At 41.7% G+C, this 72,089-nt stretch overlaps 1 protein-coding gene across 1 annotated transcript; it reads right to left on the minus strand.

Moving 5' to 3' along the window:
* Positions 1–15,349: 15,349 nt before the first annotated feature.
* LOC124775560 lies at positions 15,350–40,324 on the minus strand. The gene is made up of 4 exons (XM_047250390.1): positions 40,109–40,324; positions 20,919–21,332; positions 20,659–20,849; positions 15,350–15,422 (listed from the first exon to the last, which is right to left on the minus strand). The coding sequence occupies exons 1-4, from the start codon at positions 40,322–40,324 to the stop codon at positions 15,350–15,352; spliced, it is 894 nt and encodes a 297-aa protein (XP_047106346.1).
* Between the last annotated feature and the right edge of the window lie 31,765 nt (positions 40,325–72,089).

The following is a 72,089-nucleotide window of genomic DNA, read 5'->3' on the forward strand; positions in this document are numbered from 1 at the left end:
TATGCTTTATAGATCTAGAAAAGGCATATGACCGGGTTCCTAGGAGGAAGTTATTGTCTGTTCTACGAGATTATGGAATAGGAGGCAAACTTTTGCAAGCAATTAAAGGTCTTTACATAGATAGTCAGACAGCAGTTAGAGTTGACGGTAAATTGAATTCATGGTTCAGAGTAGTTTCTGGAGTAAGACAAGGCTGCAACCTGTCTCCACTGTTGTTCATATTATTTATGGATCATATGTTGAAAACAATAGACTGGCTGGGTGAGATTAAAATATGTGAACACAAAATAAACAGTCTCGCATATGCGGATGACTTAGTTGTGATGGCAGATTCAATTGAATGTTTGCAAAGTAATATTTCGGAGCTAGATCAGAAATGTAAGGACTATGGTATGAAGATTAGCACCTCCAAAACGAAAGTAATGCCAGTGGGAAAGAGATATAAACGGATTGAGTGCCAAATAGGGGGAACAAAGTTAGAACAGGTGGACGGTTTAAAGTACTTAGGATGCATATTCTCACAGGATGGCTACATAGTGAAAGAACTGGAAGCGAGGTGTAGCAAAGCTAATGCAGTGAGCGCTCAGCTACTATCTACTGTCTTCTGCAAGAAGGAAGTCAGTACCAAGACTATCTGTGCACCGTTCAATCTTTCGACCAACTTTGTTGTATGGGAGCGAAAGCTGGGTGGATTCAGGTTACCTTATCAATAAGGTTGAGGTTACGGATATGAAAGTAGCTAGGATGATTGCAGGTACTAGTAGATGGGAACAATGGCAGGAGGGTGTCCACAATGAGGAAATCAAAGAAAAACTGGGAATGAACTCTATAGATATAGCAGTCAGGGCGAACAGGCTTAGATGGTGGGGGCATGTTACACGCATGGGAGAAGCAAGGTTATCCAAGAGACTCATGGGTTCAGCAGTAGAGGGTAGGAGGAGTCGGGGTAGACCAAGGAGAAGGTACCTGGATTCGGTTAAGAATGATTTTGAAGTAATAGGCTTAACATCAGAAGAGGAACCAAAGTTAGCACTGAATAGGGGATCATGGAGGAATTTAATATGGGGGACTATGCTCCAGACTGAACGCTGAATGGCATAATCAGTCTTAAATGATGATGATGATGATTTCAAATAACCTTAGAGTTTTTACACCAAACACAGATTTCCTTTGGCTCTGATGGGACGTCACTGACTCCCGCTGACTTGTTTCAGCTCTGAGTACATTCCTGGATCACCTGTTTCTTCTTCATCTACTCCCTCCACCTCATCTCTCACACTTTAACACAGACTGCCAGGCATAGATCGGGTACCCATCTTACACATGGCTAACGGCTTAGCTTGAAGATGCCGTTCTCAATCTCTGACGTCCCACAGAGTCCAAACTATACATTTCCTGCTGCTAGCAAATGTATGACTGTTTTCCATCTGCATCATACTATCGAATTTTAATCTTCTTAGATTAAATAAACGACTACAACAGAGTAAAGTTATGGATCATAGACAAATAATATGCTTAGGTGTATCATACACGAAACTGAAAAACAAAATGCTAGCTAAATCTCTCAGATCCGTGTCTACAGTTAAGCATAGCACGTAACGTATTATGATGTGGCTGTTGTGGAACTTGGTGTCATCTCATTCTTTATTGCTACAAGTAACGTGCAGTGTTTGTGGGCACTAACGTATATAAAGGCAATACACAGAAATCAGCACAAAGTATGTGAATGCTGTAAAGAGCCACGGCTAGAACAACAATTGACGGACTCTCTTTTCATTACTCGTTTGCACAGTATTGGCCTACTTGTGTGAAATATTCGGCAATTAAACTCCCTAGAGACGCCTCAGACATCGTATTCACTATGTATTGTTGTATGTTTTATTCTTTTATTTTTTATAGTAAGCTTACGATGATGACTCAGCTATAAAAAGTGACAAAATGCAAATATTGCGTGGTATGTGGGTAAGTGTCAGACTAAAAATGTTCACAATTCGGTACTCAATCGATGCTAGGACTTTTCTCAGCCCTTTATAAATTCTCTTATATCTGGCAATGATTTTTATAAATGTCAAAATGCCAAAAATATTGTGATTTAGAAACCAATATCCACGTTAAGCTGTAGTGTCTCTATAACTGACTTGGGACGTCAGTTAAAATCTTGGAGGAAATGAAGACCTACCATCTCCAACAGCATAATGCTTAGTAAACCACTGTGGTGTCCAAAGAACTTTCTGACTGACCACAGCTTTGTATTTGTATATGCATCCATACGCAACTGCATAATCATAATAAATCAACGACGAGATTGTAACTATATGATTTGAATGCGTTCATGGCTATACATTAGGTTCTGAATTTAGCACGTAATCCCAAAAATTTTAATCTTACATAGCGAAATTTATGTGTTGTGTCGCAAAGTAATGATTCTATGTAAGTCCGCTCTGTAATTGAACAGGTATTTGCAAACGCTATACAGGGTGAGTTACTAACTATTGCCACTTAGACTCCGAAAGTATGATAGCAGCTGAAAAGTTGTGGGACAAATGTTGCATGAGACAACGGGGGCCATAATATGACGTTGGTTTTTTGTTGCTAGGTGGCCTCGCTTCAGAGATATGAAGGTCAACTTTGCTTTTTTTTTTAATGGGATGCTCTAGTTTGGTACTTATTTTCTGATAGCGACTATCGAGACGAATCCAATGATGTATAGCAGTAAGGTCTTTGAAGGCCGACGAAGGTCAAAAAGTTCGCATGAACGTCCACTTACAGAAGGTGTTCGAAGTGATAACCATTGGTATCAATGCAGAGCTGCAATCTTCTTATTCTGGATTGAGTGGTATTCCTTACCACATCGGCACGTATAGAAGAACAAGCTCTCACAATTCTCTCTCGTATATCGTGCAAATAGTAAATATTCGCGAATACAGCATATCCATCTAACGTGCCATTGACTTGTAAAACACCATTCGACGGTTTGGCAACACAAAACTAATAGAAATGGTAAGACTAATATCGTCGAATCAAGCGAATGTGAATGATGTATTCTTTCAAAGAACTAGACGATATGCTTCTCATTTATGGAGAATGCCAACGAAATTCAGTGAGAGCTAGAGACTTATACGCTGAAAGATATCCTCAACGTACTCAAGCTAAACGTCGTGCATTTACATATGTATATGATAAATTGAGAACAACTGGATCTTTAGCGCATCGGGAACATATCTGGCAAAGGAAAGTTACTAACGAGGAAGCGGAAATTGGTACTCTTGCCACTGTAGTTCGAGATCCCTGTGTTGGTTCGCGTCAAATCGGGAGGGAATCTGGCACGAGCATAGCATAAGGAATACCACTCATTTCATGGTAAGAAGATTGCAGCACTGCATTGATACCAATCGTCATCACTTCGGACACCTTCTGTAAATGGACGTTTATCCCACCTTTGTGAACTTAGATGACCTTCAAAGACCTTACTCATCATTGGATTCGTCCCGATAGCCGCTATCACAAAATAAGTACCAACGTATAGCTTCCCATTTAGAAAAACAAAGTTGACCTTCATATTTCTGGAGCGACTTCACTTAGCAATAAAAAACCAACGTCATATTATGGCCCTCATAGTCCCATGCAACTTTTGTCCGACAAACTTCTCAGCTCCTATCATACTTTCGGAGTTATTGGTTCAAAATGGTTCAAATGGCTCTGAGCACTATGGGACTTAACATCTGAGGTCATCAGTCCCCTAGAACTTAGAACTAATTAAACCTAACTAACCTAAGGACATCACATATATCCATGCCCGAGGCAGGATTCGAACCTGCGACCGTAGCGGTCACGCGGTTCCAGACTGAAGCACCTAGAACCGCATGGCCATTGTGGCCGGCTCGGAGTTATTCTTGGTGGCAATAGTTAGTGACTCACCCTGTATAACACGTCCATATGACATTGATCAAAACTACTCCTGATCAAGTCTATGGGTTTCGTGGACACTCAATGTAAAATTTTGATGAGAACTCGATGCCTCTACCATGCACGTTACACGAAAATTTTGCGCCAAGTCTTTAGCGCATCCGCTTTCATTTCAGCAGCTTTCGAAAGTGTACTCACAGTGTGTATGAAACAGCGAGTGCCGGCAGGAGTGGCCAAGCGGTTCTAGGTGCCACAGTCTGGAACCGCGCGACCGCTGCGGTAGCTGGTTCGAATCCTGCCTCAGGCATGGATGTGTATGATGTCCTTAGCTTAGTTAGGTTTAAGTAGTTCTAAGTTCTAGGGGACTGATGACCTCAGAAGTTAAGTCCCATGGTGCTCAGAGCCATTTGAACCATTTGAACAGTGAGTAAATTTACAGCACCACATGTATTTGTGTTTACACTGCTGGGAATTGTGTTCTAGTAGATCACAGCTTTATGTGACTGAATGGGTCACAATATCTTACAATGCTTAAAAATGACCATGTGTCGAGATTACAATCGCAGTAAATAATATTTTAATAGCCTAAAACGGAATGACTTCATTAAAAATAAAAATAAAAGCTCTCGATGTGTTACTGTTGTCACCACAAATCTAAATTTTTAACACTCACATAATGTTACAGTTAAACGATTATTAATTCTTCTGTAGGGATCATGAAGACAAAATTATACTAATTACAGGAATGACTTCATTAAAAAAAAAAGAAGACGCTCGATGTGATACTTTTGTCACCATAAATCTAGATTTTTAACATTCGCATAATCCTACAGTTAAACGATTATTAATTCTACCGTAGGGATCATGAAGACAAAATTATACTAATTACAACCCATACAGAGGACTTTTAGTGGCCAGTCTTCCCCCAGTCCATACATGATTGAAACGATAAGAAACCCTAACAGGTTGTAATATGCTAAGTACTCCCTACTACGCACTTCTCAGTGGTTTGCGGAGTATGGATGTAGATATTCTGAGAGGGGAGGAAAAAAAATTATACAGAATAAACGCCAGAGGAAAACAGGCACAGATGCGAAGTTCTCACGATGTTCCCGATGCACAGAACAGGGCTCCTCCCTTACAACTGTCATACGTTGGGGACTGGAGCCTTGACATCGAGTGTGCCTTACCTCACATTCCCATGCAACCCAACACGAGGCCGTTATGACACCTGAAGTCCCCATATATCTGGAATTACACCATCAGAAGAGCTTGCCAAACGAGGATCTGTAATGTAGCCCATTTCAAATTCTCTCAGATGCTGATAACACTGTCTCGCACGACTACGCAGCGTCTCCGTGTCTTTCACTGTGAACTCGAACATGAACAATGCTAACGCACCCTGGTGACCATACTGCCTGTCACAGACAATTGCATCTCTAATCATTTATCGACCTGCCGATGTCATGAACGTGTACGAAGCTACACTGACATATGGTCTTGTCTTCTGGGTGTTTCACTTTTTATGTCAGGCGATGTAAATCTAATTACTTAGCGAAGAACTATCATGAAATCATAAAGAGCACTATTAGAATGTTAGCTGAGAGCATTAGACGTCTGGTTAAGTATGAAAGTAGAAAGAACTTACATAGCAGCGAGCATATGGTGTTAATGGTGTGTCACTATTAAAAGAATTGATTTCTCTTTAATGTCCAACTGACAATAATGATTACAGCTATATTTAAGTAGCACAAAAATTTCTTTAATGCTCAACATGTAAAATGTATCTCGTTATTTCTGTTGGAATGTAAAATGTAACAGATCTCCACAGGAGAAAACTCAAGGATTATTATAGCTCAAATCTGTAAATGGAACACGTCATAGACGTTACTGTAAGACGATTAGAAGCTTCGTGGTACAAAGTACAGCAGTGAGCAGAGTGACTAGAAAGTATCAGCAACTGTGACGTTTGCACCACAAATAATAAAACGGAAGAGGCAACACAAATAAAACTCTAATCAGCAAATTAAAGTTTATTTTGCACAAGTGTGAGAAAGTGCTGTTTAAGTAAAAAGGGAGCTACAGACAGGGGATATCACTTATTTGCGAAATATTAGTACCTACAGTAGCAAATAACCACATTTGTCTTCTTTTCTTTCTAGGTCAATGAGTTGTCATGAAGTAACAGGTACTGGGATCTTACCTGGTGTTCACTGATCATACTTCAGGAAATGTTAAATTCTATTGTTGTTACTTTTCAGATACAAATAGTGAAGTGTGTTCTCAGTAGCTATAAAAGTAGACAAGTTTTTGTGGAATTTAAAATGGTGCATTGTTACAACAAGACCTTTATCGAAAAATAGCCACTTCTGAAGGTTTTCAACCATAATGAGAATTCTCTAAATACCGAAAAATATCTGTTACATATTCCCACACTCAACAGATTTCGTCAATACTATACACATTTCATTATTTCATTATTCTCAAAAACAAGATAGTATAATTTTAATGTTTATATGTTTTATTAGTAAAAAGAATTATATATACAAAATTTTTAGAAAAATCAATTCAGTAAAGAATATTAATACATTACTTTAGTAATGCGGTAAGAAAGTCTTGCACAATCAACAAATTTCCATATCCATTGAAACAGTCATTGATAGATCAGTTGAGTCTCTTAGATGTTCAAAGCTAATGAATATGTGGAGTCAAAACAGGCCATATTCTTGACCAGATACATTCTATGATTCAATAAAGTTTTTAATGATCAATAGAATACATTATACTTTACAAAAATACTAGAATATATATATATATATATATATATATATATATATATATATATATATATATATATATATATTAAATATAATTTAGGAATAGAATGTGCTTACATACATTTACAAGATTTTATGGCACTATCACCAGCAAACCTTCATGTAATATTTTCCAGCTACTGATAACACTGCATAAGAATCAACATATTTCACTTGGTTTATAAAGTTTTTTATTTTGTTTGATGCAAAATACTATTGTTATTCCATAACCTTTGCTACAAGACTTTTTAGTTTTGTGTAAGGAATAAAAATAAATTTTCATCAGCATTTGCAAGAGTTTGTTGAAATACTGCAATACAAAATTTGTTAAATCGAGTAAAAAGGTGCAGGAGAAATATAATGTAAATACAGCTTCAGAGCAGGATATGTTGTAATCTTCCAATGAAATAGCTGAATCATCAGTGAATAATTTGTTATGAGCAATTAAAAATTCCATGAAACAGGCTAATAAGGCTTTGTAATGTATCTAGATTAACAGTCAAAAATTTCAAATTGTTAGAGATATTTCAAAAGTTCATGAGAATATTTATGTATTAAAAATACAGTTTTCAGTGTCACTGCAGTTGCACTTTGCTGAATCAGTTACACTACTTTGCATAATGTAGAAACAAAAGATAAGTATTGTTCAACCATTGTACATAAAACACTCTACACATTACGAGACTTTATATTCTATATTTCAAAAAAATCATTTGTTGTTTATTACTTATCAAAAGTAAGATAAATTATTTATGGGCAGGGAGAAACATTATGCACGATTATCAACATAGGTGTATTAATTTAAAATAAATAATAAAAAAGTAAGGGATAGGGCAGAAAAGCATTTCCAGGAATTCAAAGGAAATGGTTAACAAATTTAATTCAAAAGCATAAAATATATCTTTCTTTGCACTGAAAGTTGGGAACAGCTAAAATTAAAACACAAGAGTAAGTCATTACCTTTTATGACTATTTGTGAAACCTTATGATATATATATATATATATATATATATATATATATATATATATATAGCACTATGGTTTCTATGAATATGTTAATTATAAAGTATTATAATTTTAATAAACAAGTCACTGAGTACACAAGAATTACCTAATTGATTTATAATTTTTTAATTTAGAGAGAATACTTCCTTTCTGTAAATTATTTGTGATAATATCCATTATAATTACAGATATTATAAGATTAGAATAAACTTCAGTAGCAAACATACTTTCAAATTCTACTACTAAAAGACAATGTGCATTGATAAAAATTTGTATTTTGTAAATTAATGTTTGTCAAGTGCAAGGCTTATAGTGTTTTTATGTTGAGATCGATAAGGAATATTTAAATATTGTAACAGGGTATAAGTTGATCTGATGTGTAGCACTAGGCTTTATGAATGCAACATTTGATTAATTTAAGATTACAGCAATTAGTAAGACTTATTAGTAACTCTCCAACACAGTTGTTATGGTGATGAATGTTGATTTAAAGACTGTTAGACTACTTGTCTCTCAATCAGCAAATATTGTATAACTGCTGCAAGAATCCATAACAGCTCTGGTTTAAGAAAAGCAGTCAAAGTGTAGTACTTGCAGGAGAGGAGCAACAAAACTATTTTTGTATGGAAAAAAGGCCATTACAGCCTTCAGGGATATGAAATGGTTGATAAGATATTGAAGGAGTGATTATCATCAGTAATCAGGACCACAGAATATCCAATTCTCTGATTGCATAATTATATTATAGACAATGTTAAGGAACAAATAACTATGTGAATGGAAAAGATTTAGTGTTACTAGAGAACACTGATATACTTTAGTACATTCATATACATTTCTATTCCACTGATATACTAAATGAACCATATTACGAACAGTTTTAAAAACAGTGACACACCTACAGTTCAGTCACAGACACTTTAAATAACACCTGCACTAAATTGGGACTCAGTATATTGTGAAGATGGAGAACAAGAGGATATTAATGGTACTGCACTCAAATGTCAGTGACAAGTCATTGATGTCCTACTGTGTAGGAGTATATATGTGAAAAAGTTCATCATCACTTGAGTTAGCTTTTTCGAATATCTGCTAAAACAGTAACATTACATTCTTCACGTTTGCATAGTTTCAACTACTGTAAAGAGAAATAAATTTAACTATTAGTTTACAATATATTTTGTGGTCACCAAACAAAAGTACACAAAATCTCAACAAAATGCAAAAGTCATATTGTAGTGTACTGATGTATGCCACATGGTGCTAGAATTTTGTGAATGTCAGTATGACATCTTTGGGATTCTCCTGGTAAAATAAAGAAGAAATGATAAAAATTGTTTCAAGTAATTGTACCTTCGGCTGTATGAGTTCAAAGTGATAGGATGAGAACATGTGTGAGTAACTTCAATCAACAGTAACTGAAAAATTAAGTGGTTCTTTGTATTCAAGTACTGCTTTTGATGTTGCCCTATTTGGTTTTTAATCGTATTTATAATGTCATACAAATTTATTCCATGTTTTTCCATCAAAATTGTTGTAAAAAAGCCACCACACAAAGAGTAGTAATTTTAGCAGATGACATGATATGGATGAAGAATAAACGAGTGACTCAACAAAATCAATAGCTTATTCTATTTTTTCTTTAAGAGTTTCTTTTCCACATTTCTATATAACAAATGTGGTCTTTTAGAAGATGTAATATTTCCATTCCATTATAGAACCAGTGAAATGATGTGCTCCATTTTGCACATGTGCACTACACCAATTCAAAAAAGCTACAGTAATGGAAAATGTGGAATTCGTTGTACTACTCATATTTTCTGCACATTTAATGGACGGTAAGAAATTCCAGAACTGGAATTTTCAACTAAAAGTAAAATGGTTTAGAAATTCATTTTTTAATAGACGAAACAAAATTTTCACATGAGAATGACTAGTAGGTGCTGAACAATGTGAAATCTGCTTCAGTGAGATGTGCAGTTTTTTAAAACAATTTCTTCAGCTATCTCATATACAGAAGATACGATAGCTGAGTACACAGGTGCAAATGGTCACAAGCTTTTTAGACCTATGGGAGAGCATAATGGAGATGCTGAAGAAATTGAACTGGGAGTGCTTGAAGATAGATACAAATTATTCGAAGAAACCTTAATTATAAGGTTTCAAGAACTAGTTTTCAAATGATGACTATACTACAGTCTTCTAAGTAAACCACCTGCAGATGCTGTGAGAACAAGATTAGACTAATGTGTGCATAGATATGTTTAAACAATCATTCTTTCCATACTGCATAAGTGATAGGCATGGAAGGAATCTGTAATAACTGATACAATGGGAAGTATACTTCACAGTAGTTAGCAGAATATGGATGTAGATGTAAATGGAGATTTATATATTTGACTATTTGTAACTTTTTGATAGTATTCATAGATGGATAAAATAATTTTATGTACGATTTAGAGAGGATGAAAGAAAAACAACACATTGTTGCACTTCATCTAGCCATTTCTTATTCAAAGGAACATTATGGAAAAGATAATTCAATTTTAGTGTCAGGTGTTGGACGAACTTACAAAAATAATTTCTATTAATTACGTAAAAGACGTCTTACTTTATAAATTCTGTTATTTCTGGAGTTGGCAAAAGCACACCACCTAACATTCTGGAACACCATGTTCATACTCAGTATATGGTGATGTGAACAAAATGATTCAATAGTTTTTAATTAAGGCTAGAGCTATATGTGCATCTGAGACAATTTCTCTGTGGCACAAGTTTTGAAACTTTTACTCAGAATATTTTAACTTTTCTTTTCTGTGAGTATTGCCTACTAGAACCACTTCTCTCTGTGCCTAAAAGCACCAATTGCATGTGTTTATGGTATTGAATTAGTTGCTACCTATGAGAACAAGTTCAATTCTTACATTTTGAGTGCTAAAAGCTGTTGCTTATTACTGTACAAATGAAAAGTAGAAGAATTTATTCATATTTCAGACAATAGTTGCAACTTTTATTGTTTCTCTTATTTGGATCCAACTTGCAGTTAATTTATTCAATACTGCTCATTATGTCATTTTATGTTATGTGGTATTTCTGGGTATTAAAAGTTGTTTCATTTTAGCATATCTCTTATTCACATCCTGTACCCATCTTTTTATCTACAGACATTTATACTGAACGTCTATGAACTGACTGGACGAACTTTTTACAGAACAGATAACAAATAGTACGTGTCTAAAGTCAGAATTTCAGTCATTGCGATATTACTGTAATTGTCACTGAACTTATAATGATAGTGAACGTCTGCAAAATGAGGTGAATCTAAGGTAGATTTCTCTTGTCTTTCAGTAACCTCCAGTTTGATTTTTTACATTTAACATCCTTTTTATTTGAATACACACCTGGTGGTTCCATTTTTTTGAAAATTAAATATGAGTATAACTTAGAAAACTGTTCTCTCTCTCTCTCTCTCTCTTTCTCTCACACACACCCACCCACCCGCCCACCCACCCTCACACACACACACACACACACACACACAAGGGGTGGGAAGCAGGGGATGAAAGGAGATAAAGAGATAGAGAGATAGAGAGAGATAGAGAGAGAGAGAGGGAGGGACGGTGGGAGGGAGGGAGGGAGGGAGGGAGGCAGGGATGGAGAGGGTGGGAGAGACAGAACAAGCATGAGGTCTTAATAGTGAGAACCTCCAAGTAGTTTATAGGGATATGTTAATGAGCGAAAATAACTGGATCATTATTTCACTCATTTTCTGTAAGCTGTTCACTGTACAGGTGTGTGACAGAACAAATTATAAACTTACAGAGAATGATGTAGCACAGCTATGTGCACAGTGTATCTGGCATCGAGTATTAGTGATACGTAGTAACATATTGAGATGAAAATGAATAATAAGAAATTTTGAAACTGAATTTAGACTATTGACTGTTATACTCGTAAAACTACAGAGCCTACAAGACAGTTATAGTGGATTAAATGCTAGGATGCAGATAGGAGACTACAATGAGACAGAGAATCCACAAACTCAACCTAACTGAAATGAGAGGCAGAGGAATGGAGGAAAATTACGACTACTAGAGTTGGGCATTTAATAAACATTTACTTAAAGTAAATATACAATGCAATGATGGCATTCGAAAACTGTGTAGAAAAGAAAGAGGTTTTTCTACTGTAGCCCCAAAGTTGGTTTCCATTATTTGGTACTTTATGTAAATAACTTGAACTACTTCAGAGTTTTGTGTGATCTGTCAATTTGTTATACTGTTGTTGGACTACAGTTTCAGTTTTGCAACATATGAGTGTGATTTACATTTTGACTGGAGTTCTTTATGAGTATAGATATGATTCAAGAATGGAAATTTTGTGAAAGACTCAAGAAATAGATTAAAGGTCTTTGCACACAATTGCCCAAAAATTATGGTTAGTTTTAATTACAGGAGCTTACTATAAAGAGGATAGAGGTAGGCGCAAGAAAGACATTAGTAAACATTTCATATTTCTCATATTTTATAAACAGATGTTTATATTGAGCTTTACTGTGTTTCTACTTGAATGTGTATCTATAGTTCCAAGAACATTTTAATGTCAAAAAAGTATTTGATTATTGATACTGGAATTATGCAATTAATTATGCAATTACAAATTTAATCAAATGAATTGTGACTTATCTCGAGTTACTGATGCTTCTGATCTACTTATACCCTGTTTTTTTGTATTTGATATTACTAAAATGATTTATTGCAGCACTTGTTCTGTAACTGAGATTAATATTTTAAAGTAAATAACTGACCTGTTGTTGTAATTTCTTAACATGATGCAAGAAAACATGGTTATATGTATGATTTATGTGATATAATGAGAAGCTTCTGTTGATCATTGGCCATAAACTGGGACAGATATAATAACAACAGTCACACACACACGGATGAACAACGGTATCACAAACTTCTCTGCAGTAGTATTATTTGTACTATTTGAAGATTATCTGTAGTTCCAAAAACATAAGGTCAAGGTACTGTAAATTCATAAAGGACATTTTTTACTTTGCTCTGTATAAAAAAATTGTCCTCATGAGTGAACTGCTTGTGCATTTTCTGTTATTGCAATATAGCTTCAAAAATACATGAGTCTGAGCTTGTTATTCCATGATCAGTAGTTCTATTCAACAAACACTTGCAATAATTATCAGTAAATCTCATCAGTATTCTGTGAAGTATCCTGAGTTTGTACTGTAAAAATAATCAGATAAAATGTTCACATAGGTGTGTAAATGTATTCAGTAATCATATTTTTAACTTGTTTTGTTACTTAACTGTTATTCAATAAATAACTTGACTTAGAATCTTGTAGTAGCAAATATATTGGACTGAGTTACATAGTTTTTTTCTAAAAAATAAATTGTTGCTTAGAGCTGTTTACTGATTACCAATAAATTAAAAGTGTTGGTGGAGGAGTGCTGCACTCTATACGCTATTTACACTATTTGTATCTGTGTTATACACAATGAATAATGTATGTGATTGTTACTTACAGATCATTCTAAATTTGGTTCATCAACAACACATTTAATTGTCAGTAATTAATGTCTTTCTGTGTGATAGTTGAAGCTTCTAGTTTGTCAGTCTACTCTCAGATGTCTATAGATTCCACTATAGAAGCAAGATGTAAATAGTAAGCCAAGATACAGTGTAAAGTTATGGAAACTTCAATAATTTTCAGCAACTTCTGTGAGCTTAGGGAACTGCAAATGAAATTTTGCTGTGTGGAAATGAAGAAACAGCTATAAAAATTATATTTAAAGTTAAAAACAATACACATAACTCTCTTAGTTTTATGGTTTCTGTAAAGAATAATTTCATTGTTTCATATAATGTTTATTATAAATATTTTTATATAATATGTGCATAATATAAAAACTCAGTCAAGAAATGTTTTTAATCATATGAATAGATGTAAAAGCAGATAATTTCTTATCATTGATCAGAAGACATTATTGAACCATATGTTAGTGTAATTTTGATGAGTGCATAGTATAATACAGGAAGCAATAATGAATCTTTTTTCTTCTTTTATAAAGTAGAATGTAAAAATACTTAGCAAAATAGAAATATATCTTACAGCACTCTGAAAGACAGAGATATCAGTTATAATAATATAAATTGATAGGCTGGAAACAGTAGTTGGGAGTACTACTTGTAGCAATATTGATTTTTAGTTCTGTAAATTGATGTATAAAGATAAGATTACATTAATCTGCATAACACACGATTTAGAAAACATGTCTCAATATCAGCAGAAAAGCATTGTGTCATGTATTATGTTATACATATTAGGATAATTTAATATTTTGTGCAGGTTTGAAAATAGTTGAAAATGATCTACAAAAGTTTAGTTTACTATTTAAAGTTCAAAAGGTCTACGATCCATCATTTGGAATACCTCATCTGATGTAAGCAGTGAAAAATATTTTTAATGACAAGTCAGTCACTTCTCCGTTTTTTACTTTTTCATATTTCTTGCCATATTCTATAATCTAGTTATAACTATTTACCATCAATAATTGATCAATTATACAAACACTTTTAATGTGATATACTGATTATTTCTGAAGATGTTGTTGGATATATTTAACATTTAGAGACTATGAAGAGTCCTTATAATTCTTAGAAAAGAAGACAGCCTGTATAGAAATGATAAGTGTCAGTTCTGCACTATGCTATTAATAAATGAGAAAATGTTGATGGCTTGTTCAATCTGAATACATTTCTTTCATTGGAATGAAACAAAATTTCCAGGTACAAATGAAAAGAGGGAAGTAGAGATTTAAGTAAGAACAAGCTAGTAGTACAGTAATTATCTCTTGCAGAACATTGTATACTTTAATGGCTGGGATATGTGTGAATGTGATACAGATAAAACTACTAACTGCTAATCAAAGCCATGATGTCATGATGTTCCTCAAGCTGAATAAGTTTTCCACAGAATGTATATTAGTCAAGAACGTTCAAAATTTTTTTTGGTGAAAATTGACTCATTCTGTTTATTTCTTTTTGGACCCAGCAAATAATATTCAACAATATCTGTGGTTTATTTTGTATTTCACCATTGTTACACTAAACACATCATTCTGGAAATAATATTGTAATGTGTTCTGAAAGACATTGATATGGGAGGAAAGGATCTACAGTTTAGTAATAAATATGAAAATAAGAGAATCTGCATATTCACTAAAAGACAAAAATATTTAATATTAAAATGTAGGTAATTTCTTTGTAGTTGGCATCCAAGGGGGATAGGCAGTTGGGTCACTTATGATTCACTTATGATTACAGCAAAGGCAGCTTATACAAGTCATGTAATTTGCTTACATATAGCATTTCATTTATCAATACATGTATCTAAGCCTTTTTAATATGTAATCTTCACAACTTTCCATATAAGAAATTGTTTCATTTGAATACCCATTTTTAGGGTCATTTACAAGCAGTGACCTTTTTCATACATTGTACTACTCATGTCTGATCTCATTAAAATTTGTCCTAATACTAAGCTGTTGATAAAATACAGCACTATATAATGCAAAATAAATTTCTCCATTTCACATTTACAGCAGCACCACCAGCAACCAGTAACAGTCATTATTTTCTTGTTGTTGTGGCACTGACAGTCTTTTGCAGCTGCCAATGAATGCCACTTTTTACAGCAGTACACAGGTCTGAACATTGTTTTTCATTTCAATGGATTCATTCAATGCATACATATATTAATATACATATATATCAATGAAATATTGGCTACATTCAATAATTAGCATTTTTACATTCACTTAAAATGGAATTATGGTACAACAGCTATATCTACATGTAATAACAATATAATATATATAGATAGAGAAATAAAACTGACATATTAAGTTGATAACAAGCATCTAATAATTATAAAATGTTAAGTGTATTTTATGTTTAAATTACATAACTCTGTTGGCCTCCATTACCATGATAAGTTATGTGAAGAGGAAGTCATTCTGTAGTTATCATTCTGTTTTGTACAGATAAATACTGAAGGAAGGGCAATTTTCTTTAAAAATTCCATTTTTAATTTTGTTTGATAATTTAAAATGTTGCTGGTTGGTTTTTACAGCTTTATTACTACCACATTTTGCAGAATATAACTGTATGAGGCCTAAAAGACTGAGATTTAATTTTCTAAAGTGCTACATTTATGTTCCTTGTAATCAAAGAAGATATATCAAAAATTATCCAACATACATGTAGTATTTTTGCCACAAGGACATTATTTTAACAAATAATGTGGTAGCAGAAATACAAAAAATTATAATGACTGTTAAAAATTATATTTTAGATGTTAGTGGTGGTGATCTTCACTGCTCACTCTAGACAATATCTCTTTTTCTACATCACATTCATTTCTCTACTGAATTTCTGCCCATTGTAATCAGATGTGTAACAAACTGGCTATGTAAATCTTTCATGAGATCTAAATGGTGCAGATGATACCAAGCTTTTATAAAATGAGTTTCTTTAGACTAATGAAGTGAATGTTTATTGACACCAGAGATGTTCCATTTTCATATGATGCAATCGTTTTTATAATAGTTCAGCCTAAATTAGTATCGCTGTAGCTCATTAAACCTTTGAAAACGGGATGATTTTTATAAAGTATGTGGCGTTTTTCTGAATCATCAGAGACACTTTCTTCTACAGGAAGTGAAGTTGCAATGGATATCCCTTTTTTGAGCGTGTCGTGTTCTTATTACTGCTAATACTGCACATCAGGCCATCTCCCTTCTCAGTAAATATAGAGTGAAACTTTTCACATAGCGAATTGTTCGCGATGGAAGTGGCCTAGGGCGATCAATTATTATGAACTAGCATGAATATATTAGATAGAGTGCCGAATGTGATGCTGATTAATTCAGCACTGGCAAAGAAATAACTTAACTCTGAATTTCGACTGCACAGAATATGACTTATAGTTGCAGAAATTTCGTATTATGTTTAGTGTCAACGAGAAACGCATGTTGTGTACAAACCTAATAACTTTCGTCATCTATTAAGGTGTGGACTTTAATAAAGAAATATTGAAATCGACCTATGATGGTAAAATTGAGATTCGAGGAATCGGTGACAAACATAAATGATTTCTCAAAGATGTTACTATCTTATACCAGTGGAAACCACTGCTCTAGCTGTTTATCTAGACAGTAATGCCAACCAAAAGATTTTTTTAGTAACCAGTAACTTAACGAATATGTTTTTATTTTATTTACCATTATTTTTTCGAGGAATAGCACTACAATATGAGCTATTCTCATATTTTGTTGTCTGTCTGTTGGTGCTGCTGGAATTTGAGGAGATTTTCGTTTATTATATGTTTCCCATGTATTTCTTCATTTTGAGGGTTTATGGGATGGAAAGGGGCAGTTTATATCTGAAAATGCTTGGACAATTGCACTGATTTATGATGAGACGTCAGAGGAAGAATAAATCAGAAACTTTTGCAAAAGAAAGAACTTCTGCTCCACTCAGGCATTAGAATACAGTAATCCTCGAATTGAATCAAGAGTGGAAGCAGGCAAATTTGAGTGGCGATAATCTCATAACGATTATTCAAGTCAGCCTGAAAATAGCTTACAATGAGTCGTGAGTGTTATGCAGTGAACTTTCTTTTATTATCTCTGGCGTATTTCAAAATGTTGCTGCAAGAGACTTTTGAAGTCTGTGTTATTTAGCGTGATGGAACTAATGGTTTTACTGGTCTTGCAGCAAGATACTCAGGCTCTACAGATGTTCAAAATCTGAGGAATACTGTGCGCAGAATAAGTATTAGAGATGGTCTGTAGTGATAAATACAGGAAGCAGACGGTACACCCTTGTGGTGTCTTCAAATCACTTTGTACTGTTGTCTTAGAACACCACTCTCAAGCATGAATTCTGTTTTTAATCGTTTATCAGGTCTAATTACATAGAATGTTCAGCTCTAATTCTGATTTGTTTTATGACCATCATAAGATCTCGTAGTTGGTAACGTCATACACGTAACTCGCCATGATCATACATGCTAATGCCTATTGTCAGTCATTTTGTGTTTGTATGACTCAGAGCAAGCTGTATGTTAAATTATGAAGCAGCTTGCACATGTAATTGCGACGAGTTATATGAACAGGATATTCTCGGCGAGACCTGAGGAGCTAATTACTGTATGAGATCAGAACCGTTAAGTGACTACAAAGAGTGACTTGAGTCGCTGAAAATTTCCCCCGAAATACATGTAAAATCCGATGAACAGTGCTTCTAATGAGCATTAAAGACTCGCGAATTTTGACGTATTGGAATGTTGTAAGATGACCACCATTTATGTGCTTTAAAAAGCTCTGGCACTAAACACTTGGATACGATGTCGTCCCATTCCCTTAAGAGTTGCGTGTTTGTACACCAAGACTGAACGACTGTTCTGAGGGATTGCTGCTTTTCCCATGAATGCCTACTGCTTCCACGCTGTCAAGTATAGAACCAGTATGTTCAACGAGGCAGCAATCACCTCCCGATAGTTATTTCATCCATAAAGGATGGCATTTTGAGAACTGCAACCGATGATTAAATATAAACAAAACCGTCATTCACGTCGGTCGCTTTTTTGTTGAAGCACTTCGCGTTTCGATGATTCCACTGTCATTTTCAGCTGAAAATTTGAATCGTTTCATTCTTGGTATTCGTCCATACCTCAAGAAGCCTTTACGCAGCAGCAGGTCAATTGCAAAACCGGTTATGTTTCATCTTCTAAGTAAAGAAAAGTCAAGAAGCTTCTGCCTACCACTATGTGTTGTATATGCTATTCGCTGTTAATGAGGTGTTGTAGTGGTGTTGCATACAGGAAGGCGAGTCATGGAGCGAAGCGCAGTGTTAGGGAAGAGTGTACCAGGTGACGCTCTAGACTATAGCGTCATTCTGCTGCGCCTGAGTATAGGATGTCTTTCGGGGTGCCCGTAGAACATCTAGCGTTAATCTCCATGTTAGTTTTAGGTATGGTCAAGGTACATATCCACTGTAGTGTTCGTAGAGGGAGGTATGAAGCAAAAATGACGAGTATTATGTTAAGAAGGCACGTTGATCTTATCTAGGGAGAGTCAGAAGCAGAAAATGTGGTTTGACGTGGCGTTGGGCTCGGCGTTGCCAGTTGCTTGAATAAGGCAACGGCTGGAACGTGTGGCGTGGGACAAGAGCACGCTGGCGGTGTGGTTAAGCCTTCTGTGTGCAGAGCACGTGATGCTCCCGCCTTCTTATTTGGACATCAACCTAACACTGCTTCTTTGTACATAACACCTCATGTGCAGTGAAGAGCAGAAACAACAGATGAAAGTATGCAACATCGCTTTGATCCTCATCTACCTCAGAAGACGAAATTTCTCTTATTTTGGTGTGATTCAGTTCGTGAATGGAACATTGGTGGCGTTCTGTTGTACTTTATTAATATAGGGTGTAATGGGTAGAAGTGCTGATATTTTTATATACGGTACGTTAATATCAACACAGAGCAGTGTGTTGGTTGTGTTGTCTCTGCATGAAACGGTCTTCGCACAAACGTTTCAGAAACTATACGATCTGATGTTCCCCAACGGTCGTAGCTGCAACAAGTGCTCTATAGCTGTCAGTATAGATTAACTGTTTTGCGTTTACTTGTCCACACTGCAACACCAGACCTGCTGCTCAGGAGAAAATGAGCATTAATGGTTTGTTCTTGCCACATGTATCTGGAGGTGCCAACCAACCCACAAACATACGACTTGTGATAGCTGTAATTATTAGTCTGCAAATGACGTAAATACAGATTAACTGCTGTTCATGTACACTGTTCTGTCACCAATAGAAATATGTACACTTATACCCGTTAAGCCCTGTATAATGTAACTGGGTAACCCACGCAACTGTTTAATTGACTGGATTTGATTCACTTAGTTTCGAAATTACACAAGTTCGTTTTCAGACATGTTTGTGGCAGTCTACCTCCGTTGAAAAACTGAAGTGCTTGAAGTGATCTAAAACGTAATCACATCGAAAAATAAAATATGCCAGTCTTGTTCCCACACAGTACGAAGGGAAACGTACAGTATACGAAGTAGGTTGCCTTCCAAACGAAAGTAAGTGAGGTATGAAAATCGTCACTGAAGAAAATACTACCTATGAAATGTGCGTATGACACTTTTGGCAAGGAGTCCGCTCCTGGGGAGTTCGGCCGCCTGCTACTGGTGCTTTTATTTGTGCGTCGATAGTAATGAAATGATGAAGAGGAAAATATGCACACACCCATCCCGATCCGGCTGGGGATCGAACTGGGAGACCCCACGATCGAGAGTCAGCAACGTTAACCACAAGACCACGAGCTGCTGAGAGTACCATCAATGAGTCAGCTGAAAAGATTATCCAGTAACATACCCTGTCTTACACCTGGCCTGCTGCTGTGAAAAGGAATCCGTGTTCTGCACTGACGCCGAGAATGAAACCGTGCAACTCTCCAACTAGGTATGACGGTGACGACAATCGAAACGGACAGTGGTATAATAAAGAAGCAGCTGACGCAGAAAAATGATTTATTTATATTTAGTCTTCTCTCCAACTCCGGAACTGGCCCTCCTAGCTTTCTCGGGTGACCGACAGTGTAGACGGACTGTAAGGCGCAGGTGTCAGAGTTACGGCTACAGCCCAGGGAAAAGAGGAGCCGGCGGCTCGACTGAGAAGGAAGGAAGCGGCGCGTGCGACCCCGCGCGGCCCTCAGAGGCGCGAGGTCTTGACCACCTGGTGCGGCGCCAGCGGCAGCGGGACGTAGAAGTGGTGGGTCGCCGCGGGCGAGGCCTTGTACAGGGGCGGGGGGGAGTCGCACGCGGCCAGCTCTCACATGTTGAGGAAGCGCGCGCGCGCCGAAAGCAGCTCCTGCGTCTCGGACGGCGACCCGGGGCTGAGGCTGCCGCCGGTGGTGGAGCCGTTGGAGCAGACGTCCTTGCCGTGGCGGCCGCGCGCCTCGTCCTCGCCCTTCTCGCAGTAGGGCGCGAGCGCGGGCAGCGGCTCCTCCTCGGCGATCTGCTCCAGCTGGTGGTGCGGCGACAGCAGGCCGTCGGCGAGCGGCGGCGAGCGCGGCGAGGCCGGCCCGCCCCCGGCCAGGCCGCCGCCCGCCGGCAGGTGCAGCGGCGCGGGCTCCACCGCCTCGGGGTCCGGCGTCGACGCGGCCGACTCTTCGGTGGTGCGTGGCCGCTGCTGCGCGCGCGTCGTCAGGCAGCCCGTCTCCACGTCGCGCACCAGCCGGTGGCCCGAGCGCGAGCGCGTCAGCTGCCGCTGCACGTACTCGTTCAGCACGTCCTCCTCGCGCTTCGAGATGATGCGGTTCAGCACCACGAGGAAGACGCCGATGAAGAGGGCGAAAGCGCCCGTGATAGACAGCTCGTTGAACCAGGCGCCGCCGGGCAGCGTGCTCCAGGAGGTGAGGTCGGTGGGCAGCAGCCCCGACACCAGCAGGAAGGCGCCCAGCACCAGGAACACGACGCCGATGTGCATCATGCCCACGCTGGTCACCACCTGCAGCCACACACACCGACGTCACCACAGTGTCTGCCGCTTCCATCTGAAGCATCGAATGCGCGTCCAACGGAAGTGCTACAGGGAAGCAAACTATAAGGGGCACTCAAATGAAAACGAGACAGATGAAGAAAAAAAAAAAAAAAGTAAAAAAGCTGACCAGGTCCGAATAGGACTCGCGCACTGAAGATTCCGTACAGACTTAATAATGTATATAGACAGTACATTCAACCCAGGAATCGAGGATGACCGACAGTGATACTGTCATGATTTTGGTCCCTGAAATTCCTAGACTTTCGAGAATGTTTTGATTTTAGGTCTGCAGTCGGATATACAGGGTCCTCCATTGGTAGTGACCGGGCCAAATATCTCACGAAATAAGCGTCAAACGGAAAAACTACTAAGAACGAAACTCGTCTAGCTTGAAGGGGGAAACCAGATGGCGCTTTGTTTGGCCCGCTAGGTGGCACTCCCATAGGTCAAACGGATATCAACTGCGTTTTTTATATTAGGAACCACCATTTTCATTACATATTCATGTACCACGTAAGGAAATATGAATCTTTTAGTTGGACTACTTTTTTTAGATTTGTGATAGATGGCGCTGTAATAGTCACAAACGTCGTATCACGTAACATTTCGATAGTGCGGACGGTATTTGCTTCGTGATACGTTACCCGTGTTAAAATGGATCGTTTCCCAATTGCGGGAAAGGTCAATGTCGTGTTAATGTATGGCTATTGTGATCAAAATGCCCAACGGGCGTGTGCGATGTATGCTGCTCGGTATCCTGGACGACACATTCAAAGTGTCCGGACCGTTCGCCGGATAGTTACGTTATTTAAGGAAACAAGAAGTGTTCAGCCACATGTGAAACGTCAACCACGACCAGCAACAAATGATGATGCCCAAGTAGGTGTTTTAGCTGCTGTCGCGGCTAATCCGCACATCAGTAGCAGACAAATTGCGCGACAATCGGAAACCTCAAAAACGTCGGTGTTGGGAATGCTACATCAACATCGATTGCACCCCTACCACATTTCTATACACCAGGAATTGCATGTCGACGACTTTGAACGTCGTGTACAGTTCTGCCACTGGGCACAAGAGCAATTACGGGACGATGACAGATTTTTTGCACCCGTTCTAAAAATGGTTCAAATGGCTCTGAGCACTATGGGACTTAACATCTGAGGTCATCAGTCCCCTAGAGCTTAGAACTACTTAAACCTAACTAACCTAAGGACATCACACACATCCATGGCCAAGGAAGGATTCGAACCTGCGATCGTAGTAGTCGCACGGTTCCGGACTGAAGCGCCTAGAACGGCTCGGCCACATCGTTCTATTTAGCGACGAAGCGTCATTCACCAACAGCGGTAACGTAAACCGGCATAATATGCACTATTGGGTAAGAGAAAATCCACGATGGCTGCGACAAGTGGAACATCGGCGACCTTGGTGGGTTAATGTATGGTGCGGTATTATGGGAGGAAGGATAATTGGCCCCCATTTTATCGATGGCAATCTAAATGGTGCTATGTATGCTGATTTCCTACGTAATGTTCTACCGATGTTACTACAAGATGTTTCACTGGATGACAGAATGGCGATGTACTTCCAATATGATGGATGTCCGGCACATAGCTCGCGTGCGGTTCAAGCGGTATTGAATAGCATATTTCATGACAGGTGGATTGGTCGTCGAAGCACCTATCATGGCCCGCACGTTCACCGGATCTGACGTCCCCGGATTTCTTTCTGTGGGGAAAGTTGAAGGATATTTGCTATCGTGATCCACCGACAACGCCTGACAACATGCGTCGGCGTGTGTGTGAAATTTTATGGGACTTAACTGCTAAGGTCATCAGTCCCTAAGCTTATACACAGTCCATGACTGCAGCGCCTTAGACCGCTCGGCTAATCCCTCGCGGCGCAACATGCGTCACCGCATTGTCAATGCATGTGCGTAGATTACGTGCCAGATGAAATGAGGTTGACGGACATCATTCTGAGCATTTATTGCATTAATGTGGTATTTACAGGTAATCACGCTGTAACAGTATGAGTTCTCAGAAATGATAAGTTCACAAAGGTACATATATCACATTGGAACAACCGAAATAAAATGTTCAAGTGTACCTACGTTCTGTATATTAATTTAAAAAACCTACCTGTTACCAATTGCTCGTCTAAAATTGTGAGCCATATATTTGTGACTATTACAGCGCTATCTATCATAAAGCGAAAAAAGTGGCCCAACTAAAACATATTTCCTTACGTACTACACAATATGTCATAAAAAAATGGGGGTTCCTATTTTAAAAAAATGCAGTTGATACCCGTTTGACCTATGGCAGCGCCATCTAGCGGGCCAACCATAGCGCCATCTGATTTCCCCCTTCAAGCTAGACGAGTTTCGTTCTTTGTAGTTTTTTCGTTTGACTCTTATTTCGTGAGATATTTGGCCCGGTCACGATCAATGGACCACTAGAAGAGTTGTGTTGCCAAGTAGCGAAGATGAGCACGGGCTCATAGCTCTCAAGGTATGCATTTTAGAGCACATGTTTACTGGACATTTTTTTTCTTGTTTTGGACCATACTACTACTTCCCAAAATGTGGAAAGCAAAGAGATTTGGTTCACAGTAACGAAGATGAAAAATTGCTCGTAGCTCTTAAGGTATGCATTTTCGACCCTATGTTTACTGAGACTTTTTTGCTTCTAGTATCGTGTACTTTCAACCGTATGCGTTTACGTCATTCATTATGATACACCCCATATATGGTGTTATACAATTACAAATTAACAGTTTTCGAATTTTTCCTTTACTTGTACTGTTATACCTTGCTTCTTGTCGAACTCCATGATTCTAGATCAACAATGAGTACACTATAAGTTCCATTAGTGAGTTTGCAAGTATGAAAATATGTGACATAAATGTCAATACGTTTTGATTTCACTGACTTAGAAGCCTACGTTTTTTTCACTGCCAAAGGATCAAAAACCTTAGCTTCTGACATTAATTTGAACTTGCTGCGCAAAATGTTTCCATAGAAAAAGAGTCTTAACGGGCGGACAGACAAGCAGACAGACGGATAAGAAAATTACAAAAAAAATATTTTTTCATGTTATATAATTTCAAATTAAAAATTATTGGATTTTTTCCCCTTCACTTGTACTGCGAAATCTTGCATATCGTCAAATTTTCTGATTCTAGGTCAACAGTAAGTGCACTATAGGTTTTGATGAGCAAGTTGTCTTACAGGCTTTAAACTTTTATATCCCCAAGGGACCATATACCTTAATATGTGACATAAATTTGAATCTGATACGCCCACATGTTCCTGAGAAAAAGGGGTTCTTAACAGGCGGACAGATAGGCATACAGACAAACGGACAAGAAAGCGATTCTATATGGATTTCGTTTTTACACACTGAGGCACGGAACCCTAAAAAAGGAGGTAGACTCTTCATTAGTTCGAAAATAATCGCCATATCTCTTAATACGCTTATCTCACTGTGAGACAATGTGGTCATTGTCCCCATGGAAAAATGTTTACGGTTGCCTAAGGAACCATAACTGTACCCATGCGTCCAGCTCTTCGTCCGAAGCAAATCTACGTCGCTGAATGTTTTTCTACAGGAATCCAAAAATATTGAAATCGCATGGCGACAGATGGGGACTGTATAGAAGATGTGTAAGGGCTTCCTACCGATATTTATGCAAAGCAATCGAAACAAGCTAGGCAATATGTGGGTCCTTACACATTCTCCATACCTTCCTGATCTCTCTCCAAGCGATTTCTACAATTTTGCTTCCCTGAAGAAACTTTTTCCTTGAAGGCACTGACCATCATGTCCCACAATGGAATAAATATATTAATAGTTATGGTGATTACTTTTGAAATAAAAAAAAACCAGTTTACTTACTTTTTTCCATGTGTATCGTTTTCATCTAACTGCCCCTTATACGAGTGGGCACTAACGACCGAGACTAATTAAAATACCGGCTAAGCTGTGTGCAAACTGCGAGCTGTGGTCCTACTTTATGAATGATGAAACAATGTTATAAAACCAAACTAGGCTGTCATATTACATTATGCAAGATGATCGTTATTGCACTAATATATATATATATATATATATATATATATATATATATATATATATATGACATTACTGGACAGACGTGGTCTGTGGCCATTGCTCCAGCAATGGCCGTCGCGTATAAAACTGATTTAGTGATACACGGAAACGGACATTTGTTCCCATATGTAGACTTTCGACTTGTGTGTGTGTGAATAAAAAGATTGGTTTCCGCCTACCACTAAACTGTTTTTGAACAGGGTGGAATAATTAAATTATCGCTACTTGAGCCATTCTGTGGACTGTATGGGTATTCAAATTTAGAGGAATGATGTTGAGACTATACGCCTCAGGACTTGCGTTATTAGTAGTGATTGTATCATAGCTTGTAGTTAAGCGCCGGTACTGGTACGGAACTCGGTCCCCGAGGACGAAAAACGTGTAACGTGAACGACACGCTTTACTGTGATCTGCTTCGCCAACATATGATCCCTGCTCTACGGGAGAGAGGTGCTTTGGACTGAACTGTTTCTATGCACGATGGAGGTCCACCTCTCACTGCTCATGAGATCACTTGGTAACTCCGTGAGAAAACCTAATCATTGGCCGATCGTTCCAAACTGCACGGCAACCAGGATCGCAAGGTTTGACCCGGTGTGACTTCTTGCTGTGAAGTTTCCTGAAGGACAAGGTTTATCAACGGGACAGTAACACACGTTGTAGGTTGAAATGAGCATAGCAAGGGAGGTAGCCAACATCGCACCTGACGTGTTTCGGGAAGCAGTAGAGCAGTCCATAATGCGGTTCCAGGCTGTCGTGGATGCAGCTGGTCGCCATAATGAGCAACGTTTGCAGCCTGGAACCTTAACATGGTGCGCAGTTAACAACTGTTACCCTCCCTCCTGAAAATTAAAATGCCTTTCTTTCCATGGTTTGTTCGTCTTTTCTCTTTCGCATCTCCTTATAAATGTTTCCACAAAATTTAATTGTCCTATGATCACTTATTTTTCAAGGGGGCCTCTCAAGTAGTAACACAAGTATCACAGACGCAAATACATTTGAAAATGGCCACAGGCCGAAAATGAGTAGTAAAGTATATATATATATATATATATATATATGGTACAATGAAAGTCATCTAGCATAACAAAATTTGACAGCCAACGGTGGTTTTTTTTTTTTTTTTTTTTTTTTTTTTTTTTTTTTTTTTTTAATTCATCATTCAGGAAATAGTGCGAGGCTGTGGACCCACACATGAAGAAAAAACAGATCGTATCACCTTGTGATTACACTACTGGTGTTAAGTACTAGAAAGAGTAATTACCTCAAAATACGTGGGAGTAACTGTCTGGCGCGACAAAAGAGAAATGAGCACATAGTGTTAATCGTAGAAAATGTCGATGCCAGGCTGAGATTCGTTGGAAGAATCTTAGGGACATGTAATTTACCCACTAAATAAGTGGCTTACGAAACATTTGCTCGACCAATTCTTTAGTATTGTTCATTAATATGGGACTCTTACCAAGTAGGAGTAACAGGAGAGGTAGAGAAGATCCAACGGAGACTGGTACAGCATTGTTCATTGTGGTCCAGTAGTAATCGTTTCAAGGGAAGCACGTTCGGAGAAGAGTCGCACAACATACTTCTTCCTCCCAAATATCTCACGAAATGACATAGATTAGAAAATGAGATAAATTAGAGCTCACACGAAGTTTATAGACAGTCGTTCTTCCAACACATAATTCGCGAATGGAACAGAGAAGCGAAGAAAATAAGACAGGGATACCCTCTGCCACACACCGCTACCTAACTTGCGGAGTGTAAAAGTAGAACCCTTTTTTTTAAAAAAAAAAAAGAAAAAATATTTGTCCATTAGACGGCTTTGGAGCCAGTCATGGCTCAAATAGTGGGTATTTGCATCCACTATATATTTTGCACCAAGCTGGACTATTAACTGAGTTAGTGGCGACTTCACGTAATCCAGAAAGTTGTATGCATCGTACTCAAGCGCAAAAGACACGACACTTAGATGCACTTGCAAATGGTCGCAGTATCCATACTAATAGTCTGATGAAGTCACTTTAACTGGAAGCAAAGTTGGAACGAGATTAACTATGTGGAGCACTAAGAGGGACGTTCCAAAAAGAATTCGATCTAACGCAGGGATGGTGTTGATTTAGTAAATATGATATTTTGGGAGTTAGATCACTGAAAAAAAAATGTTAGAGGGAAGAGTTGCCTGACGGCGTGATAGAAGAAGAAGCAGGGGTCCAAAGGGAAGAGATAGGAGATGCAGTGTTGGAATTACAATTTAAAAGAGCTCTGGAAGACTTGAGATCAAGTAAGCCAGAAGCGACAAATGACATTCCACTGGAATTTCTAAAATCATTGGGGGAATGGCAACAAAACGATTATTCATGTTGGTGTATAGAATGTAAGAGACTGACCATATTCCGTCAGACTTTAGGGAACATCATCCACAAAAGTCCGAAGTTCCAAGAGTTGACAAGTGCGAGAATTATGGCACAGTCACGTTAACAGCTCATGCGTCCAACTTGCTGAAAACGATAAAATACAGAAGAATGGAAAAGAAAACTGAAGATCTGATAGATGACGATCAGTTTGACTTTAGGAAAGGTAAATGCACCAGAGAGGCATTTCGGACATTGCGGTTGATAATGGAAGCAAGACTGTGGAAAATAAGGACACGCTCAGAGGATCTGTCGACCTGGAGAAAGTGTTCGACGGTGTGAAGTGGGCAAGATGTTCGAAATTTTGAGAAAGATAAGAGTAAGCTATAGCGAAAGACTGGTAATATACAGTATGTACATGAACCAAAAGGGAACAATAGAAGTGACTGACCAAGAATGAAGTTCATGGATTAATAAGGATGTAAGACAGGGATGCAGCCTTTTGTCCTTACTGTTCAATCAATACATCGAAGAAGCAATAAAACAAATGAAAGAAAGCTTTCAGGGAGGGATTAAAATTCAAGGTGAAAGGATATCAATCGTAAGATTCGTAGATGAGATTGCTATACTCATTGAAAGTGTGGGAGAATTTACAGCATGTGTTGAATGGGATGAACAGCCTAATGAGTATAGAATATGAATTGAGATAAAATGGGAAGAATGACAAAGTAATGATATGCAGCACTAATGATTAACGAGCAACATCAAAAGTGCTGATCACGAAGTAGACTAAGTTAACGAATTCTGCTATCTTGGAAGCAAAATAACCCGTAGCGAACGAAGCAGGGAGAACGTAAAAGGCAGACCAGCACAGGCAAAGAATGCATTCCCGTCAAAGAGACGTCTACTGGTATCAAACACAGGCCTTAATTTGAGGAAGAAATTTCTGAGAATTTACATTTGGAGCACAGCATTTTATGATAGTGGGAAAACCGGAAGAGAAGAGAATCGAAGCGTTTAAAATATAGTGCTAGAGAAGAATGTTGAAAATTAGGTGGACTGGTTAGGTAAGGAGTGAGAGATTCTCCATAGAATCGGCGAGGAAAGGAATGTATGGAAAACACTGACGAAAAGAAGGGACAGGATAATAGGACATCTGTTAATACATCAGGGAATAACTTTCTTGGCACCAGCAGGAGCTGTAGAGGGTAAAAACTAAAGACTGAAGAGCAAGACAGAGAATCGAATACATCCAGCAAATCTAGCCAATAACTGAGGACTTAGATAACTGTACTGTGAGATGAAAAGGTTGGCACAGGAGAGGAAATCGTGTCATGCCGCGTGAAACCAGCCAGAAAAGAAGGAGTTACCGCGTTTAGACGTGTCCGTGACCAACTACACTCTGAATTGATTTGCCCAGATTTCGTGGTGTATCAACAAGGACTGTACTACGTGTCCTCAAGGTATGGAGTACCACTCGCAGTGGTGTAACATGACGGAAAAATAGTAGTCGTAAAAAGATCCTAACCGCCAGAGCCCAGTGACGAGCGTCACGCTTTGCCAATGACAATCGGTTTCAAGTTCAACAGGATTTTCTGCTGTCAGTGAACGTAGATCTCAACCTCTTCCCGAGCGAATTTTGGGAAGAGAACTGCATCAAATGGACACTTGGAGTCACTTACGTAGCAAAATACCATTGGACACAGTGGCACATAAAGCTGCACGCCTTCCAAAACAAACAACACAGAAACTGGACAGTGATTGACTGGAGACGTGTAGTGAGTCCGACGAGTCTTCCTTTCGCCTCTGTTCAAATGACACAAAACGTCATGTGCACCGACGGCTCGGAGAGTCGTTTATCCCGCAGTTCGTGGAGGAGCAGAGGTGGTTCTGTGATGCTTTGGGGATGTTTTTCATAGTACATAGGGGCCCACTCACTCCAGGTTACCATGAATAAGCTCCAGGACGTTTATTTGAACATTTTCGGTGATCAGACATTGACGTTTCTTCTACAGCTTTATGCTGAGGACATGAAAATGTAGGGACAATGATTGATTGCGAAGTACGAGGGTTCGAACTTTAATAGTGGTAACTATTTATTTACAGCTCGTACAAAACAGATACGTGTTTCAAAGTTTTACTGACCTTCAAAGTAGTCACCAGCATTGTGTATAACCCCCTGCCAGTGATGTGGAAGTCGTAGAATACTCTTAGCAGTGCCAGTTGTGTTGACAGTTCGAGCGGCGCGGTCTATTGCCCAACGAATTTGTATCAGTTCTGAAGCGAATGCCGTGAAGTGTTTCCTTCTGTTTAGAATTCGAGTTGAGATCACGAGGGCTTAAGTCAGGGGAGTGCAGTAGATGGTATAGTACTTAGCAGCCTCATCAGTCAGACGACTCTGTAACAGCTTGCTCTGTATGTGCGTGAACATTGTCGTGCAAAATGATGGTCAGGTCCTGCAGAAAGTGTCATCAATTCTGTCTCTATGCTGTTCCGTTTTGGAACACAACCTACGACCAGCTTAGAGACATAAGTGATGACACTTTCAGCAGGACCTGACCATCATTTTCCACGACAATGTGCAAGCATCTACAGCGCAAGCTGTTACTGATTTGTTTGACTGATGGGGCTGCTAGGTACTATACCACTTACTGCACTCTCCTGACCTAAGACCTCGTGAGTTCAACTCGAATTCTAAACTGAAGGAAACACATCACGGCATTCGTTTTCAGATCTGATACAAATTCGTCGGGCAATAGACCGCGCCGTTCGAACTGTCAACACAACTGGCGCTGCTAAGAGTATCCTACGACTTCCACATCGCTGGCAAGGAGTTGTACACAATGCTGGTGACTACTTTGAAGGTCAGTAAAACTTTGAAACAAGTATCTATTTTGTACGAGCTGTAAATAAATACACTCCTGGAAATGGAAAAAAGAACACATTGACACCGGTGTGTCAGACCCACCATACTTGCTCCGGACACTGCGAGAGGGCTGTACAAGCAATGATCACACGCACGGCACAGCGGACACACCAGGAACCGCGGTGTTGGCCGTCGAATGGCGCTAGCTGCGCAGCAGTTGTGCACCGCCACCGTCAGTGTCAGCCAGTTTGCCGTGGCATACGGAGGTCCATCGCAGTCTTTAACACTGGTAGCATGCCGCGACAGCGTGGACGTGAACCGTAAGTGCAGTTGATGGACTTTGAGCGAGGGCGTATAGTGGGCATGCGGGAGGCCGGGTGGACGTACCGCCGAATTGCTCAACACGTGGGGCGTGAGGTCTCCACAGTACATCGATGTTGTTGCCAGTAGTCGGCGGAAGGTGCACGTGCCCGTCGACCTGGGACCGGACCGCAGCGACGCACGGATGCACGCCAAGTCCGTAGGATCCTACGCAGTGCCGTAGGGGACCGCACCGCCACTTCCCAGCAAATTAGGGACACTGTTGCTCCTGGGGTATCGGCGAGGACCATTCGCAACCGTCTCCATGAAGCTGGGATACGGTCCCGCACACCGTTAGGCCGTCTTCCGCTCACGCCCCAACATCGTGCAGCCCGCCTCCAGTGGTGTCGCGACAGGCGTGAATGGAGGGACGAATGGAGACGTGTCGTCTTCAGCGATGAGAGTCGCTTCTGCCTTGGCGCCAATGATGGTCGTATGCGTGTTTGGCGCCGTGCAGGTGAGCGCCACAATCAGGACTGCATACGACCGAGGCACACAGGGCCAACACCCGGCATCATGGTGTGGGGAGCGATCTCCTACACTGGCCGTACACCACTGGTGATCGTCGAGGGGACACTGAATAGTGCACGGTACACCCCAACCGTCATCGAACCCATCGTTCTACCATTCCTAGACCGGCAAGGGAACTTGCTGTTCCAACAGGACAATGCACGTCCGCATGTATCCTGTGCCACCCAACGTGCTCTAGAAGGTGTAAGTCAACTACCCTGGCCAGCAAGATCTCCGGATCTGTCCCCCATTGAGCATGTTTGGGACTGGATGAAGCGTCGTCTCACGCGGTCTGCACGTCCAGCACGAACGCTGGTCCAACTGAGGCGCCAGGTGGAAATGGCATGGCAAGCCGTTCCACAGGACTACATCCAGCATCTCTACGATCGTCTCCATGGGAGAATAGCAGCCTACATTGCTGCGAAAGGTGGATATACACTGTACTAGTGCCGACATTGTGCATGCTCTGTTGCCTGTGTCTATGTGCCTGTGGTTCTGTCAGTGTGATCATGTGATGTATCTGACCCCAGGAATGTGTCAATAAAGTTTCCCCTTCCTGGGACAATGAATTCACGGTGTTCTTATTTCAATTTCCAGGAGTGTAGTTGCCACTATTGCAGTTCCAACCCTTGTATATAGTAAATAACAGTTAGCGAAGAGGTTAGTTAGCATATTTGAGTTGAAGAATGGTTTGAAGAAACTGAGATACGAGAGAACAAAGAGTGAATTCGCTGCTGTAAATACAGAAGTTGCAGCAGAAGCTTATCATTTGGTGGACCATGACTATTTGAGTGAAATAATCTGCGGCAGTTCTACTTTAACCTAGTTCACGAAGAAGAGCCTGCCCGAGGAAAAAAGAGTATATTCAAGTTGTGTGCCGGTCCTTAATTGTAATCTGTCATTATGGCATTTCTAATGTTTAGTCTAATCTGTAAACTGTTGTAACACAGAGAAAATGGTGCTTGCTCTATAGTGTCTTAAGTTCTTCATTTATGGGGCACTGCAGTGAAAAAGGAGCATTACGTATTTTAATTCAGAATCAGCACCGTCTACCATCGCAGCACATTACGCAGCATTACGCCACCTCCTCTGAGAAGGAAAAAGATGTAAGGGCAGGAAATAAATAAATAGAGAACATGATGTCTCTATGAAGTAGTACTATTTACACCAATCATTCCCATGATAACCATCTTCATCAGTATCATTTACTATCAACTTCTGGGTAAAGGTCTTCTTCAGATTTCTTGCATTACGGTCCTTAACTATACCTAAGCCACACTGCTCCTCCATGTTTTCTAATGATTTTTTTTACTTTCCATTAGGGTATCGTCTCACTCATTTAAAATCTCTTAGAATACAACAAAAAATTTATTTGTTCCAGTTATTATGGATTAACCTGGCAATTAATCCATTTCATTTTCAGTATAGAAATAACCACGCGGTCCACGCCAGTCTTTTTTCTGATCCATTTATTTTTTTCTTGAGTAATTCCGAACATGCGTCTGCCCATTTCTAGCTGAGAGAGTTTCTGAGTGGTTTTCACATTGCCACAGTTGGTCAAACCTGATACTATATACAGTTTACAAATGTTCGTTTTCAGATGTATTGAGAGCTCAGTCCTGGAAATACCATTTAGTTAGTACAGCTGTTGCCAGTCACATTTGCGCGCCACATTGTCTTCAACTGAATGAATACAAAAGCTCATCAACTGGTTCTATAACATCATTGCTAATCTGAGTAATTTTCTTTTTTACAGTTTGATTAAACGTAATTCTGATTTTCAAGTCCATTTTCATACTTTCTCTATTTCTTTATTTCATTAGATGTTAAAGTTCATGTGCACTAGAGGAAAGCTGTACAATTTTGTCACAGAACAGAAGAAACTTCAGCCGGCCGGAGTGGCCGAGCGGTTCTGGGCGCTACAGTCTGGAACCGCGCGATCGCTACTGTCGCATGTTCGAATCCTGCCTCGGGCATGGATGTGTGTGATGTTCTTAGGTTAGTTAGGTTTAAGTAGTTCTAAGTTCTAGGGGACTGATAACCTCAGAAGTTAAGTGCGCCGAGACATTTTAGAAGGAACTTTACGTTTGTTCCTTTAAGACGCACTTCTTTTTTTTGTTATCGGTTCACGGATCTGGGAAATTTCTCTATGACTGCTATGTTTAGGTTTGGCGATCTGCAGTCTTCTTTCACGACTCCTCTTTCTATTCGGATAAGATGGTGGCTGAATATTCTGCAGCATTCTAACATAGGTTGAATCTATGCATTGTTTATTACCAGTTGTTGTTGCTGATTTGGTTGAAAGTGAGTCTCAAGCTTTTCTGAAATGTGTTAATATAGGTCAATTTACAAACCTTATTCACTCTGATCGACGTGGTATTCGAGAACTGCCTCGGCATTTTCTCTTTATTTTTCTTTATATACGGCTTACTAATAGCATATCTACGATCATACCCGTCTTAATACGCTGTCTCAAGGGACCCAAGAATTTTTTAAATTGTTATTTGATGGGTGTAAAAAGAAACTGTTGCTTAAATAAAGATGTCTCGTGTAACGAAGCTGATTTTTTCGAGTCATGCCCCGTAGCTTTTAAATGTATCATTATGTCTATTCATCTTATATGGACGAAGAATTAAACAACATAATTACGTATACCAGTGGATTAGATGTGTGTTAAGTAAAATAGATCCTTTACATAAATTAGAATCTCGATTTTAAAATACCATTGATCTGATGCTCATGTGTTACTAAGTGGCCAGATGGTGAAACTGTAAAGAAATAATTAAAAGTTTTTGATAGAAGAAAGCGTTATTATTCCCAAACGGCTACTAAATAAGATGATTACACAAAAGAGGTAACAATGATACAACTAGCATCATATATGGAATAATCATCCATGGAAACGTCATACTGCAGTCACTTATTAAGTAAGGAAAAGCATATTTATGAGTGGATATCAGTAGTAGCATGGAAACCAAAGGTTCTTCCAACCGTGATCGAGGTTTTGTAAATGCATGAGCAGCCATGTCATGGCTTTCAGTGGAGTCGTATGCTTGCAGCAAAGAACAAGGTGGCTTGTAGGACGGGTGACGACATTTTAGGTGACCTCTTTTATTTAGCGAAGGCAATGTTCCAAGTAGTGGACTACACTTCTGAACATAATAGTACGTCCACTAAAAAGATGTATTGCAAGTCTCGACTAAAGGAAGGGAAAGGTTGATGGGGCACATCAAAAGCTTCAAGGAGTAGTTAATTTGGTAATGGAGGGGACTTGGAGGACACGGTAACAATTATACAGGGAGACCAAAGTTTGACAAAGTAAACACACTCAAGTGGATGTAGTCTACCGTGGTTAGGCAAAGGTGAAGAGACTTTCGCAAGGCAGAGTAGTGTGGAGAGCTCCTTCATATCATTCTTCAGACAACAAGAAAAAACACAATATCCCAACAGCATGGTTCGATATGTTTAATATTTTTATGGTCGTGAGGATGAATCACCGGGTTTCCCCGGCCGTGAGGACAATATACTGCTCAAAAACATTTTCATCAACCTCATGTCTTGCCTAGTTTGTGTATTTTTATCGGGAATCCATTCCTCAGTATTCTTTCAACTACATAATCCGTTTTGCAATGGTGGTAAAACTAAACCTACTTTCTGAGTGCGGATCAATACAGCGTGCTGTGCATCCAATCGCGTAACCTACTCTGCGACTTGTGCACGCCGTTCAGTCTGTTAACGTGCCTCGGAGGGCCGTTTCAAGCTCAGACCGCGTTGGCATTGCCACTTTACTACAAGATGGGTTGTCAACACTGGGAAGTGGCTTCCCGAATTGGTGTACACCACAGCGACGTCATTCGACCACTAAACCGCTGTCGTGAAATACGTTGCAGATCTGCCTCTTAGTGGTCGCTCACGGCAAAGAAAACAGGCAAGTGAGAGAGCTGTGTCTACCCATCCAGTACGTAATAGTCTCCTTTAGCCTTTTAACCTCAATGCTTTCATTAGGGAAAACAAACCCGTGCGGAAAGAAACTGGGCAATGGACCATCTGGAATGGGTTCTCGATCAGTGGTGTCGGGTCTACTTCACCGGCGGGTGCAGGGTTTTTCTGACACCTGATGACTATCGTAGGAGACCGTCAAGGCGGCCATGTACCAAGGCACGTCCCAGACACACAGTTTCAGAGCTCATATTTTGGGCAGATACCATATTCAGAAGTAGGACACGTGTCAGTGCTATCGAGGGTAATTTAAGGGCCGTACGGTATCGGGACTTGATCCGTAAACCTATTGTCCAGCCCTACAGTCAACATTTCCGAGATGGTCCGTATTTTAATAAGGAGGGCAGTGTAACGCAACGTAATGAAATCTGGCGATGCTGAAGGAAATAGAAAATAAGACACCATGAGCAACAGACGACTTCCGCTAATAGGAAGCAAATTAACTGACAATGGCCGAAGTAAAGACAGTAATGCAGACTGTCAATAACGAGAAAATCTTTGTACAGTATGGGTCCACAGCCTCTATAATTTTTTGAAATGATATCATTTTCGCTTTTAGATGAAACTGTTTTTATTGCGCTACTGCAATCTCGGCTTTGTGGCATTGTCAAGTATAACATTTGATGTCATATTACGCAGCAAAAATAAGTTAAAAATAACAGAGTCTTTTTAGGGCTGTATCACTCACAATCGCAATAGAGTGAATGCCTGTTATTAATGACATGCGCAATATGGTACATAGATTTGCGTTATTCACGTCCAGCTTGCTGTAGCCTGCGGAACCGAGATACTCGACGCGGTACAGTGGTGCACCTTGGGTTGCCTGCTCGGCAGGCGTTAAGTGCGAGAAGACGTACGGCTACAGCTGTCGTTTCCCGGTGTGGCCTGCTGAGGGCGACATTTTTTCCGCCCCACCTTCCATCGCTTGTGACGTGGGCGGAAGTAGAGGGTTGCTCGGTATCATTCCACCAGCCGGGTATTTATGTGGGCTGTACGGTCCGACAAGGAGAGTGGACTGGAGACTGAATCGACGTGTCTACTTACAGAGCTGATGCCCAACGTTCTAGTCATTACGAGCGCCAACGGACAACTAACTGCCTGCAGCCAGATTTCAGAGCCCGCCGCTCTACATCCACATCTACATAGATACTCCACAAGACAACGTATAGTGCGCTGGGGAGAGTACCCTGTACCATTACTAGTCATTTCCTTTTCTGTTCCATTCGCAAATAGAGCGAGGAGAAAACGATTGTCTTCATGCCTCTATACGAACTCTACTCTCTCTGACATTATCTTCATGGTACTTACGCGAAATGTACGTTGTCGGCAGTAGAATAGTTTTGCAGTTAGTCTCAAATGCCAGTCATGTAAATTTTCTCAATAGTGCTGCTCGAATTCGTCTCCCCTCTAGTGATTTCAGTTTGAGCATCTCCGTAATACTTGCGTGTTGTTCGAACCTACCGGTAACAAATGTGGCAGATCGCCTCTGAATTGCTTCGGCGTTTTCCTTTAATCGGACCTGGCGCGGATATCAAACACTCGAACATTACTCAACAATAAGTCGCACTAATGTCCTGTATGTGGTCTCATTCACAGATGAACCACACTTTACTAAAATTATCCCAATACACCAACGTCGATCATTCACATTCCCTACTATATCTCTATACGCTCATTCCATTTCATATTGTTTTGCAACGTTACGTATAGATATTTAATCAACGTGACTGTGTCAAGCAGCAGACCAATAATTCTGTGTTGCAACATTGTGGTTTGTTTTTCCTTCTCATCTGCCTGAACTTACATCTTTCTACATTTAGTGCTAGCTGCCATTCATCACACCAGTTCATTGCTTCGTGATTGGACTTCGAAAAATTTCTTGCTAGTGTCTACCGACCACCTTAGGACTTTGAATCAGACCAATACTTATACCTTGTCGAATATCTTCCAAACGAGAGTTTGAGAACCTTGACTGTGAACAGTCACTCAATAGTCGTAGCCACCTTAACAGAACTGAAAGAATCACTTTTACGAGTGTTAAGTGCTTCAGGCACGCTGAAGCCTAATAAACATCGTTACAAAAATGCACCCTGCAACAAAGCACAATTCTGCATAGGCAAATAACACAACTCTATTTATCATGTTAGCCACGTCATTAATAACAGACATTTACTCTGTTACTACGAAGAGCGGCCCAGCAAGAACGTTGTTACTTTTGATCTATTTCTACACTGTATAATGACATGAAATCTGATGCTTCACAATGCTGCAACAGAAACACTTACACCTAAAAGCGAAAATGAGGTCATTTAAACCAAAATAGCGTTCCCCCAAAAAGAGAACTGTATTAACATTGAATATACACTGTGGTGATAAAAGTCATGGGACAGTGATATGTCCATATACAGAGGGTGGTAATGTCTGGTGCACAAGGTATAAAAGGGCAGTGAATTGGCGGAGCTGTCATTGTACTCAGGTGATTCAAGGGGAAAGGTGTCCGACGTGATTATAGTGGCACGACAGCAATTAATAGACTTTGAACGCGGAAAGATAGTTGGCGCCAGACGTGAGGAACGTTCAATTTCGTAAACCGTTAAGGAATTCAGTATTCCGAGACGCACAGTGGCAAGATTGTGCGAAGAGTACCAAATTTCAGGCATTATCTCCCACCACGGACAAAGCACTGGTCGACATCCTTCACTTAACGACCGAGGGTAGCGGCGTTTAGGTAGAATTGTCAGTTGCAACAGACAAGCAACACTGCGTGAAATAATCGCAGAAATCAATGTGGGACGTACGACGAATGTATCCATCAATACAGTGCGGTGAAATCTGGCGTTAATGGGCTGTGGCAGCAGACGACTGACTCGAGTGCCTTTGCTAACGTCACGACATCAGCTGCGGCGCCTCTCCTGGGATCATGACCACATCGGTTGGACTCTAGACGACTAGAAATCCGTGGCCTGGTCAGATGATTGGTATGAGGTGATGGCACGGTTCGAGTGAGGCGAAGACTCCACGAAGCCGTGCAACCAAGTTGTCAAGAAGACACTGTGCAAGCTGGTGGTGACTCCATAATTGTGTGGGCTATGTTTACTTGGACTGGATTAGATTCTCTGGTCCAAGTAAACCGCTCACTGACTGGAAGTGGTTGTGCTCGGCTACTTATTCCCAAACAACGATGGAATTTTTATGGGTGACAGTACGCCTTGTAACCGGGCCACAAATGTTCGCGACTGCTTTGAAGAACATTCTGGAGAGTTCCAGCGAATGATTTGGCCATTCAGAACCCCCAACATGAATCTCATCGAGCGTTCGTGGCACTTAATCAAGAGATCGGCACGTGTACAAAATCCTGCACTGGCAACACTTCCGCAATGATGGACGGCTATAGAGGCGGCATGGCTCAGCATTCTGTAGAGGGCTTCCAACGATTTGTTGAGTTCATGGTATATCGATTTGTTGCATTACCACGGGAAAAAGGAGGTTCGGTTCGGTTGTTTTGGGGAAGGAGACCAGACAGCAAGGTCATCGCTCTCATCGGATTGGGGAAGGATAGGGAAGGAAGTCGGCCGTGCCCTTTCAAAGGAACCATCCCGGCACTTTCCTGGAGCGATTTAGGGAAATCACGGAAAACCTAAATCAGGATGGCCGGACGCGGGATTGAACCGTCATCCTCCCGAAAAAGGAGGTCCGACACGATATTAGGACGTATCCCATGACTTTTGTCACCTCAGTTGAAATATAGAGGGTGTATCGTAATTGAGTAAACACATACTAGAACCAAAAATGTCTAATAAGATGGGTTCTAAAATGCACTTGCTCATCTTTGTTACTATGCAACCCTTCTCTTTACTGAAAAAATGCTAATATCTCTTAAGGTATGCATTTTAGAGCCCACATTTAATGGACATTTCAACTGTATACCTTTACGCCGTTAAATTTGATACATCGTCTATTAGTTTGTTAGGAAGTCTTTATCTGAAGGTATTGTCTGGAATGTAATGATGTTCAGAAGGGAAACTAGGACGACAAACAGTCAGACAAAAAGAGAATAGAAGCTTTTAAAAGGTGGTATGATTATTATTAGATAGGTAACTCGGGTAAGTGAAGGTACTTAACTGGAGAGAAAACAAATTTTTGATGGATTTCCTGAAGCATCAGGAAGTCGTTAATTTGGTAATGGGGGAAACGCAAGGGAAGTGGGGTTACTGGCGTAAGCGGTTTCGAATGGGTGTAAGTGGCAGATGCTAACCTGAAATGATTAGATTTGCACAGGAGAGATTAAGGTGGAGAGATACATCGACAGGCCTTCGGACTGAAGATCATAACAGCAACAAAAGTACTGTACTAAGGCATCTTTCGGGGAATTGGATGGATCTCTCAGCATGGACTGGCGTGCAGAGCTACGTCGAACAGGTGTTCGGATTGATGACCATAGCCACAGCAAAATACCTTACTACGTTCTCTATCGAGGAATAGGAAGGGCCTTTCTGGTGTGGAGTGACGTAAACAATCCGGGCGCGTGCTTGCGGCACTGACCTTGGAGCCGACGGCGTCGCCGGTGGCCTTGGAGTGGGCGGCGGTGCGGCGCGCGCCGCGCTGCCGGTCCAGGCTGGCGATGCTGTTGTGCGGCGACGTGAGGCCCGACTCGGTGCTCTGCGTACTGAAGCGGCGCTCGCGCGCCCGCCGCTGCTCCTCGCGCCGCTTGCGCTGCCGCTTGATGGCCAGAGCCGAGTGCAGCCCCATCGCGTGCATCGCGCCGCCTGGCCGCACCGGACAGCGGTCACACGCGGCCGCCCAGCCGCGCTCGACGCTCGCATGCTCCAGGGCGCGTCGTTTCCGAACCGCGCCGATATTGCGCTAGCCGACCTTTTAAGCTCGTGTAATCAGAATGCAATTTTAGCTCGGATAGTGGCCGAGTACGACGTACGCTGTGAGATCTAGCAGCCCAGACGTCAGGAAATGCGACAGAATGCTTCTTCGCGAGACAATTCTGCGGCGTAGGTTGCATATCGTTGGTTGCTGACTCTACAGCTTGAGCTTTATTATTAATTCAGTCCCAAGTCACCGTGGATGGAATTGACTTTTTAAAACCACTGATACGGTGTTGTAGTTTAACATCCAAGGTATCACACCCTAAAACCATTTACCGTGGCATCGTTTGCCAGTAATGGACAAAAGAAAAAAAATTAATTACCAGAATTTCTTCTGATCGACTACAGCATTGAAAGTAGTGTAAATTCTAAACGACGCCGCAGTATAGCTTGTAAGTTACTTGACCGATGCGTTCAAGTTTGTCGGTACGATCCCTGTAGGGTGCTGTCTATTTTTTTCTTATATCCATCAAAAACACAACGATCATTGTATTATTTCAGTTTATTTGTTTCAACATAATTTTCTACATTTATAATCCTTTGCCAAATCGTTTTAAAATCGTGTTAACTCTATCATTTACCCTCATTTTTTGCTTCGTTTTATAGTTTTTTCCTGTGGAATCTTTGTCTATGTGGTTTTAATTTTTCCTTATCAATCGTAATATTTGACGAAATAATCTATTTGCACCCAATGTGCAAATGTGTCAAAAATTTATTTTTTGTTACATTTTATGGATTGTAATCGTCATAAAAACGTTTTAAGCATAAAATCATCTAGCACCATGCACAAAACAACACAGATTAAGATTTGAACGAAAGAAGGTTTTACAAATAAAACGAAATACGATCTAAATAAGTAATATATGAGGGGATTAAAAGGTTTTCATTTGAAGACATCACTGCAGCATTTGCAACACAGCGAGAGCCCGACGCATGTACACTGAAGAGCCAAAGAAACTGGTACACCTGTCTAATGTTTTTTATTTCAGTCTTTGATCACAATATGAATTCTTTAGACGATGACCAGTTTCAGTCCGTAATGACCATCCTCAGATCTATAACATACAGATATATACACCTAGTGAGCAGTATGTCTTTCAATATAATACAGCAATACGTATCACAATATACTATCATATAACCAGGGAGATGTACAGAAAATACGGTAAAACGTACCTTTTTTGCACCGTGTCTTAAAGTGATAAGGCCATAATGGCATCGTCAAAACATATAAATATAATCAGCATAGCATCGTCATATCTACAATAAGGTGTAGAATAGGCCGCATCGTCCACACAGTCATTATTGCAAGTGGCTACTGAAGTACAGTAGCTACCACAAATCTGTTTGCCTACATCATCCCTAGATGATTTCTGGTAGCTACTGTACTTCAGTAGCCAGTTGCAATAATGACTGTGTGGACGATGGGGCCTATTCTACACCTTATTTTAGATCTATATAACGATGCTGTGCTGATTATATTTATAATGTATATGTATTTATATTTATAATGTATTATGTTCTAAGACACACGGCTCACTAGGTGTGTAAATTTGTATATTATAGATCTGAGGATGGTCATGACGGACTGAAACCGGTCATCGTCTAAGGAATAGATACTGTGATCAAAGACTGAAATAAAAAACATTTGACAGTATTGGATCACTGTTTGTACACGCGACCATGTCGCAGTTGGTGACAGCTAATACCTGTAGTGCCCCTGCGAGCACGCAGAAGTGCTTCAAGACGACGACGTGGCGTAGACTCGACTAATGTCTGAAGTAGTGATGGAGGGAACTGATACCATGAATCCTGCAGGGCTGTCCATAAATTCGAAAGAGCACGAGGGGCTGGAGATCTATTCTGAACAGCACGTTGCAAGGCATCAAGGTATGCTCAATAATGTTCATGTCTGGGGAGTTTGGTGGCCGTTGGAAGCGTTTAAACTCATAAGAGTGTTTCTAGAGACACCCTGTAGCAATTCTGGACGTGTGCAGTGTCGCATTGTCCTGCTGGAATTGCCCAAGTCCTCGGAATGTGCAATAGACATGAATGGATGCAAGTGATCAGACAGGATGCCTACGTACGTGTCACCTGTCAGAGTCGTATCTAGACGTATCAGGGATCTGATATCACTCCGACTGTACACACCCCATACTATTACAGAACTTCCACCACCTTGAACAGTCCTCTACTGACATGCAGAGGCTTTGGTTTCATGAGGTTGTATCCATAGCCGTAGACGTCCATACGCTCAGTACAATTTGAAACGAGAGTCGTCCGATAGGGAAATATGTTTCCCGTCATCAACAGTCCAATATCGGTGTTGACGGACCCAGGCGAGGCATACAGCTTTGTGTCGTGCAGTCATTAAGAGTACTCGAGTGGGCCTTCGGTGCCGCCGTGGTTAAAGTATACCGTGCATGGCAAAATGGCGCTATCCGAAACTGGCGCGGACGTAACCGATGTGCACCAGGGGTTATAGATGACACGGGGTGAAGGACGGCTGCGGAGGTCTCTACAGGCAAAGAGACGTGCAGTTGTTGAGCAACTGACCACGCAAATGAACCAAGGGCTACCAGCAGAATCTCTTAAGCGAGTGTTTCTGCATATGAACCTTCGCTGCAGGGCCCTGTCGATACGTCCAATTTTTTGTTTTTTTTTCATCAGTCTACTGACTGGTTTGGTGCGGCCCGCCACGACTTCCCTTCCTGTGCTAACCTCTTCATCTCAGAGTAGCACTTGCAACCTACGTCCTCAATTATTTGCTTGACGTATTCCAATCTCTGTCTTCCTCTATAGTTTTTGCCCTCTACAGCTCCCTCTAGTACCATGGAAGTCATTCCCTCATGTCTTAGCAGATGTCCTATCATCCTGTCCCTTCTCCTTATCAGTGTTTTCCACATATTCCTTTCCTCTCCGATTCTGCGCAGAACCTCCTCATTTCTTACCTCATCAGTCCACCTAATTTTCAACATTCGTCTATAGCACCACATCTCAAATGCTTCGATTCTCTTCTGTTCCGGTTTTCCCACAGTCCATGTTTCACTACCATACAATGCTGTACTCCAGACGTACATCCTCAGAAATTTCTTCCTCAAATTAAGGCCGGTATTTGATATTAGTAGACTTCTTTTGGCCAGGAATGCCTTTTTTGCCATAGCGAGTCTGCTTTTGATGTCCTCCTTGCTCCGTCCGTCATTGGTTATTTTACTGCCTAGGTAGCAGAATTCCTTAACTTCATTGACTTCGTGACCATCAATCCTGATGTTAAGTTTCTCGCTGTTCTCATTTCTACTACTTCTCATTACCTTCGTCTTTCTCCGATTTACTCTCAAACCATTCTGTGTACTCATTAGACTGTTCATTCCGTTCAGCAGATCATTTAATTCTTCTTCACTTTCACTCAGGATAGCAATGTCATCAGCGAATCGTGTCATTGATATCCTTTCACCTTGTATTTTAATTCCACTCCTGAACCTTTCTTTTATGTCTATCATTGCTTCCTCGATGTACAGATTGAAGAGTAGGGGCGAAAGGCTACAGCCTTGTCTTACACCCTTCTTAATACGAGCACTTCGTTCTTGATCGTCCACTCTTATTATTCCCTCTTGGTTGTTGCACATATTGTATATGACCCGTCTCTCCCTATAGCTTACCCCTACTTTTTTCAGAATCTCGAAGCTTGCACCATTTTATATTGTCGAACGCTTTTTCCAGGTCGACAAATCCTATGAAAGTGTCTTGATTTTTCTTTAGCCTTGCTTCCATTATTAGCCTTAACGTCAGAATTGCCTCTCTCGTCCCTTTACTTTTCCTAAAGCCAAACTGATCGTCACCTAGCGCATTCTCAATTTTCTTTTCCATTCTTCTGCATATTATTCTTGTAAGCAGCTTCGATGCATGGGCTGTTAAGATGATTGTGCGATAATTCTCGCACTTGTCAGCTCTTGCCGTCTTCGGAATTGTGTGGATGATGCTTTTCCGAAAGTCAGATGGTATATCGCCAGACTCATATATTCTACACGCCAACGTGAGTAGTCGTTTTGTTGCCACTTCCCCCAATGATTTTAGAAATTTTGATGGAATGTTATCTATCCCTTCTGCCTTATTTGACCGTAAGTCCTCCAAAGCTCTTTTAAATTCCGATTCTAATACTGGATCGCCTACCTCTTCTAAATCGACTCCTGTTTCTTCTTCTATCACATCAAACAAATCTTCACCCACATAGAGGCTTTAAATGTATTCTTTCCACCTATCTGCCCTCTCCTCTGCATTTAACAGTGGAATTCCCGTTGCACTCTTAATGTTACCACCGTTGCTTTTAATGTCACCAAAGGTTGTTTTGACTTTCCTGTATGCTCAGTCTGTCCTTCCGACAATCATATCTTTTTCGATGTCTTCACATTTTTTCTGCAGCAATTTCGTCTTAGCTTCCCTGCACTTCCTATTTATTTCATTCCTCAGCGACTTGTATTTCTGTATTCCTGATTTTCCCGGAATATGTTTGTACTTCCTCCTTTCATCAATCAACTGAAGTATTTCTTCTGTTACCCATGGTTTCTTCGCAGCTACCTTCTTTGTACCTATGTTTGCCTTCCCAACTTCTGTGATACATCCATACTGAGTGCTTTTCATCGGTGACGAAGGCTGGAATTTGCATGCTAATAACGCAACTGGAAGTCCACTGAGTGGGACAGGTAGCCTCTCCAGATTAATAACTTTCATGCTCCGTTGGACAGATGCCTTTTGGCGTGCACGATGTGAAACGTCTGAAAGCAATGACTATTCAACAATTGCTGCAAGGGGAAAGGCTGGAGGAGGAAGCTTTATGGTCTGGGGAATGTTTTCGTGACATTCTCTGGGTGATAACGTCATTTTGGAAGCCGCAATGGATCAACACGAGTACGCATATATCCTAGGGGGACAATGTCCACCCCTACATGCAGTTTGTTTTTCCTCTGCACGTTGGCAGCAGGACAATGCAGCGTGTCACACAGCTCGCAGTGTGGTTCGAAGATCACCAGGGTGAGTCTACTGTACTCACCTGGCCACCAAACACCCCAGATTTAAGCCCAATGGAGAATATGTGGGACTACCTCGATCGGACTGTTAGCAACGGGGATCCTCAACCGAGAAACCTAGAGCTGCTGGCCAAGGGACTGGAGTCGTAACGGCTCCTTCCAGACCCTCACTGACTCTCTTCCTGTACGTCTCGGGCTCCAAAAAGGTGGTTATTCACGCTTTTGGCAGATGGTTACATTAATGTTGACATTATGTCGACATGGCAGGCGAACAACAATATTGCCGAACGATAAGCAGTAGTGTCGACATGCCGTGATCCTGTCGTTGACAAATTACGCCCTCTGCTGGTAGACGGCTTTCCTCCTCAGACGGGGTGTAACACGATCTTTCCACAAAAAGCCAAAACTCAAATGAAATTTCTGAATATATAGAGTGTAGTTAGCGTCATTCTTATGTGATGTAAGCGTTTGCGCCAAAATACTAATCATCTGCATATCCAAGCATGTAGTATACCGCATGCCATTTTGAAGTTTATTACATGCCACCTTCACGCTGTTGAAATATGAATGGCGAGTGATGTCAATATCGATACGAAACAGTTTTCATTCATTGTCACACTGAAGCTTTAATTTTCGTGCAAAGTCGAATGTCGAATACGAGACTTTGAAGACGCATTGAAGCATTTGGTGCCGTAATTACCACATATGATGAGCCTGTAGATATGAAAGTACGGTTTTGGTGTCTCTAATTCTTGATGTCTGTGTCTGATGCAAATAAAAGAATCAATTGTTATTTATCTCAACGTTTTTTGGTGTGGAACCGGTCCTGTATACTGGTAAAAATATATGAAGGCTATCGAGGGAATAAGTTCGAAGTATGCTTACAGCTGCGATAGTTTGAAAGCCACGTTGCTGTCATCCGCCTGCAATAGCCGCTTGAAATGAGAATTTCAGTTGGAAATAGTGCAAAATATAAACTCCCGCTTTGTAGTGCGGTTTGTAGCGACAAAAATCGCAGAGCTGTTGATGTTATAGCTAGAAATATTTTCGAACAGTAAAAAAAAGGGCAAGAATATTTTAAATGACAGAATTATGAAAGGATCAAGTATTTTCTGTAACATTTTGCAGCAGTTCGTTTCTAACAAGGGTGCGTCAGACCGCAGCTGCCCTTTTATCTTTAAAAGACTTGTCATAAATATACAAATTACTAAGACACTGTCGACTGGAGAAATGAACGGGTGGCTTATAAAGAATCTGTTCATTTTGAATCCATATATATTATAAAAATGGATATATGAACCTGTGTAAAAATGCTTCTATATCTCATTCTAAATTAATGGACTGATATCAACCAAACTTGGTACACGTATCCCTTACTGCTAGGGAAAATCGCTGTGGGGATAAAAATCTGCTACGTATCATAGCTCACGAGATACGACGTCTTAAACAATGAGATGCATGAAAAACTGCCGCATCATGCATAATATTTAAATACTTCTGTGCGACTAATCTGTTCGCAACACATTTTGCAGATAGTATCCAGATACGCCGCTAACTGCACCTATAGAAATATATCATTGTGCGATAGTTCAAGAGATATTACATCATAAATACTGAAATGCATGAAAAAGTGCAGTATTGTGCATGAAGCTTTAATATTTTTGTTCTTTGCTACTAAGACACTCTTACAGTCGGGTCAACTTAAGGAAATCCCTGACACCTGGCAGGATTTTGACGGTTTTCAACTACGAAGCGCAAATGACTATAGGAGGAAACAATATCCGTCCATAGCGCTATGAAGAGGCGTTGCCATAGGCATTAAAGAGGAATTGTATTTTGCGTACTATGTTTCTTAAATTGACTACTTTACTTATATATTTGTACATTATGCATATTTCTTCGTACGACTGTTTGATAATTTCACAGGCGTTTTCACGAATACATGGAAATGAAATGTTTTCGATATTATACTACAAAGATAATTCGTTTTTTTGTTTTCGTTTCTAATAGAAAATTAGCAAAATGAATCGCCGGGCAATGCCGCGTTTGTCAGCTCGTAACTGAATAAACACGACTTATCCTAGAACTTTAATCAGCCAATTAAATGTAATAATTGTAAATGGCCAGAACACTTAGTCATTTCACTTAACTGTCCTCCCGCCATTAATTCCATTTCGTTATGTGGGACATCGATGGCACATTTATTTAAGTCAATAGTTATTTTGCAAGAATATGCATGAAAGATGCCGCGATAATCTGAGTGTGAAGAAAAGTGCGCCCGTTGTGGCCGTTAGGCGTCGGGATATCAGGTTTCCTGACCTCCCGGTGCCGGCGGTAGTGCACTCAATGTGCGTCCATTGCTTTCGGCATTGTGTGCCCACGTCTTGCCAAGAGTGGGAGGTACTGCTCTTTGGCTTGTCGAAGGCAACAATCAGAGGTGGTTACTTCAGTCAGCTGGGACACCTGTTCAATAGAAAAAAATTGAACGGCGGAGCTGTACATCCGGCAGCGTGTCGTTGTTAAAAGATCAGTTACTCAGTCGCTGTCAGCGCTCCTCGATCGACACAACCAGTGGAAGTTTGTGGGGGGGCCGCGTCCGCGTGTGAGGAGCTGTCCAACATGAGGTGAGGCCGTCCGTCATTACCTCTCCTTCCTGAACACTCCAAACTCTCTACTTTCGTTAGGCTGCTGCTAGATTACTCGTGTTTATATATTACTTATTCGAGTTAGAAACAGGATGCATGGTAATCAAAATCAAATCAAAGAAACAATTATCAACCTACATTACTTGACCGAGACATTGCAACTTTAATTGCCCTCGGAGTAGTAAATTGATCTTCTGTACATGATGCAGGACGTACTTGAAAATCCAGTAGATGTTCGATGGCCTGTGCCTCTCTGCAGTTACAGTTGATGGTATTAAAAAGGAAATACAATTTCTGCAAATTACTGCTGGATCTTCCAGCTCCAGATCGAAGACGGATGAGTGACCTCAACACGATCCAATTTTGTTTATGCTCCAGTGGGAGGTTCTCCGAAGGGTAGAGTTATTCTCAAGTTGAGAAACGCACAACTGTTTCCTTTCAGTAGCTGCTGTTGCTACACTACTGGCCATTAAAATTGCTACACCACGAAATTTAACCGACAGGAAGAAGATGCTGTGATATGCAAATCATTAGCTTTTCAGAGCATTCACACAAGGTTGGCGCCAGTGGCGACACCTAAAACGTGCTGACATGAGGGAAGTTTCCAACCGATTTCTCATACACAAACAGCATTTGACCGGCGTTGCCTGGTGAAACGTTGTTGTGATGTCTCGTGTAAGGAGGAGAAATGAGTACCATCACGTTTCCGACTTTGATAAAGGTCGGAATGTAGCCTATCGCGATTGCGGTTTATCGTATCGCGACATTGCTGCTCGCGTTGGTCGAGATCCAATGACTGTTAGCAGAATACGGAATCGGTGGGTTCAGGACGGTAATACGGAACGCCGTGCTGTATCCCAATGGCCTCATATTACTAGCAGTCGAGATGACAGGCATCTTATCCGCATGGCTGTAACGGATCGTGCAGCCACGTCTCGATCCCTGAATCAACAAATGGGGACGTTTGCAAGACAACAACCATCTGCACGAACAGTTCAACGACGTTTGCAACAGCATGGACTATCCGCTCGGAGACCATAGCTGCGGTTACCCTTGACGCTGCATCACAGACAGGAGTGCCTGCGATGGTGTACTTAACGACGGTCCTGGGTGCACGAATGGCAAAACGTCATTTTTTCGGATGAATCCAGGTTCTGTTTACAGCATCATGATGTTCGCATCCGTGTTTGGCGACATCGCGGTGAACGCACATTGGATGCGTGTATTCGTCATCGCCATCCTGGCGTATCACCCGGCGTGATGGATGGTATGGGGTGCCATTGGTTACACGTCTCGGTCACTTCTTGTTCGCACTGACGGCACTTTGAACAGTGAACGTTACATTTTAGATGTGTTACGACCCGTGGCTGTACCCTTCATTCGATCCCTGCGAAACTCTACATTTCAGCAGGATAATGCACGACCGCATGTTGCAAGTCCTGTACGGGCCTTTCTGGATACAGAAATGTTCGACTGCTGTCCTGGGCAGCACATTCTCCAGATCTCTCACCAATTGAAAACGTGTGGTCAATGGTGGCCGTGCAACTGGCTCGTCACAATACGCCAGTCACTACTCTTGATGAACTGTGGTATCGTGTAGAAGCTGTGTGCGCAGCTGTACCTGTACACGCCATTCAAGCTCTGTTTGGCTCAATGCCCAGGCGTATCAAGGCCGTTATTACGGCCAGAGGTGGTTGTTCTGGGTACTGATTTCTCAGGGTCTATGCACCCAAATTGCGTGAAAATCTAATCACATGTCAGTTCTAGTATAATATATTTGTCCAATGAATACCCGTTTATCATCTGCATTTCTTCTTGGTGTAGCAATTTTAATGGCCAGTAGTGTAGCACGACTGAAGTGGTCTTGACGAAACTTCTGGTCCTCTACTCTGGGCCTGCCGGAACGTGCCCAGATACTGGATGGGTTTCCTGTTGAGCCTGATTTGTTCTCTCTGCTTTGGCAGATAATTCACTACGAACATCTGGTGGCGCTAGCATGCGAGCTGGTCAAATTTTACGAAAGTGTACGCTCCAAACAAAGTGTAAGAAGCGTAGACGTCCCGATTAGCGTCTTGTCAACTATGTTTCCGTGGGTACCAGGTTTACAAATAAAAATGGATGCTAGACCTTCAGTAACTGAAAGAAAAAAAATGAAGTTTCGTAAATAAAGTTGTGGATCATTTAGAGTTCCAGAATCAAAAAGTAGATAAATAAGATCTGCGATATTTGAAACAGTTACACACCATTCAGTGAACACGATCTTAAAGTCTTAACAGCTCTATGTTAAAAACAGTGGATTAAATATTTGTAGTCATACCTCTTTGCTGAGCAGACTCTTGAACTCGTAATAACTTCAGATTAAAACGGAAAAATAGCTTTCTCACTTCAGGATTAAAACAAAAGTCCAAATCCATGTTTCAATCAAGAAGAATAAACACTTAACAACTCTTATGGTGTACTTCGCTGAAGAAGTATTAAGAGCCAACAGTAATGAAATATCTAAGTCCGGTAAGGATAGAAACATCCAGTGTGACGCTATCTTGTCGTATAAAAGAACAGTAGTGTAATTATACTAAGTGCCAACAAGCATGTCACTGATCACTTTGATTCCCAGCTGGGGAGGGTGGCGTGCTGTCCTCGGCGCGGCGTAGTAGAGATCTTCAGATTGCTGCCTGGTACTGAACTGCTCTTCTGAGCTCGTATGTCGGCCTAAATCGCCTTGCGGTCAGATGCATGTGGCCATATACCTAGCGCGTGTCTTAGCGGATGCACGAAGAAGTTTGCCGTCGACCTCTACCGTCGCCATGTGCGCCGCATGTTGACCTGGCCAGAACGCTGTTGACGCCCTGTGCTGGTCTGGCCGCGGAGTTCCGCGATTGCGAAGTTCCATGTCGTCTGCACTGCAGGGGCTGAGCTCGATGCAACCCGCATGACGAATAAGTTGTGCACGGCGACGTTGGTGCCGGATGTTCAGGGCGCCACAGCACCTGTTTCCCTACCCAACAGCTCTTCAGACCACGACGCTAGGAACTGGAAAGGTGTGTGTGACGATAATGGCCGCTTGCTGTGATTTTTCGGTAGGTCGTCTAGAGATACGTTTCCGCCGATCTGACCACCACAAGCAGAAGCGAGATTCGTCGCTCAAGGCCACAGTATGCATTTCAATGTCCCAGTTGGGGCTGGTTCCACACCATCCAAGTCTTTGTTGTCTGTGGGATGGTCTCAGTGGTAAACGACGCATGCCAACTCGATATCTCAGTACAGCTTCCAGTAATAATTCCCGACGGTTTATGGTAACACTGTGCCTTTCACGTCTGCGCAGTACAGCTCTTGTCATCCGTCTCTTCGTAAGAGGCAGCCGGGAAAACCCTGCGATCTTATCGTGGCATAGTCCGACTGGAAGGATGCCCGCCAACTCTTCTTGCCACGCTTTTGTCTTAAGTCTATCTGTGATCATCGCACTACAACCAAATGACGGTGCCAGTTGTCGTTATGATGTTCCCATTTCCCTCATGGGAATGATTTGATCATTTTGAAGGTATTGAAAGATGGCGTAAGCTGAATGTGTACGTCCTGTGGGTAGCGTGCGAAGAGACCTACACCTAAGAAGTCTCAGTCTCAGTAACGTTAGACACACTCAATAATCATCGTATACTCACACCTTTCCTCATATGTAGAAAAGGCTTTTTTCTGTGCTGAAAGTAAGTTCGCAAAAGGATAAAATTTTAATCAACATATCCTACAGGCATGTAAACGTTGGTGTATCAGTTTGGCAGAGTTAAGTCAAAGAGTTTGTGGTGTGATACCATTAAATTCCATCTGAGCTATGAAGATTATTGTATTCTTCACCCGCAGAAGAGAACTTTCTTGTCAAAACTTGTCGTTTGAGAAGTGATTTGTCACTAATTACGAAGGCGTGGTGAAAAGTAGTGCTTCTGGATTTTCATATAACAACTCCTAAAGTTTTTTTAAATAAAACAAACGTTATTGACATTCTACAACCTTAATTCATGTCTATATATTTATCTCTCGACAATCACCCCGACGACGAACACATTTCTCCCAACGACAGACCAGTTTGTTGATTCCGACAGTGTGGAGTGTCAGACTTTGTTAACGGAGCCACAACCTCATCTCTACTTGCATCGTTTCATCATTAACAAAATGAAGTCGTAGAAACTGTTCTGTAAGCTTTGGAACCAGATGGGGCCTACTAGCGACTGTATCGAGGAAGATCGGTGACACTGAACCCAAGGCGTCGAATTGTTGCAGATGTAGCAGCGCCCGTGTATGGTCTACCATTGTCATACTGAAGGAGAGGGTGCTTCAGCTTCATGTGTGGACGAACGCCTCGAATTCGAAATTCGTTTACAGCACGCTGTTTCTAACGCAACGAGTTAGTTACGTTACACACAGTCATGTTACACATTACAGTTCGGAACCTTCTAGCTGTAGAGGGCTGCAAATATGTAGACATGAAGATAAAGATGTAAAACGTTAACGACGTTTGTTTTTTAAGAAAGCTTTAAGAATTCTCACATAAAAAATTCGGAGGTATACTTTTCAGCATGCCCTCGTATGCGTGTTGTAGCTAGCGTTTCAAATAGCGCTATTGTGTAAGAAACGCGAACTCGCCTCCTAATGAATAAAATCAAAACTCATTCTTAGCCTTTGTAAAATCGGAGTAGAGGAAAACAATTTTATAGTCACTTAGAACATAATTAAAGCAATTCTGCCGGCACTCACAGTAAGCTACAAGTTGCTGGGATTCAGCATTTGAATGTTCGTACTGGAGTGGTTCACGTCCACACTATAGTCGCAGTGAGATGAGGCTGGTGGAGGTTCGAGATCGCCGTTGCATCCTCCGACCCGGTGGTCCAGTGCGCAGCTTGCAGACAGACAGCTACGCCCCCAGCGACGCGGAATTGCGGGCTGAGCTGCCCGGCAGGCCGGCGGCTTTCATTACGGAGCGGGCCTGGGGCAGTGGGGCAGGGGGGCAGTGGGGGAGGGGGAGGCAGGGGCGCTGGCTGCAGGAGGCAGGGGAAGGGCAGGGGAGCCTCGCAGCTCCGCCACGCCCTCCGTCTAGTGCTGGCTCACTGCCACTGGCGGCACTGCGTTCGAGCAGCAGTCTGTCCGTCACAACCACTGGTGACTGTTGACAACACGCAACCGAGCCCAGTTTTAATTCTTGTTACATCTAAACTAATGTCTCTGGCCTAAAGCACTTACTGCGGACACGACATTGTATAATGTGAGTCGCGTAAGGTTTAAGACCGCTATCATTCGGTCAGCGGTTCATGATATCAAAATCATTGAAGAGGATTGTGACGAAAAATAAGAAGACGACAGCAGAAATGAATGTCTCACTCGCGAACCCTGTCATCACTAAAACAACACGAAGCGAGCTCCATAAGCAGGGAGTTCCAGGGCGAGCAAGAATTCGAAAAGCGCTCATTAGTGGTGCGAATGAACGTAACGGGAAAACGTGATACCGAAGCCATAAAACGTCGAATGTGGAGCAATGGAAGAATGTATTTTCGTCGGATGAGCCTTGTTTCACACTGTTTCGAGCTCCTGGCTGAATTTAAGTCCCAATAGCGATACACAGCAGTGGTTCGCTGATGATTTGGATAGCCTTATCGTGGTATTACAAGGGTCCATGCTCACTCTGGAAGATCGCACTGCTGCCAAGAATTACGTAATCATTTTGGCTGATCGTGTTCATCCCATGGTACAATATTTGTTCCCCAATGGTGAAACCGCGTTCCAAGATGACATGGCTTCGTCCAACATTGGTTTTGTGAGCACGAGAATGAATTATCACATTTTTCCTGTCAACTAAAGTCACCAGACCTCAATATTATTGAACCTTGTGATCTACTTTGGAGAAAAGTTCTCGTGATCACTGTCCACCTTCATCATAGTCATCTGAACTTGCCACTATTTTGCAGGAAGTGTGGTATAAGATTCCTCTGAAACTATACAGGACCTGTTTTTATCCACCAAGAGACCACAGGAAGGTGTTATGAATGCCAACGGGTTTCCTACACAGCATTAGGCTTGGTAATGTGTTGTGTTTTTGATATTTCTTTATTTTTGTCCACCCTGGTCTCTCACAAATAATTTTGTTTACTGAGAATGTAAGAAGCTCTATTTATTACGTTTCCTTGGGGCACATTCAATGTCACTTTTGTTTCTGCTGAATATCGGCCTTCCAGTACAAGGTATTGGGTCGTGTCAATCAAATATTCATCGATTCAGTCGCATATCTAAGAAGATACAACGTATGATCGTTTCTTAGTCATCGATGATGTGGAGCAGTGCTGAAAGGCTGGGAGACGGAATATACCTTTTCACACGAAATTACTGCTTCCAAGATTTCATTTATGAATAATCAAGCTGTGTTTTCTGAGTCCATGCTGATCATTTGAGAACGGTGTAGTTTAAATTGGCACCACTGGTACGTCAGAAGATTCACGGTTACGACATGGGTAGAGGGCCATAAATTTTTGGCTTTATTGCACCACAATTAAATTTCTACTCAGGGTAGCCGTTTACAGTCTTCAAGGAGAAAACGTCATCGACCTCAAAGGGAGGAAGAGCCCTTAGCGAGAGGGAGCGATTTTAAGACTCTGAACTTGCCTTCAGGAGGACGAAACTTACCTAGTTTAACGTACCTTTTTTTTTTTTTTTATTGAAGAGAGCTATATGAAGAGCTTCTTGTTTCTAACAGACATAAGGACGCTAAATTCGTAAACACTGGCACTCACTAGACCCAATTTTAATGGTATATATTAAGCGCCCTGATGCAATTTGAAACACTACACATTCACTGATAAGTAAGTTGGTTCAGATCACACTCTAGCTACCCTCGTATAGAAATTTTATAATTTTAGTCGAAGGCTGAGCTGCTTCATACGATGTCATGACCTATTCCATCCTTAGTACAATAGAACTGAGATACTGATCCTCTCCAAACGAACGTTTGCCGAATGATTGGACACAATGGCTAAGACGTGAAATTGGGGAAGCGGAGTGTGATGGTTCTTTTAGGGGAATCTCAATCGAATTTTTAAAATAAGTACCTATCCTTCTTTGATTCCCCAGACTCAGCATATCCCTGAGTAATGTTCCACGATGAAAGTGTTGGGTAACGTGGAGTGACATTGGGAAACCGGAAGACAGACTTACTTAGGCACTCAGATACAAGGGCAGCGCGGAACACAGCAAAGTAAAATGAATATGTTGCGAGGTTACGCCTGCAATGTCGACAACACATGAAACATTCCAGTGTCGGGGGGTTGCTCGCTTGCCAGGCAAAAACTTTTCACCGAAAAGTATGTTTCCTGGTGTTCCACCAGACGGCACTATCAGCACCACCAGAGGTCGTGTGTCGAGGGAACCTACTTGCTTCCGCAAGACACGTGGCCGGGAATAAGTACCAAGATATCCTGCCGCCGGACGATATTTTGGGCGGCAGTTGACTCCGAGCCACGACCCCAGTTCGGACATCCATCCCACGCCAACGCCACCGTCTACGCCGACGCTACGAAGAATCCTACAGGTCGCTAAGACGCCGCTGATGGAACTGGCTTCGTCGCTGTGGATATCGTAAAACTTGGCTCGAATTATTCTTGTAATACACTGATTCCAGTCTGTTCCAAGGGAACTTCAGCTCCGTGTTTAGACGGAAAAACTTAAACCTTTGTGTAATTTTAACTCCGTACATTGACGAAAGAACTGAGATTTTAATTGAACTTCGTTCCAACACAGTTTCAATGAGACCTAGCAATTTCATTTTGTGTGATCAGCTTGTTTCTGTCTGAACCACAGCCTTCAGCCAGTGACTTTCACTTGTCAATTTTGTGTTATTATTCGTTGTGGTAGACGAACACTGTTTCTTGGATTTGTTAATAAACTTTTTGAGGAATTATTGAGACTGTTTATGTCGCTTTTACGGCGTATTCTTCAAAAACGGTCCACGGTAATGTCTGCTACGAAGTCTATGCGATACCTGAAGTTTCTATGAAACCATAGAGCCTCCGGGATCTCCAAAACTAACTGCAAACGCCAGACGGATGCTTTGTGTGGTAACGCGGGACTTGTCTGTGAGTGGTGAGCAGCCGCGCGCCTGATGTGAACTCTAACTTTTCGTGTGCAGTATTGGACTCGAAATTCGCGATGAGACTGTGAATGATCGAACTGTATCAAATGGATATGTGCTCGAGTGTAAAAGTAACTCTAAATACGACCATTTTCACTATTAGTTTGCTTTCTGAATAAACATTATTCTAACAAAATCGCAACTGTGTGGCCTACATCATTTATGGGTCGTTAATTTAGTTCCCGATATTATTATTACTGTTATTTTATGTTATATTAACTTTGTATTTCGCAAACTTGCCGTCAGCCAGACAATTTAACCAAAGGTCACAGGTGTCTAGCTTCGGGCGTGTAATGCGACACGTGCGGTTCAAACCCTAGATGAGGTTGAGCCAAGACATTTCGATGAGGGGGAACCGCATGTGAGCCCGAACATCTTTGGAATGTTAGCTCGCAAGATGTGGTGCCAGCTCCCTCCAGCGACCTACCAAAACTTCATTGCTTCCATGTCACGACGTGTTGCCGCTACCCTCACCAAAGTTGGACATACCGGCTATTAGTCAGATGGTCATAATGTTCTGGTTGATCAGTGGACAGAGAGAAAACTGCTACAGTATAGTAAAAAAAAAGGTAACTAAAAGAAGTACGCAATGAGACGAACAGGAATGACACTTTTAGTCAAAGACAATGTTGTAGTTGTTGTTGTGGTCTTCAGTTCAGAGACTGGTTTGATGTAGCTCTCCATGCTACTCTATCCTGTGCCGGCTTCTTCATCTCCTAGTACCAACTACAACCTATATCCTTCTGAATCTGTTTAGGGTATTCATCTCTTGGTCTCCCTCTACGATTTTTACCCTCCACGCTGCCCTCCAGTACTAAATTTGTGATCCCTTGATGCCTCAGAATATGTCCTACCAACCGGTCCCTTCATCTAGTCAAGTTGTGTCACAAATTTATTTATTTATTTATCAGAAATCTCTGGTGCAAGGCTACTGGCCGTGACATTCAAAGTTAAGAAGGAAATTGTATTCAACACCTCCTTCTATGCAACACCTCCTTCTATTCAACACCTCCTCATTAGTTATGTGATCTACCCATCCAATTTTCAGCATTCTTCTGTAGCACCACATTTCGAAAGCTTCTATTCTCTTCTTGTCTAAACTATTTATCGTCCACGTTTCACTTCCATACATGGTTACACTCCATACAAATACTTTCAGAAACGACTTCCTGACACTTAAATCTATATTCGATGTTAACAAATTTCTCTTCTTCGGAAACGCTTTCCTTTCCATTGCCAGTCTACAATTTATATCCTCTCTACTTCGAACATCATCAGTTATTTTGCTCCCCAAATAGCAAAACTCCTTTACTACTTTAACCGTCTCATTCCCTAATCTAATTCCCTCAGCATGTCATCCTCGTTTTGCTTTTGTTGACGTTCATCTTATATCCTCCTTTCAAGACACTGTCCACTTCAAAGACAATAATCATAAATTGCATAAATTGCAGTGACTTCAACGTGATTACGATCAAAGACGATAATCACGCTGAAGTCACTGCAATTTATGATACCCCCTGGATGTTACAAAAGGCGGGACGTGGTTCCCAATGGGGCATGTGATCATCAAGGGCACTGTTGTATGCTCTGCTAATTGCTCCCACGCTAACTACAAGATAGGTCCATTCTTGTGGTAGAGCGTTCCATTCATCCACCAGCGCGGCCGAAAACAGCTGGCTGGTCACTGGAGCGTGTGGACGTGCTGCAATATGTCTCCCCAACGCATCCTACACGTCCTCGAAGGGATTTAAGTCGAGGGTTCGGATAGGCCAGTCCATTCGCTTCGTTCCAAGAGGTTCTCTACCTGCGCTGTTCAATGCAGTCCCGCATTGTCATCCATAAAAATGAAGTCAGGACCGAATGTATCTGTGAAAAGACCCTGTACCCCTTTCAAAGATTTGGAGGTTAGCACACCCAAGTAACTTTATACTTCACATACTATAATACCTGGGCTAACAAAACGATCATGCTCCACACGGTTGTGGACGTACCCTCACTTGGGGAGATGCGGTAACAGATAATTCATTGTCGAATGCGATCATTTTGGTGGTCAAGGTCTGTGGTATGGGGAGGAATAGTGTTGCAAGGGCCTAGTGATGTCAAAATCTTTGAATAAGGTACGCTCACCGGTAAACGTTACTGTGACACTATACTCCCTCCCCATGTACGTCTTTTCCTGAATGCGCTCGGCATTGACTTCATCTTTATGCATGCAAATGCAGGATCACATCGAGCAGCGCGGGTGGTTGAGTTCATGGAACGAAAAGTTTTGGCGAATGGACTGACCAACTCGTTCTCACGTCTTAAATTCCACCGGCTGCGTGTGTAATACATTCGGGAGACGTATTGGGGCATATTCAAATGCTCCAACGACTATCCAGCAGGTGTCATCCACGTTGGTGGTGGAGTGGAACGCCCCACCACAAGAACTTCTTATCAATCTTGTGGGAGCGCGTTGCAGAGCTTGCATTGGCGTTCGTGATTATTACACACCCTATTGAGAACCATGTCCCGCCTTTCTCATGAAGTAGTGAGTGTTGTCGACAAGGAATCTCAGATCGATTCCATATTCCTAGATTTCTAGAAGGCTTTTGATACAGTTCCTCACAAGCGACTATTAATCAAATTTATGCATATGGAGTATCGTCTCAGTTGTGTGACTGGATTCGTGATTTCCTCTCAGAGAGGTCACAGTTCGAAGTGATAGACGGTAAATCATCGAGTAGAACAGAAGCGATGTCTGCCGTTCTCCAAGGTAGTGGCCTAGGCCCTCTGCTGTTCCTGATTTATCTAAATGATCTAGGTGATAATCTGAGAAGCCCCCTTAGATTGTTTGCAGATGACGCTGTAATTTACCGTCTAGTAAGATCATCAGACAATCAATTCCAATTACAAAATGATCTAGAGAGAATTTCTGTATGGTGCGAAAAGCGGCAATTTGCACTAAGCAAAGAAAAGAGCAAGGTCATCCACATGGGTACTAAAAGAAGTCCGATAAATTTTGGGTATACGATAAATCGCATAAATCTAAGGGCTGTCAATTCGACTAAATACCAAGAAATTACAATTACGAGCAACTTAAATTGGAAAGACCACATAGATAATACTGTGGGGAAGGCGAAACAAAGACTGCGCTTTGTTGGCAGAACACTTAGAAGATGCGACAAACCCACTAAAGAGACAGCCTACATTACACTTGTCCGTCCTCTGCTGGAATATTGCTGCGCGATGTGGGATCTTTACCAGGCAGGATTGACGGAGGACATGGAAAAAGTGCAAAGAAAGGCAGCTCGTTTCGTGTTGTCGCGCAATAGGGGTGAGAGTGTCACTGATATGATACGCGAGTTGGGATGGCAGTCACTGAAACAAAGGCGGTTTTCCTTGAGGCGAGATCTATTTACGAAATTTCAATCAACAACTTTCTCTTCCGAATGCGTAAATATTGTTGACACCGACCTACGTAGGGAGAAATGATCATCACAATAAAATAAGAGAAATCAGAGCTCGAACGGAAAGATTTAGGTGTTCCTTTTTCCCACGCGCCATTCGAGAGTGGAATGGTAGAGAAGTAGTATGAAAATGGTTCGATGAACGCTCTGCTATGCACTTAAGTGTGAATTGCAGAGTAACCATGTAGATGTAGATAAATTGCAATGGCTTCAGTGTAAATACCGTCTTTAAATAAAAGTGTCATTTCTGTTTGTCTCACAGAGTAGTTCTTTCAGTTATCTTCTGTAGTATACTGTAGTAGTTCTTTCTAAGTGTGGTCCAAGTTCGGTCGAGCTGTGTTACTCGGAAATGAAACATCCCGCGAAAGTTGCTTTCGTCCTTAAATTTGCACACTAATGTAAGTGAACGGAAGAGGTGTTTAATTTTAGTTATTGTTGTCAATCTTCCAGCGTTGATATCTCTGCAGTCCGCCGATCTCACGATTGTATGTCGTGTCTTGGAGGCAGACACAGAGTGTATACATTTTTATTTAGGAAATTACTCTCGTCTCACGGAGGGAACCCTTGATAGTGAGGCTGGCAGTCAAATAACTTTCAGTTCAGCGATAGAGGTAGGTTTGAGGCAGCTGAATGTGAATGTCTTTATGTAGATGACTAAATAAAAGGGTGATAAGGCCTAATTCAGTTGGGATCAAATGTCGATGCGATCATCCTGATTTATGATTTATGTGCTTTCGATGAGACACTTGCGGCAATGATCGTGATGATTCCATCGGTAATGTCTTGGATTTCTTAGCCTCTCCTTATCTAGTCAGCTTACCGACCAGTTCAAATTATCAGCGACACATCGAACTGTAACATTCCTCCATTCAATGCACGCCCCGAAGTGATCTTCAGTGAGTTGCCCCTCGCAATTGCACAGCAAGTACAGGTAGACCGCTTCCCTTTCCCGCCCGGAGAAATCGATACAGCTTCAGATAACGCAAACGAGCAGGACTTTTGACGGTTATTTCTCGCGATCGTGATGGCAGCGACCGAACCTTATGACGGAACATGTGGTGAGCCTGTAGCACGCGAACGGCTGTCATTGCGCTACGCAGCGGCGCGGCTGTTATTTACGCTGAGATGACAAAAGTCTGGAATAGCGATGTGCACATATATAGAGGGCGGTAATGTCGCGCACAAAGATATAAAAGGGCAGTGCATTGTCGGAGCTGCCTTTTATGCTCAGGTGATCCACATGGAAATGTTTCCCACCTAATTATGGCCGCACGACGGGAATTAATGGACTCTGAACGCGGAATAGTAGATAGACTGATGGGAGATTCCAATTCGGAAATCGTTTCGGAATTCAATATTCCGAGATCAACAGAGCAAGAATGTGCCGAGAAAACGTAATTTCAGCCATTACCTCTCACCACGGACACAACAGTGAGCGACAGCCTTCGTTTAACGACCGAGAGCAGCGACTTTTACGTAGTCAGTGCTAACAGACAAGCAACAGTGCGTGAAATAACCGCTGAAATCAATGTGGGACGCACGACGAATGTGCTATGGCAGCAGACGACCGACGTGAGTGCCTCTGGTAACAGAACGACATCGCCTGTAACGCCTCTCCTGGGCTTGTGACCAGACCATGTCGATTGAACGGAAGGCGACTGGAAACCCGTGGCCTGATCAGACGAGTCCCGATCTCAGTCGGTAAGAGCCGATGGTGGGCTTGGGGTGTGCCGCAGACCCCACGAAGCCATGGACAAAGGTTGTCAATACGGCATTTCTAAAGTTAGTGGTGGCTCCATAATAGTGTGGGCTGTGTTTATGTAGAATGGACTGGGTCCTTTGGTACAACTGAACCGATCATTAACTGGAAATTGTTATTTTCGTCTAGCTAGAGGGCATTTGACACAAACGAGAGGTTAGTTTGTGCACGAAATCTTTCACCGGCAACAGTTTCCCAATTAGGGGACATCCGACGACTTCTTGGGTCCACGTCACGTCGATAGCTGCACTGCGCGGGGGAAAAGGAGGTCCGACACTATAGTAGGAGGTATCGCATGAGGTTTGTTACGTCAGTGTGTAAGCGAGGGAAAAAGCAGGGTACGCGTGGCGTCGCGTGGCGCCGGCGGGAGGCGGCGCGGATCATTGGCCGCAGCCCCAGCCCTGATAACGCGACACTCGCCGTCCTATCTGGCAGCAAACACGCACAGGTAGCCCGCGCAAACACAGCCGGCCTGTACGATATGCCGGCTCTCGGCATCAGTCTTCGGCTCACTACGCAACTCACCCCTGTCCTGATGCCCTGCTTCCATGAAATTCTACAGCGTTGTAGCACGTGTTATGGCGCAAAATAATGAAACAACGTATCTGTGTTTTCCGCATTCCGTCCTAGGTAGGAGTTACATTTGTGAAGTAATGATTCATAGATTAGCCTCGGCTGATGTGAGATAATATTACCATAGTCAGCCGTAGACAAGATAGCGTGCGCATTGCTGCATACCTTCTTATGTTTTTCTCCCTTATAAAGAATTTAGTCTTGGGTTGTGTGTTTTGATTAACGGTCTGTAGAGAACGAGTGTGTAAAAAGAGCACTGTGCACCATTAGCGAAAGCAGACGCAAATGAATGGAAGGCGCAATTGTAAGAACCTACTGAAAGGCCGACTCTTATAGCCGTAATTAATTTTATGCTAAGGAATATGTAAAGAAATTGAAAGTTTTACACATCGCATACTCTCCCATGTCGTGCGATCCTCATTCAAAGAACAATTAATCCAAAGGTACTTTGAATAGCTTATTATTGGTACCCCTTTCTTTATCTTGTGCCTTTGTCCCACGTCGGCCCAGGCCAGCATGGTTATTAACAGATTTGGCATGGTTAGTTTAGGCTCATTTTGAGCGTGACCACTCGCGTCTCCTCAGGCTGTTGCTCGCGAGTGCAGCAGTTGCGGCGTGGTGAGGAGTGAGGGAAATGCGCCCGCATCATGTGTTCGCGACGACACGTGAGAAGTGTCAACTGTGAAATCGGACAGCTTCAGTTTTGATAGCGGCGCCATCTAATAGCAGCAACACTTAGTCACGACTGTTTAACACCGACGATGTCTTCGCTTTTCAATCAGCAGGGCGAGGAATCTTAACGTTTTATACAAAATGATGGGCTCGCAAAATGTTTAGTGTATCGTAAGACATGGAATACATTCAGGAAGCTGAATTTTCAAAGGCACTACATGTCTTACCACATTAGAGTATATGGAAACTGAAAATGTGAAGGATCTGAAAATGTACAAGAACTTTTAGAACTTAGACGGAAGCACTCTGAAGCAGAGGGGGAATTGGGAGGAAGTTCAAGTGAGTTTGCCGTTTGGATGAGCTCCAAAATTGCACTACTATCAGTAAAGTCTTTCCGCCCTTTCACATATGATGATTTAATAATATAATGCTTGGTAGTTGCAGCTGAGCATTTATGTCCACTTCAGGTAGAAGTTCCATGTGGTACCATTATCAAAGAAAATAGTCATGTGTCCCATATAGTTTATGACAGGTGACGTTCGAGCATCCTTGCAAAGTCTTTGTGAAGATTTTGTTGCATATTCATTAGCGCTCTATGAACGTGTAGTACTCACTGATATGCCGCTTGAAGTTTCTGAAATGGGACAGGCAACATAAATCCATTCTAGATTTCTCCAGGCATTTGTCTCAGGATTGACTTCCTTGTTTATTCAAGTATCCATCCTGTTCCCTGTTGACAATGGAGGGGGTACAGTGCCGCCTACATGCAGACTTGCGCTCACCGCTCTCTCGCGGAGTAGGTTTGCTGTGCTCCGTTTCTAAATATTTGCTAATCGTGTAACTGAGGCGGAATATGGATGTCCGCGCGCTTTTCACCCAATGGGATCTATGAAAATGGCTAGAAACCACGTAAAGGCTGGCCGGCACGCCGACACCCGTCGTTTATCCTCCGGGCGGATTCGATCCGGCGCCGTCGCATCTCCGTGTCCCGGAAGCGGCGCCTCAACACGCACGGCTGTCCTTGGGGAAAATGCTCTACCGACCTTTTTTTACCTTTTGTTCTCATACCTTTCAAATCTCATATACTCGCAAATATGACCAGCGTTAAAAAAAAAGGCATTTAAAAATATTTCGCGAGATTCGATGCAGCGATCAATGATTACGGAACTTGAACACTAATCACTTTTTTCCCTCATCCACATTTTTTTCTTTTTTTCTATTTTTTTTATTGGTGCATTAAGGGTACCTAGCAAAAGAACTACGGGGCACTGGCATTTGTGACAATACCAAACAAATGTTGTCTCCATACCCGTACACGTCCATCCGCTCGATACTATTTGAAACGAGACTGTTCCGACCAGGCAACATGTCTCCAATCATCAACAGTCCAATGTCGGCGTTGACGGACTCAGGCTAGGCGTAAAGCTTTGTGGCATGCAGTCTTCAAGGGTACACGACTGGACCTTTGGCTCCGAAAGACCATATCGATGATGTTTCGTTGAATGGTTCGCACGCTGACACTTTTTGATGGCCCAGCAATGAAATCTGCAGCAGTTTGCGGTAGGGTTTCACTCTTGTCACGACGGACGATTCTCTTCAGTCGTCGTTGGTCCCGTTCTGGCAGGATCTTTTTCCGACCGCAGCGATGTCGGACATTTGATGTTTTACCGAATTCCTGATATTCACAGTACACTCGTGAAATGGTCGTACAGGAAAATCCAAACTTCATCGCTGCCTCGTAGATGCTGTGTCCCATCGCTTGTGCGCCCACCATTACACCACGTTCAAACTCACTTGAATCTTGGTAAGCTGCCATTGTAGCAACAATAACCGATCTGACAATTGCGCAAGACACTTGTTGTCTTATATAGGCGTTGCCGACCACAGCGCCGTATTCTGCCTGTGCAGATATTTCTGTATTTGAATACGCATGCCTGCACCGGTTTTTTAACGCTTCAGTGTATATGATAGTGTTAGAAACGGTATCTCTGTTTTCTACTTATATGTACTCTGCTCCTCCATTACACAGTACGTCGCACACACGCAAATCGCCATTCACACTGTTTGTTTTGGTCGTAAGGAAAACATGCTACAAAGATATTACGACAGTTCGCGAGATTTTGTGAAAGCATAGTATCATAATATCTTTGTGGCATGTTTTGATTGCTGAAACAAACTACTGGCCATTAAAATTGCTAAACCAAGAAGAAATGCAGATGATAAACGGGTATTCATTGGACAAATATATTATACTAGAACTGACATGTGATTAGATTTTCACGCAATTTGGGTGCATAGATCCTGAGAAATCAGTACCCAGAACAACCACCTCTGGCCGTAATAACGGCCTTGATACGTCTGGGCATTGAGTCAAACAGAGCTTGGATGATGTGTTCAGGAACAGCTGCCCATGCAGCTTCAACCCGATACCACAGTTCATCAAGAGTAGTGAATGGCGTATTGTGATGAGCCAGTTGCTCCGCCACCGCTGACCAGACGTTTTCAATTGGTGAGAGATCTGGAGAATGTGCTGGCCAGGGCAGCAGTCGAACATTTTCTGTATCCGGAAAGGCCCGTACAGGACTTGCAACACGCGGTCGTGCATTATCCTGCTGAAATTTAGGGTTTCGCAGGGATCAAATGAAGGGTAGAGCCACGGGTCGGAACACATCTGAAATGTAACGTTCACTGTTCAAAGTGCCGTCAATGCGAACACGAGGTGACCGAGACGTGTAACCAATGGCACCCCATACCATCACGCCGGGTGATACGCCAGTATGGCGATGACGAATACACGCATCCAATATGCGTTCACCGCGATGTCGCTAAACACGGATGCGACCATCATGATGCTGTAAACAGAACCTGGATTCATCCGAAAAAATGACGTTTAGCCATTCGTGCACCAAGGTTCGTCGTTAAGTACACCATCGCAGGCGCTCCTGTCTGTGATGCAGCGTCAAGGTAACCGCAGCCACGGTCTCCAAGCTGATAGTCCATGCTGCTGCAAACGTCGTCGCATTGTTTGTGCAGATGGTTGTTGTCTTGGAAACGTCCCCATCTGTTGATTAAGGATCGAGACGTGGCTGCACGATCCGTTACAGCCATGTGGATAAGATGGCTGTCATCTCGACTGCTAGTAATATGAGGCCGTTGGAATCCAGCACGGCGTTCCGCATTACCCTCCTGAACCCACCGATTCCATATTCTGCTAACAGCCATTCGGTCTTGACCAACGCGAGCAGCAATGTCGCGATACGATAAACCGCAATCGCGATAGGCTACAATCCGACCCCTATCAAAGTCGGGAACGTGATGGTACGCATTTCTCCTCCTTACACGAGGCATCACAACAACGTTTCACCAGGCAACGCCGGTCAACTGCTGTTTGTGTATGAGAAATCGGTTGGAAACTTTCCTCATGTCAGCACGTTGTGGGTGTCACCACCGGCGCCAATCTCGTGTGAATGCTCTGAAAAGCTAATCATTTGCATATCACAGCATCTTCTTCCTATCGATTAAATTCGCGTCTGTAGCACGTCATCTTCGTGGTGTAGCAATTTTAATGGTCAGTAGTGTATTTGATAGAAGAAGCACAATACTTGTAAATAGAAAACAAAAATACCATTTCTGACATTAGCATATAAAACATTCCTTGTCTGATTTTGTCCGAGTTTCAGTTTGCAGTATAATCTCAAAAAAAAAAAAAAAATCTACAACGCAAAAGATGCAAAAATCACACATGCAAACATCACCAAAAATATTCACGTAAAGAATTGCTCTTGAAAATGAGAATAAGTTCTCGAAACGCGTTGTGCTCAACTAGAAAAAGTTAGTAAATGGTGCAGTTTTTCATTATTTAAATCATAAATTGGAAGAATGGGATCTCTCAATAGGTCATCGCCTTACTCGTCGACGATGGTCATCTGGGGTAGTGCACAATCACAATTTGTCGCTGAACCTTTGTGGCCGAGTGGTTCTAGGCGTTTCAGTCGGGAACCGTGCTGCTGCTATTGTCGCAGGTTCGAATCCTGCCTCGGGCATGGATGTGTGTGATGTCCTTAGGTTAGTTAGGTTTAATTAGTTCTACGTCCAGGGGACAGATGAGCTCAGATGTAAAGTCCCACAGTGCTCAGAGACATTTGAACCATTTTTTGTCGCTGAACACAGTGCGACGCCATCATAAATAGGCCATACTTCTCAAACGCACCTTTTCTATTGTTAATGGCAGCTTATGCATGAGACGGTATAATTTCCTAGTCCGGCTGCCGCTCATCTTCGACCAAATGATGCGGGTCGATACGAGAATGTTGCAGGAGCCTGTTACTTGATGTTGGACGGCAGGAGCAGATGCAAAGGAGTTACGGCGTGCTTGGCGTACAATTCGGCGGGCTGTCTTCCCTTGTGAGGGTCAGACTCGGTCGACTAGAACCTTCACGACGAGGACGCCTGCCGTCATGTTTCCATGAAATCCGACACTGGGCCTCTGTCACATCAGAAAGCCCCACTAATCTGGACAGTACACGATTCGACTAGCCAGCCAAATTAACGCTCCCTATGTACCCCACAAGGCTGGGTAATAGCACTGAACATGAACAACACTAACGCACTCTGCTGGTCCTTCTCCCTATCACAGAGAATTGCCACACTAATCATTTAACTACCCGCCGATGATGTGTTTGTGTACAAAGTTACATTGACATCCGACGATGTCTTCTGGCTGATTCAGGTTTTTTGTCAAGCTGTGTACATGGAAATAGCGATCAGCACGCTACAGGATGAACATGACTCAAAATGTTCAAATGTATGTGAATTCCTAAGGTATCAAATTGCTGAGGTCATCGGTCCCTAGACTACGCACTACTTAAACTAACTTAAACTAACGTATGCTAAGAACAAAACACACACCCATGCCCATGGGAGGACTGGGACCTCCGGTGGACCTCCGGCAGACCTCCGGCAGGAGGGGCCGCCCAATCCGTTTTATGGCGCCTCTAACCGAGCGGCCACTCCGCGCGGCAGCATGACTCATTTTATAAACAGAGCTCTTGATGAAATCGTACTTCGTCAGATGTCACTAAATGCATCATCAGTGATGTCAGCACAGGCTTCTCAAGGAATCTGGCTATTTAGTAGCGCGTTTGACAATCAGAACGAACAGTCATAGGGAAGACTGCAGACAGCAGACACAATGGGAACAACGGCTAGCGCAGGCCGCGTGATGCCTCGTCGAACAGAGACTATCGGTTAATCTGTCAGGCGCACAGGCCGCAGCTGTCAGCGGAACGCCCTGTAGTGGAGCCATGGTCGCGTAGCTACTGCTGTGCCAGGCAGCTGACGACTCGCACTGAAAAGTTCACTGTGTCAAAGGAAAACAACTAATTGCTTGTCAAGCAGTGACGAGGGACAGACACTCTCTCACTTAATTGATTATTTCGTCAGTCTGTTTACTACAGCAGCTATTAGCCTGTGTTTCTCATGAAGACAAAAAAAAAAAGGCAAACAAGTTGTCAGTGTTTGAACCAAGCGAAAACACAGGTATAATGAAACGAACTGCAAGTGTACCAAACTGAAATCAATGTTCGAAAGTTTCATGAGTCAACATTGCGTTCTAAAACAGAGATGCTTAAGCTTTTCGGTGTACACAAGCAATAAAATCGATATTCGTTCTGCAAAAACATGAAACCATTAAGGCTAATGGAAGCGGACAGATAATTTAAAAGAAAATAAATAAATGCATAATCAATATTGAGAGCGAGAACCATACTACAATTCATCTCAAAGATTCACAAAGACATTTACTCTCCATCATAGTGGTCAACAGTTAAGGAAAATTTGTACAGTCACTGGTACCGAAGGGGTCAATGCCACGTTTGTTGAAAATTACTGTTTACCCCTACATTGCTAAACCATCGTAAAATTTACGATTGCGATTGGTACCAATTCACGGTTCCAGCCAATCTGATACGACCAGTATAAGGTAAAAAAGAGGACATATTATACTATTTGTACGTAAAATAATACTGGAGACCTTATAAATGTAATTAATTAGTGCATAAATTGTAAATTATTATGGCGTCGTTAGAATAAAATATGATGTAGTAAAATTTGTGGTGGTTTGGTAACAATCTAACATTTTCCCACCTTTAGTGTTCTAGGGTTAAATGTTATTTCTTTCCAAGACTTTAGGAGGCGATACTAGAGAGAAATGTGAAACTATCTGCTCCCGCGTTCAAGCAGTCGCAAGGAGCGTAAGAATTGCCACTTGTCTCAAATTACATGCACTGCAGAACTTACAGGAAATATCAAAGATAAAGATATTGAGTTTTCTGTAATAACCTAATAACGTCTCAAGGTTATGTTCGTTTCAGAAATTCAAATCTAGTAAGAGTGGTTTAAGTGGGATGTACCAATCGGTATACCTGCGCGTAAGTGGTATATCGAACCTAAGAACGAAATTTGAGATTAGTTTTGTCTTTCTTGGCGACATCTCGCAGTATTTTATACGAAATTGGCTGTCTATGAGTGTTAAACAGCATGATTCAGCTATTCCTGCCTCTGGGTTTTCAGTAACCTGCATAACCTTCAAAAAGAACGCACGAAATTTTCGTATTCTCTCGCTTGCTACGTGCAAACTATTAGTCCTACAGAAAAAATGAACAGGACCTTTTTGAAAGAAAAGTGATGCAGTTAAATCTTGCACTGGGATAAGTTTTCGCTAGAGGCCACGGTTTTCCAGTTATTGAAGAAAAACTCGTTTGAATGTTACTTTTGGATTTTTTTTTGAATAACGAGAGAACTACGGTCTCTAGCGAAAACGAATCCTGCTATAATAAAACTTAACGACATTACATTTCCTACAAATCAGCCCTCTTAATTTTATTCTGTAGGACTAGCAGTTTGCGCATAGCAAGCGAGAAAAATATGAAAATAGTGCACGTGGTATTTGAAAGCATTGTGGGTTGCATAAAACACATAAGTAGCGGCAGCGGTCTGGCACAACATTTTTACTATTCGCAGTTTAATCATTTCCAGACATATTTCACGGATATCATTTCACAGAAATACATTTCATTGAGATCAAATCTATTGATTTCGTACATGACATTTGCAGTGTTTTTGTTTAAGTCGCAGTATTTCGACTGATTTGATACCATTCTCCATCTGCAGTCTAGTGCAAAACTTTTCATCTTTACATACATATTGAATCTACGTCCTCAAGAGTCGATGACACACCTAAGATTAACGAAGGATTAGACGACAAACGGTTCAACACTTGCTAGTAGCTAATTACGTCCACAATCGACAGTTGCATACAAATTAACAATACAGCAAAATATTGTACGAAAAAATAAGTGTAGCGTGTGGATGAGTAAACATTTTGTCGCATCATTTTAACGTGCTATCCGCTTCATTTTAGTGCGTCGCTATATCAGTTTACTCAGAACAGGCACGATGAAAGTTCATTACACTGTTATTATGCTTGTCACTACGCTCTCATGTAGGAAACAAGTGGTAGGGGGAGTGGGTGTGTGGTGAGAGGAGGTGAGGGGTGGCAGCGAGACCTTAATGAGTATTTCCACAGCATATCCCAGCAGTAAACAAGTTTCTCATTAACTATCACGGTCACTGTCGTTATACGCTGTAGCTGCCTTGACACTTATTTTTTAGCTGTTTCGCGCTTAATCTACGGTTACGTCATCACTAGTTGTGCATAATATGGATAGAAAAACGAGTCCGACGTGACCCAGTTAAAGGTCCACCTAAAGTGATCTTGTGGGTCTTTGGGTATAATTATGGGTTAACTAGTGTGCAGCGCGACGCGTTCTAATGACTATTCCCTTGGATGACGTAGACTTTATTAGTGATACAGTTTGTGGTACATTTTTATGCTTTGCACTCTTAGTCACCGCAGTGTCGAGACATCCGTAGTTATCGCTTTGGCATTAGCATATGGCTCTAGAGTGCCTTCCCATCTAGCAGCCAACGCCAGTGCAGATTTAGACAGACTGTAAAGGGTAAGTGTTTAAAGCGTGCCATAGTGGCGTAGCTTAATTCGAGAAGGGCAAACTTATGCAGGACACCCCTGGTGGAAAAAATCAGGAAACTTCCTCAAATTGACCTACACACAGTACACACAGTACATTTGAGTCGTACGAGATTTTGGCTAATATAGTCCTTGACTAACAAAAAAAAAAAAAAAACCCTGTTTGTCTTGCACATATAAAACGTAAAATGGTCGTTTTAGTAAATTTTACCTCAAAATATTGTGAGTTTTAACAGGATAAAATTAACAATTAAATCGTTTAGTTTGTTTGGCTTTTTTAATACGAAATTACTGTGGTTGTACAGGTTAAGTTTAGACCGAATTGTAAACGTACTTAGATTTTGTATAAGGGAAAATTTTGTATTAATAGTATTAACGAAATACTGTCTAGGCTGGTGGCGTAATAGACTGAGAGGATACTGAAAACGAGAAAACGCTGTAGCTTAGGAGGCTTTTGTAGGCCAATTAGAGGCTTCCAGAATGAGATTTTCACTCTGCAGCGGAGTGTGCGCTGATATGAAACTTCCTGGCAGATTAAAACTGTGTGCCCGTCCGAGACCCGAACTCGGGACCTTTACCTTTCGCGGGCAAGTGCTCTACCATCTGAGCTACCGAAGCACGACTCACGCCCGGTTCTCACAGCTTTACTTCTGCCAGTACCTCGTCTCCTACCTTCCAAACTTTACAGAAGCTCTCCTGCGAACCTTGCAGAACTAGCACTCCTGAAAGAAAGGATATTGCGGAGACATGGCTTAGCCACAGCCTGGGGGATGTTTCCAGAATGAGATTTTCACTCTGCAGCGGAGTGTGCGCTGATATGAAACTTCCTGGCAGATTAAAACTGTGTGCCTGACCGAGACTCGAACTCGGGACCTTTGCCTTTCGCGGGCAAGTGCTCTACCAACTTTTTTTTTCTTTTTTTTTTTTTTTATTTTATTTTTCCTTTTTTTTTTTTTGGGTCTCCTTCCTCCCCTTCAACCCATCCTTTACGCTCGCCAAGTGTTGCCTTCTCGGCCCGGCTTCTCCGCCTTTAAGAATGAAAGTAACTTGATGATGTGGAAACGCGCTTCTTCTGAACGACGAACGAAGTATGCCCCTTCTGTTGCCTTTGTTTGCAACATGGCTTGAATAAAAATAAATGTAAATTCCATTGAGAAGGCAGTCTCATAATTGTTGTGGAAATGTAACTGCATCTGTAGATTTCGTTCTCCGTGCGTGGAAAAACGGAAAGAAGCAAACTCATTATTGCTGATAAGTATAATTTCCTTTTTCAGAAGGTAATGAAGTAAAATAGGCTTCTTCTGCTTGATTTT

Source organism: Schistocerca piceifrons, chromosome 2 (genome assembly GCF_021461385.2).
Source record: "Schistocerca piceifrons isolate TAMUIC-IGC-003096 chromosome 2, iqSchPice1.1, whole genome shotgun sequence".
Classification (NCBI taxonomy): domain Eukaryota; kingdom Metazoa; phylum Arthropoda; class Insecta; order Orthoptera; family Acrididae; genus Schistocerca; species Schistocerca piceifrons.

What these genes read in the sequence shown, in the direction of transcription:
- LOC124775560 (XM_047250390.1), bottom strand. Translation starts at nt 40,324, where the DNA reads ATGCACGCGATGGGGCTGCACTCGGCTCTGGCCATCAAGCGGCAGCGC. An exon ending in GCGACGCCGTCGGCTCCAAG is followed by an intron (nt 21,333 to 40,108) that starts GTCAGTGCCGCA and finishes GTGTGGCTGCAG; the next exon opens with GTGGTGACCAGCGTGGGCAT. An exon ending in CGCGCGCGCTTCCTCAACAT is followed by an intron (nt 15,423 to 20,658) that starts GTGAGAGCTGGC and finishes ATTCATTGGCAG; the next exon opens with CTGCAAAAGACTGTCAGTGC.